This window comes from Gobio gobio (genome assembly GCF_949357685.1).
Source record: "Gobio gobio genome assembly, chromosome: 7".
Lineage (NCBI taxonomy): Eukaryota > Metazoa > Chordata > Actinopteri > Cypriniformes > Gobionidae > Gobio > Gobio gobio.
Genome location: NC_137103.1, coordinates 39,210,920 through 39,272,633, shown reverse-complemented (window position 1 = coordinate 39,272,633; position 61,714 = coordinate 39,210,920). Strand labels below are relative to the sequence as shown.

Sequence of the window (61,714 nt, the reverse complement as noted above, 5' to 3'; positions counted from 1 at the left end):
ATTAGTGGAGCTAATAATATTAATAATATAACACACACACACACACACACACACACACACACACACACACACACACACACACACACACACACACACACACACACACACACACACACACACACACACACACACACACACACACTTATGTTTGGTTTTCATCTTTTATGGGGACTTTCCATAGGCGTAATGGTTTTTATACCGTACATACCGTATATTATATCCCCCTACACTGCCCCTGCCCCTAAACCTAACCCTCACAGGAGACATTCTGCAATTTTACATTTTCAAAAAACATCACTTTGTCTGATTTATAAGATGTTTTCCTCATGGGGACCTAAAAATGTCCCCACAAGGATGAGGATTTCGGATATTGCTATCTTTGTGGGGACATTTTGTCCCCATAACGTGATGATTACCAGTCCACACACACACACACACACACACACACACACACACACACACACACACACACACACACACACACACACACACACACACACACACACACACACACACACACACACACACACACACACACACACACACACACACACACACACACACACACACACACACACACGTAGATTAATGATGAATTTAGGTTTTAATCTTTAACTCAACATCCACTCTTTGTACCATCCTCTGGAGTCTTCATTGTAGCACAGCGACATCTAGTGTCCCAAAGAAACATCACAATATTATTATTATTGTTCCAAAGGTCTAGTTGCTCAGTGGCCATGAAAGCCCTGCTTTTGATTTAAAAACGCTGGATTCAGCATTCACAGTGTATCTATCCAACGTCGCGACATGATGAGGAAACAAGTGACAAAATCTACTCCAAGTGAATCTGAGTTTTTGTCTTTACTGTCTTTAAATGATTTCCACATACCCACAACATTTGTATTTACATTAGTATGCAGATGAAAGCAAACTTATCGCTCAGTTTAACAAATAGGTTACCTGGGAAAAGGTCAAGTCAACAATGTTTATATGTAAATGCTAAACACGTTTGACTTGACAGGATGACAGCTTGTTAAAATTATAGCATTGCTGTTGACACGGATAATATGTACTTTTAAGATGTTAACTAACCTGTTTCAGTCAGCTATTTATAACAAAATGGCTCTACTTTAAATAACAGGATGAACATTATATTTAGGACAGGGACTAAAAAACAAAATAAAAAATGAATATGCTAGCCTCAATTGTTCATCGACCACACCAATGACAATCAGCATGTGACAAATGAAATGGCTGCTCAATTATTCATCAGAATCAGAATATTAATTTGCATTGCCTTTGCTCCTTTGTCTCACATTGCATTTCAGACAAATCTAGACAATCAATTTTAATACAATTCAACTGTCCAAAAAGATTTTATATTTTTAAATCCACAGTGGAAATTATGGTGATTACAGTAATAAAACATGTATGCACATGCAGAGGTGTACACAAAAATGATCGTAAACTACATACACTAATAAATAAATATATACATATGGTACAGTTTTAATACAAGAAATATTCAATATGTATATATACATACAGATATATAGGTTACGACTCTAAAGACGACAACAAATTCCAGTTTGAAAGTGAATCCACAAAAAATCATAAAATTTTCTTGCTGAACATATAATGTAAGAAATACCCAACATGTTTGTCCAACATGAAGTGTTATACAATCAGGAACTTGGCACAAAATGATTTTGAATTGATTTCAGTCTTAGGCCAGAAAACAGTGCCACTATTCATTACACCAAAGAGCAAAATACAGAAATGTCAATTTGTAAGGGGAAACCTTGTTTATTTTAAACATTTTTGCCCAAATATATTTTTTAGGCTTTGATTTACATTGACACAATGAGGCAAAGCATTTACTCTTTGTGGCTCTTCTTTAAAGATAATTTGAACATTTCAAAACTTTTGAGATGTGCAACAAATATGACTGTGAAAAGTATCAGATTTGTCAATATTTTTTACATTAAACTTTCAGTTGAAAAACCTCTTATGCTTCTACAGTTGTTTAAGAGAAATTAAGAGGTTCTGTGGAACCTCCTTTCATACAACCAGAATCTTCAGGGAAATAAATCTGCAACATTTTCTCTTAAGAAATGTAACACTGATGAGTAATATTCGATTGGGTAATGGGTTATGTCATAGATTGTTGTGCTTTATCATAACTAATTTCTGACAAATTGAATGGGATGGGTTTGTATGATCATATAGGACAGAACTGACAATACACAATGGGAAAATATATGCTGTTACAGATATAAAATGTAGAAATCATATAAAACACAATTGTCCTAATGAAATACAAAAGAAATCATAATTATTGGAAAACATTACAGTAGAAAAAAGGCATGACAGGTTTATTTTTTCTTTTGCTACATAAGCAAAGAAATTTCAAGCTTGGATAAAAACACAGTCAAGAGCAAGGTTTATAAAGGTGTTGGGCAGCATCAATGGGCTCGCATTTTATAAACACAAGTCGTTGCTTTAGCGATGATGCACACGCACAATAACAAATAAATTAAATGTAAAAATACCTTATTCACAATTTACCACACAAAAAGAGGCAAACTACAAATCACAATTTATTAATCGCACAGGAAAGGCTGTTCTTGCAATATATTACCCCTTTTTTCCAAACATATAACACACACTATATTGCCAAAAGTATTGGGACACCACTCAAAATCATTGAATTCAGGTGTTCCAATCACTTCCATGGCCACAGGTGTATAGAATCAAGCACCTAGGCATGCAGACTACTTCTACAAATATTTGTGAAAGAATGGGTCGCTATCAGGAGCTCATAGAATTCAAGCGTGGTACTGGGATAGGTTGCCACCTGTGCAATAAATCCATTTTATGAAATTTCCTCAATACTAAATATTCCACGGTCAACTGTTAGTGGTATTATAACAAAGTGGAAGCAATTGGGAACAACAGCAAATCAGCCACAAAGTGGTAGGCCACATAAAAATCACAGAACGGGGTCAGCGCATGCTGAGGTGCACAGTGCGTAGAAGTCGCCAACTTTCTGCAGAGTCAACAGCTACAGACCTCCAAACTTCGTGTCTCCTACAGATTAGCTCAAGAACAGTGCGTAGAGAGCTTCATGGAATGGGTTTCCATGGCCGAGCAGCTGCATCCAAGCCTTACATCTCCAACTGCAATACAAAGCGTCAGATGCAGTGGTGTAAAGCACGCCGCCACTGGACTCTAGAGCAGTGGAGACGTGTTCTCTGGAGTGACGGATTAATGCTTCTCTGTTTGGCAATCTGATGGACGAGTCTGGGTTTGGAGGTTGCCAGGAGAACAGTACTTATCTGACTGCATTGTGCCAAGTGTAACGTTTGGTGGAGGGGGGGATTATGGTGTGGGGTTGTTTTTCAGGGGGTTGGGCATGGCCCCTTAGTTCCAGTGAAAGGGACTCTTAATGCTTCAGCATACCAAGACAATTTCATGCTCCCAACTTTTGGGGATAGCCTCTTCCTGATCCAACATAACTGCGCACCAGTGCATAAAGAAAGGTCCATAAAGACATGGATGAGCGAGTTTGGTGTGGAGGAACTTGACTGGCCTGCACAGAGTCCTGACATCAACCCGATAGAACACCTTTGGGATAAATTAGAGAGGAGACTGTGAGCCAGGCCTTCTCGTCCAACATCAGTGCCTGACCTCACAAATGCGCTTCTAGAATGGTCAAATTCCCATAAACACAGTCCTAAACCTTGTAGAAAGACTTCCCAAAAGAGTTGAAGCGGTTATAGCTGCAAAGGGTGGGCCAACTCCATATTAAACCCAACGGATTAAGAATGGGATGTCATTAAAATTCATGTGCATGTAAAGGCAGGCGTCCCAAACCTTTTGGCAATATAGTGTATCAAGCAATCCAACAGGCTGAAAATGATCATGTATGTTTGGCTATCATGCCACGATTATGCCACTGACAATTCCTACTCCCTAACCGACTTTACCACGATTTCATGGAATTCCAATATGATGCTCCTTTATGTTGCAGTCAATTGAAAAAAACATACATGCCTCACAAACATAGATATGATAAACAATATCTACTTGCAAAAAGCAAAAATGTATCCTTGACGCCTCAGTCTGATGCTTATCACAGTATGTAATTAGCATTTGCTCTTTGCAAAAAGTAACATACATAGCAGCACAAACACACAATCACACCAGTCAGCACTAGGTAATCGGATACATACAATACAGGTATACATTTTTCCCCCTCTTCTGTTTTTGGCAGTAACAAATATTGTATCAAAATACATCCATTATGTAAAATGCCATTTATAAACTGTGAAAAAGTGAAAAAGAATTTCAAACAAAATAGTACTAGTCCAAAATTTACAAGCGTAGAAAACCATATGGACAAAAGCAACTGAATCCATCAGACGGAGGTCTCGGACTGTAGCTGTAGTACAAACTTGTGAGACTTGGGGTGGACGTACTCCTCACTGAGTTTGAGGTGAGGGATAGCTTTGCTGGTGACCACTAGGCTGAAGTCAGACGATTTGAGCTGGAACTCAGAGCCGTTATGGAGGGGACTGGTGACAGATGCCTCGCTGACCAGCGTCCACTGCCGGGTCTGCCAGCACTCTCGCCCATACTGCAGCGTGGGCCCAGCCATCAGATAGCTCTCCAGAAATGCCTAACAGGGAACAACAGCATAATATCTGTTCAGTGATATCTGCTGGTAGTATTGTATAGTAATATTTTAAAATTGTTTTGAACTTTCCTAAAACACCAGTAAACATTTTTGAGTAAATAATTAAATAGTGAGACAAAGAGATTGATTGTAATATGCAGTGCAGACAGATCCATTTAATTGCGAAAGAAAAGACCAATCACAATTCATTATGCAAATGTTAAAATTACATTATCGCTGACATTAGGGGTGGGCGATATACCGGTAGACACTACATTTTATGTAGCATTTCTTGTGCTTGAAGTATTTCAGGTAGGTCTATTTCATTTGTGTCTTTGTTCTATTGTAGTTTATTTTCTTTGCTCTTGTTTAAGTCACAGTTTACTTGTCTTCAGTATGCTTGGGAGTTTTTTTAAGCTAGTATTAGTGTTTTTTTCTTAAATGAAATTGAAAATGGTGACAATAATTATGATTAATTTTAATGGTAAAAATGTTGATGTCATAAAACCTTATTTAAAGCAAAGATAACTATACCGTAAGATTTTGGTCATATCACCCACCCCTAGCTGATATTGCAACTACGGTAAATATGGTTGTTAATTCTCTTCTGAGTGTGAGACAGTTTTAACTTGTTGCAGTTTCAAACATTTATTGGAGAAATTGTGAGTGGAAATAATTTAAATTTCTACTTAGCACATACACAAGAATGGGAAATTCATGACATAAAATAAATAGTATGCAATTATACAGTATATGTAAAAAAAATATATTATTCATGAAATGTATGTAAATTAATTTAAGAGAGGGGGGGGGTGCTGTTTCATGCATACTGAGATTTTTACACTGTTAAAGACTTGGATTCCCATGCTAAACATGGACAAAGTAAATGCTCTTCTCCCAGAAGAGCGCGCGCGCGACTAGAGCGAGAGAGCAAATGCACGCCCATTATAGTGCTGTGCTCGGCTTTAGGGAAACCGGCTGCGCTGCAGTTACAGGACGTCACGAAATCAACAATGTCACCAAAGATGTGTGTTTTTGGTTGTCCGGGACCACCCAAGACAACCCTGTACAGCTTCCCAAAGAACCCAGCGTTAATGGGACCCCTGCATCTCGGCGACGATCATTTTATAAACAAGGTCCAGTTCAACTCCGGATTTGTAGCTCGTCTAACGCTGAAAGATGGAGCGGTTCCAGCGATTAAGGTTGGAAGCAGGCGGTGAGTAAAACTGCTTCAAATGTCTTTGTGTTGTTAGCTATCGACTTGTTCATTCAAATGCGCTACAATTCCATTGTTTTTCTATTTAAACACACACCAGTCTGACTTGCAAAACCGTTCTGCTTGCTACTGCTAACATTAGATCGCATACAATAGTCCATAAATCAAATTATGTCCTCATAAACCACGAGTGACAAGCCGCTATAAGCAGGTAACGTTATATAAGTTTTACAGTACATACCATTGAGACGTCCTGCTGTAGTCGTCGTTGTTGCTTCTCCTGTTCAATTTCAGCCTCTAGATCTTATTCTGGATCATATATGTATGACTAAATCTGATTGATCTCCATGGTTTATTTAGGATAAATTTTTTTTTCCACGTTTAAGGATGTCACAGCTTTCAGCTCTCAACGCAATCGCAGTGCTCGCTCGTGATTCTTTAGCTCCGCCCACACAATAAGCCTCCAGCCGCTCGTTTTTTTTCCGGAAAGACTTGGTACAGCGTATCTTTCTTTTATAAATATAATAAAACTAAAGACTTTTCAGAGATATGAAGGATGCAATACTACTCTATAGGCACTCAAGATTGACATGAGATTGACTGAAACTGAGTGTTTCACCCCCCCTTTTAAAAATGCTTCCAAAAATGTTCTTACACGTAATCTAAATTATTTAAATTAGTATTTATATAATTTATAATTTTTTTTGTCTTGAAACGAGGAATACACAACTGGTTCATATAATAACATGGGGCAAGTAAAAATTCATAAATTGTTGAAAATATAGTAGCAGGTGAATCTTTTGTTAAAATGGGTGTCATGCTAAAGATAATGGTTGTCAGCGTACTACTGCTCTCAAACAATATAATACAATTTTATTCCAAATGTTATTCCTGATCAGAGGCTTCAGAAAATATTTAGTTTATATGTGCGGTTACAATTAGTACTATTAGTGTATGTTGCGGTTATAACTTATGAAGTCATTAACATCTGCCCATTTACACAAATGTGAATGACTGACTTAAAATCAATACAACCCTCTCGCTCATATCGATTGTGTGCAAGACAAGTGCTCATGACTCCTGTTACAGGCACTTTAATCATATATCTGAGGACAAATGAGTTCAGTCTAGACTGATGTCACACACTAGTTTCTCAATCTTTTGTGAGAAAGCATGCTCACCTTTGGGGTCATGTTGTTTGTAATGCAGAACGCCAGATGGGCCTGAATGCTGTCCATGCTGTGGCAGTGCTGCTGGCGGGTGGTGCGCAGGTATTTCTGCAGTGCTCGAGCCATGGAGGGGAAGATGGCCTGCGCTGCCTCACGTGGATCCATCTCATCTCCCGGCGGCTTCTTTTTCTCCTCCTCCTGCAGCCGTCTAACATGTGTGAACGCCTCTTCTACGGCCACCACCAGCCTGGAAAATGTTGCATATTAGGTTGCAGTAGTTTCATTAAAACCCACAACTCTTTTTTTAAATATCTTTACTGTATATCACAATTCAACTGCAAGCTCTGGTATCACTTTCAAACTTCTTGTTCCACAAACTCGGTTACTCTATTAAAGATCTCTATTAAATGTCTCTCTTACCGTGCTTTGCGCTTTCGGACTCTTCGATCATGCTCAGCTTCCTCATAGTACAGCTCATTGTGGCTGGTGTCTCTCTGTCGAGCGGCAGCTGCTATTTTAGCCCGAGACTGAGCAGTTGCAGCATCGCTTCCAGCACCTGGAAAGACAAAGATCCTTATGAGAGAGAGAACAGATGCAATTACAATTCAATATACTAAAAAACTACTAAAATCCATATCGAAATTGTTCCATATCACAAGAAAAATGGATAGTCTGTTAAGCTTTTATACAGTATTTATATACAGAAAATTCCTATCAAACTTAGACCCCAAGGGGATTGTAATGCCTGATCAAAAATACATGCCTTCATCCTGTTGCAGATTATCATATAAATGTGTAATTTGACAGCTGTAATAATTAAAAAGCACTTTCATGAGGATAATATAGTACATATTTTAAGTAGTCTAAATATTACACTAAATATATGAGCAAACAGTTTATTTATTTGACAATATTGATGACGGAAACAAAAAAACAAGATGTCAGCAATGCTTTAAGTTAACTTAATTCATCAATCTAATCTAATCACCATTTCTTTTTTTTTTTTACATCGTGTCATCGTTCAGTTTATTTCCCATCAGCCAAAGACAGGTCATATACACTACCATAAAAAAGTATGGGGTCAGTGTGAAATTAATACTTTTATTCCGCAAGGACGCGTTAAATAGATCAAAAGTGATAGTCAAGACATTTATAATGTTACAAAAGATTTCTGTTTCAAATAAACGCTGCTCTTTCTATTCATTAAAGAATAAAAAATATCATGGTTTACTCAAAACAATTAAGGAGCAAAACTGTTTACAAAATTGATAATAATAAGAAATGTTTTTTTGAGCAGCAAATCGTCATATAAGAAAGGTTTATGAAGGATCGAGTGACACTAAAGACTGGAGTAATGACTGCTGAAAAGTCAGCTTTGCCATCACAGTGATAAATTAAATTTCAAAACATTAAAATAGAAAAGTCATTTTAAATTGAAATAATATTTCACAATATTACTGTTTTTATTACGTCTTTCACAAACATTTAAAAAAACGTCCCCAAACTTGTATACCTACTGCAAAAAGCCCACTGGCAGTCAAGTACATCTTTCAGGTTACGATGATCATACGTAATGCATATTAGCTGAATGTGCATAGTAATGTGGTGAACAGAATAATTTATGCATATTTATCCATATTCAGGTCGCAGATATGATTAATAATGCATGACAAGGGCAGCATGACTCTCTTCTGTAGCAGGGCAGGTCTGTGATCTGTATTATAACTCACTGAATCACTTCCAGAAATCACATACTAAATCTTCCTCAGTTGATTTTTGTGAATAAAATGACCAAAAAATTTTTTTTACATACAAACACATAACACCAAGGAGGACCATTACGAGAAATAAGATACTAGAAAAATTTTACCCACTGACAAAAACAAGTTAAGTGTATTCAGAAGGCTTTCAAACCTGGAAAGAGAGAAGAGAGAATCCTTTTCCTAGTGATGCATTATTAATACTCTGACAATCCGTGCAAAGCACAAAAAAGCTACGCACTGCTGTTTTTATATACGTGCCCACTCACACTCACACACACACACACACACACATTCCTGGCCTGGTTCGATAGCCACAGGCATGAAGGAAGACTTGAGTGCTTAAGGGGGTATCTTGAGCCCAAGTATGCATCTCTGGATCATGGTGTGTGCATTTCTTGTGCTGACAGCACATCATAAATATCAGACAGAGAGAGAGGGAGAGTGGGTGTGTTTGATATCTGGGGTAAGTAATCATTAAAAAAAAATATTTTTCATATTTTTACAGTGCAGTAAATGAGTGTCTTCTTCATGGCAGACATGTTGAAGGATTTCTCAAAGCATTTCTCTTTTTTGGGGGGATAAGTCTGTGACCTTGTGCACGGTGTACAATGGCTGCATGCACAAGCAAATAACAAAGACATGTGGAGCACTTGACAATTCATTGTCTCTGTGAAAGGATTTTTTAATGCATTACACGGTCCAAACTTACAATCAAAAAGATAGCTTTTCAGTTTGGCTTTAAACTCTGCAGAAAGAAACAATCACAGAAGATTTATTAGATGTTGGTGGTGACTGATTATTAACACTGCGAAGTTGCTGCATTAGAAGTGTGCTGTTCAAGACAATATTATTGCTCAGAGGTTGCTCTTTCACAGCTCAGGGGACTTGAAGTTCTAAGCTGACGTAACCAATTGTAGGATGTGACCCCTTTAACTGTGCTCTATCTTGATCCCAAATATAAACTTAATATCATATGTTTCTATTAAAATTCCTCTTGAGGGATACAAATAGATACAAATATGACAATTGTTGATATAAGCGGTGAAGAGCAAAGATGGCCATATACAAAACAAAGAACTTTCTTAAAATATAAAATATTGCAATAACTGGGTAATAACTTGGTACTAATCCTAAACCTAACCTTAAATCCATGTAATTACCTTATATTACCCCCCCCCCCCCTTTCTTAGGTAAGTGCACTGTAAAATAAAGTGCAACCAAAATATTTACTGTAAAAATTAAAATTTTAGATATAATTCTCTGTAATGTGTATAAGTAATTCGGTAACACTTTACAATAAGATTTCATTTGTTTACATTAGTTAACTATATTAGATAACGTATGAACAATACCTCTACAGCATTTATTCATCTTAGTTCATGTTAATTTCTACATTTATTAAAATGTTAAAGTTAATGCACTGTGAACTAACATTAACATTTTTATTTACCTACTAAAATTAACAAAGGATAATAAATGGTGTAAAAACATATTACTCCTTGTTAGTTCATGTTAGCTAATGCATTAATTAATGTTAATAAAGAGACCTTATTGTAAAGTGTTACCAGTAATTCTTATACATATAGCATTGCTCAGATAATTTGATGCTGGAAGAACATGAGAATGTTTCATGTTGAAATAACAGACTTTGATTTTCAGTTTGTGACAGATTTTTTCTGGAACTCTAAAGGAGACGTTGCATTACAATAGTCTTTTACTCAGAACAATAGTCTACGAATCAGTAGACATAGGCTCTCATTGCTATCTAGGAGAAACGTGATATATTAAGGACATCTCAATTTTGATTCCTTTCCTATAAGCATTCCAAAATTAATCATTCAGTGTTTATTGGTCAAGAGAACAATAAGTGTCAAGTCAGAAAACAGACAGTGATTTTACACAGATTAAACTCACCATCCACATTATAGACTTTCAGCCCAGCCAGATGTTTAGCTGCCCTGGACTTTGCTGCCGTCAGTAGGGCAGGGTTGTGAACTGAGAAATCCTTATAATAGTGTTCAAGAATTACCAGGGCTGCCCGCTGAATGCTACACAGAGAGAGAGAGAGAGAGAGGCTGATCAACGTTGTAAAAAAACACACAAAAAAAACAGTGTCATATTCACTAGTAATAGGGATTTGCGTGTCTCTTAAAACACAGGAACAGACAATTCCATAATATATTTAATTAAACAGATGTCAGACACTAATAGATTTCACTCTGCTCTTGTGTGTGTGCTGCCACTTGACTTTGCAGTAGCGCTGGATCAAAAATGTCCAACCAATGAAACAATGAAAGCAAGAACAAAGGAAAGCGTTGGGCAGGAGAGAGGAAGGGAGAGGGGAAGTAACGCAGGGCAAAGTAGGGAGTGTCTGTAATGGGGTGATTAATGGACCCTTTTCCCTCGGCCCAACCTCAACTCATTATTAATGCATTAAACAGTGCACACACACACACACACACACACACACACACACACAATTTTGTGTATATAGACAAGAACATATAATATCTAAGCAATAAAGCAGCTCAGCTATAAAATCAGCGCAATTACAGAGGCAAAACTATTTTTTTTAAATGTTAATATACATAGTTGGTTTGCAGATTTGATACATAGAACTCTATTAAAAATAAGGGGTCTTCAGCAGTTCTTGGGATTCAATCTAATAAAAAAAACGTCAAATCTAATAAAAAAAACATTTTCAATGCAAAAGGTTCCTGAGATCTGCTAAATTGTTTCTAGGTTCTTGGACACTTATGTACATAGATGGTGTTCTAAACAACTAGTTAGTTTAACTTTTAGGTTCTGTAGAACTTTTTGGTTCTAATTGGAACCTTTTTTGTTGAAGAGTGACTAGTGAGTTCTTATTAACTTTGCCTTTTAACTAAAGAGCATGTAAACAGACAGTTAAACAACTTATTGTGCCTAATCCTGTTCCTGGAGATACCTGCAGAGTTCAGATCTAACCCTGATCCAACACGCGTGTCTGTAATTATCAAGTGATCAAGATCTTAGCTGGTTCAGTTGTTTTAGGTCAGGGTTGGAGCTGAACCTTGCAGGAAGGTAGGATTGGGCACCCATCTTGTAGTTTTTTTTATTTAATGCTTGGTCATTGTAATCAGCTGGCACCTGAGTTGTCCCAAGTTGTAATGGTGAGTCTCTCCATCAGTGGACCGCACGACACAGAGCGAAAAGCACGGCTGTAGATGCCGGATCTCCAGCAGAACCACTGCCAGGTAATGGATGAACAGCAGAGCATCAACCAATGATACTGCAAACTGCACTATGCCTTGGTAGTTCTCTTCCTGTCAAGCACAGAAAGTAAAGCAATAATCCAAGGGGTCAAAATGACATGTGCTGAATTTACTGTACTGGGTTTTTAAAAAAAAGAAAAGTTATCCTGTTTTGACTATACAAAATTACTTAAATGCTTCAAAATAGTTTATGTGTTCACTTCCCCATCTATATATGCAATAAAAATAGTGATTAAAGTAAAAATAAATAATATAAATGTAAACATATAAACTATAAATGTAGACCAATAAATACTTAAACACTACAGAGGCTCACATACAAGATTTATGAGGAACATGAAATTACAAACAATTATGTGATTATAACATGATTTTACATGATTTATCTAAGTATAAGTTACAACTGAAGTGTGTAATTTCAGCGCCACTAGCATTATCAAATGGGATTGCAAAATGGTCAATGGTGCATATATACATAAATATATTTGGTTTTGAATGTGGCTCATCCAATCAGATATTATAGCTGAAACTAACCATTCTTGACTCTTTATGGTCCCCCCACACACATTTGCCCATACCTGTGAGTCCAATATGCGCACTCCAAAGAACAGCCAATAGGAGAGCAGCAGGAGGAGCGTGAGCAACCCCAGCAGGGCACGGAACACTGCTATCCGGGGCAGGGAGGCTCGCGTCGGTCGCACAAACAGCGCCCAACCAGCCAGCAGGAGAATGAGGAGCTTGAAAGCCAGTGAGAGAAACAGGCCCTCGCAGGCAGTACCACAAGCCTGCAGGCGCTCCGGCCACAGCACCTGGGGCAGCACCAGGAAGGACAGTGGGGTGACCAGGACCAGCAGGCCCATGAGGAGGGAGAGGACCAAAGGAAGGAAGCGTATACAGTTCAGTTTCTCTACTGGACCTTCGGTCTCCTTCCCGAAGCCAGCCAAGTCCTCTTGAGACAAGCTGTGGTCTGACGTTCCAGTGACCGCTGTGGTGGTCTCGCCCCAATTGTCATCCTGTCAAGAGGTGGGAGAGGAACAGCATTGTATCATGCACATAAAAAATTCAACATACTCCTAAAAGCCACGTTATCTCAGAGGCCCAACACCCAGACCCAGCACTCAGGATCGATAATGCAGAAAAATACAGATTTACAGCTTTTGATTTGCTCCCGTTTCACTCCCTGTTTGTGAGATGACAAATCTGCCTCACAGCTAATTCAGACAGACAGTACGGAAGTACCTAGGTCTCCCTCATCAGCATATATTAATGACAAATACCCAAAACTCACATACATCTGCATATAAATGAGCTTAGGAACTGAGAGACACACTAACAACAAATGAGAACTTTCTAACAGCAGGACGTCTGAGCCAATGCCAATAGAGTGTGAAATGCAGTGCAGATCAGAATTCCATTAAAGATTATTCTTCACTAAGGACAGTAATTCATATGCAACTATTTATATATTTATTTATGGATTTGTTTGCTTATTTATGCATCTATTTGTGTGAATAGCGACTGTATTTTGTATGGTAATGTGGTTTAGCCAATTTAATCTGAATTTAGAAAGTTTTCATTTAATTTAAATGACAGCAATAATATTATCATAATAATACAAACATAAAATACAGCCATTACTGGGCCAACTATAGACTATATTCACTAAGCTCAACGCAAAGAGTTTAAGAAAAACACTGATGCAACTTTGCAACATGTCCGAGTCCAACCTTGCAAAACCTGGTATTGTTGGACTCCACGTGAACCAAAAACCCATAAAAATAAATATTAAGGCAACTAATTAATACAATAGGGTGTATGCACATATGCGACAAAAGAAAAAGGGAGGGATTACTGGCAAGTGAGAAGAATAGTGGCAAATTACTGATGGTTTCAGCTCATTGGACAATTAAAAAGAAAAAAAAAAGAAAGAAAAAAAAAAGAACAATCTACATAGTTTAGAGCTTGCGGCAACCCTTGTGCAAAAAATAACTTCACGGGTGATCATCAGAAGTGAGGAAATGGCAGATGGAAAAGGTTAAAGAAGCATATTGTGTTGTAAAAGGTGGTGGAAACACAAACACAGATGCACAGACTTTTTTATTTAAAAATGTAGCCCATTGAATGAGGTCTCAGGGTCAACATCCAAAAGAGGTTTGCTAGCACCAGAGGCAGCTAATGCTGTAAAAAACACATTTACACTTACATTTGTAAGCACTTAAATCTTACCATAGCATCTGCTACTCACACATACATGCACATGAAGAAAAACTTGACAAAAATTATCATCAAAATAATCTTACACTTGATTAACAAAATAATATTGTTCTACTTGACAATTTTCCACCTCCTCTCTGATCCATAAAATTAAAGTTTTTTGCTACCGTAATTTAAAATTTTACAAAAACACCATTTGAAATGACTGGCTCTCCACATATAAAATTAAAAAAAAAAGAAAAAGAAAAAAACACCTATTAATGGGTTGGGTTAGGGTTAGGGCTAGGGTTAGTCTTTTTGCAAAGGTTCACACAACAAGCTGAGCTGAACTGTGCTGTACAAATTGTGCCTATTATGCAATTTTAAAGGTTCCTAATTTTGTTTTGGAGGTCTCCTACAATAGATTTACATGCATCAAAGAAAATTCTCATAATATGCATTGCACCCAAATTCTCAAAAAGTCTAAAAACAGTTCATTTGAAGATTTAGTCTCTCTAAACCCTTCCTTTTGAAGAGCATACTCTGCTCTGATTGGTCACACAGCCCAGTCTGTTGTGATTGGTCTACCACCTACAGCACACGTCAGAAATGAAACACCCATTACCATATCTGAATTTCAGCTCCGGAGGCTTCCTCAGAACTTGTATACACAGTGATATGAACAGTAATGTTGGCGTTGGTTTTTCTGTATCAGTTCCAGCGTTTAAGTGCATGCAAAGTGGATTCGCAGCACTGAAAAAAGTGTCGACAACACAAACCAAAATCTTCCAGGCCTCAGCTACAACTACAGTGTTTGAGGGTGAGTCAAAGTAGACGTTGTTTGGGGCAGCCAATGAAGGCTATTGGCTAAAAATAGTTCCAAAGCTGATTATTTATTTTTTTAAAACTTGACCATACTTAGAAAGCATGTGTTAATACAGCAAAAATTTGAAATGAGACCCCAAAGATTAAAGGAGCACTCCACCTTTTTTGAAAATAGGCTCCCTAGACTCCCTTAGAGTTAAACAGTTGAGTTTTACCGTTTTCAAATCCATTCAGCCGATCTCCGGGTCTGGTGGTAGCACTTTTAGCATAGCTTAGCATAGATCAATGAAACTGATTAGAACGTTAGCATCTCGCTAAAAATGACCAAAGACTAGAGACATTTTGATGATGCAATGATATTACGCAGCGCCTTAAATAGTCCCCAGCACGCTCTCTGTGCAAGCAGGTTGTCACGTTGGTTATGTTGACGGAAGTTAGCCTATTTTCAGGCGCTGCGTAATATCATTGTGCCGCTGCACCTATGGTACGATAGCAAAGTTCCTTGATTATTATGCAGGAATGAGAGTATAGCTCCAAGCCATATCGGCCTAGAAAATCGCAACTTTTCATTTTCCGCCTGTCTTAGACAGAAGAGTCAAGTTTAAAATAGGAAAAATATCGAAAGTCTTTGGTCATTTTTGAGCGAGATGCTAACGGTCTAATCAGATTCAATGATCTATGCTAAGCTATGCTAAAAGTTCTACCGCCAGACCCTGAGATCGGCTGAATGGATTTGAAAATGGTAAAACTCAACTGTTTAACTCGAGGGGAGTTGTGTTCCTTTAAGGATATTTCACATTATTCATGATATTTTTGAAATTTGATAGTTTAAATATTCAATGATATGAGGGTGAATACATGAATTTTCTTTTTGTTTCAATTTACCCTTTAACACAAACACAACAATTTTATATTTTACTAGAGTATAATTCCACAAAAATCTTTTTAAAAAGTAGGTCCTTGTTAACTGAATAACTCGTGTTAATTCTTGTGACCAGAGGGAAGGCTATTGTACATGACTGTGGTCTGATCTGTTCCATTTTGCCTACAGTCCACATTGCTGAATGTGCTTCCCCCACTGAGACAAACAAAAGAAGCACACAACACAGCTAGAAGTGTGTGTGTGTGTGCGTGCATGTGTTTTAGTGTTTTGCTTGACTCGTGTACAGCTCATTTCCCTGTCACAGAGCCACAGTCTGAGCTGTACCACAGAAAGAAAAGCAGGAAGAGAGGGAGTGGTAAACAAGTGTGAGAAACTCCTGCACCTCTCTCCTCTCCACCCACCATCCTTTTCCTCTCATTTTTTTCCAAAATAAACCTGCATAGGCATTTTTCTCAGATTTACATCTCCAAATCGAAAGGAACATAAAGGATACAGGCATTATAACAGACATGAGAACACTAAGAGCATAATTATTTAAAATTATACGCAGTAGTTTTTGACAGCATGTCTCAGATACTGTCGATGTGCATTTTTCTTGATTCTGAAATAAATTGTATTGAACCCGGGACATTGTAGTTAACTTTGAAAGGTTAGAAGCGGCCTTTGACAGGTAAGATTTATGTATGTCATTATGACCCTGGGCTAGTAACTATGAGAGGCGAGATGAATCAAAATCAAGCAGTCTTTTGATTCAAGCACAAGTGAATCTGGGGTGAAGCGGGAGGGACTAAAATAGACATCTGTCATTGGTGAAGAAGCTCTGACAGAGGCCAATAGAGTGCTGCAGGGATAAATTATTTTTGTAGGCCAAAATCCAGAAACATGAAATTAACTTTTTACTTCTGGCAATTGTATTTAGGCTTCAAAATTGATTTAAAAAAAATCCTATTGGGTTTTTGTCAAGGGAATCCTGGTGATGCTAACTTCTGGGTCTGTCAACAAAAATGTGTCAACACTGCAGCACTTTATAGAGGCATTAGATTATCAGACAATATCACCATGTGCCTTAAATAAATTTTGACGCACTGAAATGGCTTAAAGACAAAACAAAGACTGAAGCAATTGATATTATAGCCTTTGATATTCATTGAATCAAATTACAGAGCTAGATGTACCATTTTATAAATAAAAATGACAGTAGCAAGAAAGACTCAAACAAGGGCACAACAAGCAAACATAAACACAGACCCTTTTCTTAGCACGCCAGTTATGACTTACATGCTTGCTATTCCAAGTCATTCTGTTCACTAACGTCTAAAGTTTCCTCACTGGAGACAACATTCCAGAGGCCCAGTCTGAATGACAGGAAGACGAAAGAAGATCAGAGCCAACATGATGAAATTACACAGGGAAGAATAGACCTGACAGCCGTTCAAGGGCATGGCATTAACCTGTTAGCAGTGCCAGGGGCTTTCCTCGGTTTACTATGATATTTTTATCAAATAAACCAGGGTGTATTTGCTCCTTAATATATATCAGAGATCTGCCGTTGTAATTTAAATTATCTTTGAAAAGATAAACACCTTTGTTTAATGATTCTGAAATGGTGCTATTGGCAGGTTCATGTTCGTTTCCATATACACTGTTGTTCAAAATTTGTGGTTGGTAAGATTTTTTTTTTAAAGCTGCATTTATTTGATTAAAAATACAATAAAAAAAGCAATATTGTGATACATTATTACAATTTAAATAACTGTTTTCTATTTTAATATGTTTAACAAATGCAATTTATTCCTGCTATGGCAAAGCTGAATTTTCAGTATCATTACTCCAGTCTTTAGTGTAATATGATCCTTCAGAAATCATTCTAATATGCTGATTTGGTGCCCAACTAATTTTTCTTAATAAATTATTTATTAAAAATAACAAAAGTTTTTACTGTCACTATTGATCAATTAAATGCATCTATATATGCATTCTAATGCATATATATTTCAAATTTTATTCAGTTTTGATCTAAAAACTGCAAAACAATTTCAGAACCAGGTCTTTTCAATCTGAATTCTTCCATATCTTAAAGTCCTCTCAAGAGAAACAGTACTATTTAAAGATAGTCACACACACACACACACACACACACACACACACACACACACACACACACACACACACACACACACACACACACACACACACACACACACACACACACACACACACACACACACACACACACACACACACACACACACACACACACACACACACACACACACACGCACACACACACACACAAATTAATGTAGACAGACATGAGGACCTATAAAAACTTTGTGTGCCTTTTGCCCCTGAGGGGGAGCCAAGTAGGTCAGAATAACTGAGACCCTGTAGGAAGTACAAAGCATCGTCCCTTCATACTGAGATGTGTGTCACTCCGATTTTCCATATCTGCCTACACACAAAACCCCCTCATTACACTCATACATACACACACACTTTACCCACGAGTCATTCCCCTTTTCATTGTCTCTCTAATAAATATTCCAGGACAATCACTTAAGAGCAGCTATGCCAGTGTGGCAGGTTATTGTCTCATCACAAGAAAACTTGTACATAAATATTAGGCCAGTTTCACACTGCATGCGCAAGGCAGCAAATGTTTATTTTGCCGGTAAAGTTTCATCGCTGAGCCTATTTTTTGCCACTCTTAAGTGTGTTGAACTCCGTAGAAAATACACTGAAAACTATACTATACTTCATTAGCTACTTGCCATTTGAAAAAACAAAAAAACATTTCCCTTTATGCAATTTACACACTGGCAAATACCCAAAGATCCTTTATCTAAAGTTTATAGTCTTTCGGGTTTGGATTCTATTGTGGATTAATTGCCGATTATATGTAAATGTGATCAAGCTCACATTGTAACTTAGGGCCCTATCATATATCGCAATTTGTGTGCCCATGGGCGTGCTGGTCTGAAAATGAGGTGTGTTCAGGCGCATTGTTGGCGAGTTGCTATTTTGAGGCAACTGAAACAGACTTTGTCATTGACCAACAAAAACCTGGTCTAAAGTCAATAGCGCACAATTTTTTTTGTTATTTAAAGGGCGCGTTAGTAATATGTGCATATAGGTGGATACACAGCATGCGTACACTCTGCTTATTTACAATTATGCATTTGGCAGACGCTTTTATCCAAAGCAACTTACAGTGCTTATTTCTTATTACAGGGACAATCCCCCTGGAGCAACATGGAGTAAAGTGCCTTGCTCTTTACTCTCTTTACTCCATGAGTAAAGTGCCTTGCTCTTTACTCCAAGGACACACTGGTGGTGACCGCTGGGATCGAACCAGCAACCTTCTGCGTATCAGTTCCATGGTTTAACCCACTGGACCACCATCTCACATATCACATATTGGACACACAGGGACACGCAGCAGCCCACAAACATTGTTAAATATTAAAAATAAAAGGATTCTTCTCTGGAGAAGCGTTCAGTTTTTTCGCTTGCAAATTCCGCCATGTAAATAGCAAATCCACAATGGTGCGCGCACAACTGACTTTTAAAGGGAATGGGGAGATGAGACTGGTTAAATGCACGCTATTCCCAAAACACACCCATTACTCATTGTCGTTAAACAACCAAAAGTGGATTCGGACACACCCATGGGCACACCCTAAGTGCACTTGCGCTGTGGATGTGCTTAGATTGTTAAAATATGGCCAAAATCACATTCATAATAATAATTCTCAACTGCCCACTCCCAATACTCATTGTGGTAACCCAGAAACCCCTTTTCTGTATAAAGCTCCAGCTCTTTCATCCAGCAGAAACGCTGTTAGTGTGAAAACACAATGCGAGCCTGCTATTGCAGTTAAGCTGCAGCCCCGCTTACATGCTGTTTATGTATGAGGTGTGAAACAGCATGAGCCGCATCTGTGGCTTGCTCTTACAATGGGCAATAGCAGGCAAGCAAAAAAAAAAAGCACAAATGTGAAACTTGTCATTTTGATAAAGAACTAGATACATGAATAATATTTGTTGGTTAAGCTGTAAATGTCTACTTTTCTTTGAGGTTTAAGGTCTGAATATTCCTTTAATTTAATCTGGCATAACACGGAGTACTTCACACATGAATTACTCTGGCAGCAAAGTACATTCAATAGAAAAAAAAGCATTTTTCTGTTTTCTGGAGCATGTCACTGTCTGAAATCCCTGTTATCCTCTTTAACTATGGTCAGTGTTTGCCGAGGTAGAGCTCAGAGTTCAATATGACAGATGCCCCCCACGTTTGACATTACATACAGTCTCATCATATATTTATATTCTGCACAAATGTATATGCAATGCAGCCTTAAATGCAACAAGAATGTTTGTTTTGTTCATCTAAACACTATATGCACATGATGGGTGCCTATTTTTAGTGTGCGTTTGCAATGAGCGAAATAAGGACTAGATAATTATTCAGTACTAATAAAATGTAAAAAAAACAAACAAAAAAAACAATAATAAAAATATATATAGTACCTGTTCAAAGGTTTTGGGGTCGGTAATGATTATTATAGGAGCATATTATGATCACCAAAGCTGCATTTATTTGATTGAAAATACAGTAAAACAGTAATATTGTGAAATATTATTACCATTTTAAATAAGGGCTTCCTTTAATATATTTAAAAATGAATACTAATAATTTAATAATGTGATGGAAAAGCTGAATTTTCAGCAGCATCCATTCTTCAGTCTGTCACATGATCCTTCAGAAATCATTCTAATATGCTGATTTGCTGCTCAAGAAACATTTTTTAAAATTATTATCAATGTTGAAACAGCTGCTTAAATTTTTTTTGGTGGAAACCATGATACATTTCTTAAAGATTCTTTGATAATAACATTTGTAGAACAGCATTTGGTTTGCTAAAATATTTTTAGTATTAAAACATTAATTCCAATATGATCCAATGTCGTCACAGTCCCCGGCCCCCTGCTGCTTTATTCTAATCCTTGTCAGTCTGAACGTGGGACTGGGTTGTTTTATTCAAGCAATTTACAGGTTCAGTTCCTCTGGAGTAACTTAAGTGATCTCAAATATATCCAGTGTCTGGCTCACCTGGGCGTCTGTGGGGGCGGAGCCTTGATCCGGCTGCTGTGGCTGGGCTGACGATGCACTGATGGTGACATTTTTGTCTGAGCGGCTGCTGCTGTCACGGCTGTGTGATTTGTGCCGATCCCTGCTGCTGCGTTCACTGCACGAGAGAGACACACACAGCGACGGAGGTGAGGGAAACGCTGTCGCCATGGCGATGGGAGCAGGAAAACACACTCACACTAATGACAGGATAACCACCATCATCATTCTCCCTCTTCATCCTCTCACTGACACGCGCTGGCTTCATCTAGCGCCGTCTCGCCCGTGCCCTAGCTGGAGCATCTGGTGCAAACTAGGTTAGATTCAGTGAGCTGTGACGACCCTAATCCAAGCACAGTTTTCTGTCTCTCTCTTGCTCTCTCTCTGGCTCATTCATGTCTTTTTAGTCATAGCTAATGTCTGGTAAGCCTTAGAATAAAACAAAACAAATACAGCCCTACTGCACACAGACACATTCTATCAAACAGCAGCAGACATAGACGTCTCGAGAAAATATTTGCATCAGCAAATAACTCTGCAAATATCTGCAAAGACGCGTTCTCACGCTGTGGGTGTTTAACAACATATAGCAATGAGGCATGAAAATGACATTGGTACAGTAACTGATGCTCATTTCACAACCTAGTGCCTTCTTCCTACAAAAGCAGCACCATAACAGTCATAGAACCTCACAAAATACTGATTTGGGACACTGTACAACACAAATCTCCACAAAAATAGTGCTGTACATGGAAGATGTGTTAAAAAAGGATTTCAATAGATTTTCATGTTGCCATATTGATAAGCTTATGCAGCTGAACTAGGTTTTAGAGATGTCAGCAGATGCACCTGGCATTTGAATATTTCAACTGGAGAAAAATAAACTATACCAGTGGTTCTCACCTTTTTAGCTAATAATTCACTGCACAAAACAAACTGTATCATGATGCATTTTTTAAAAGTTATTTGTTTTACCATAGTAAAAAGAAAAGAAAACACTGGTCACACTTTAGATTAGGGTCCAATTTTCAGTATTACTATTATTAACTATGACTTTTGCATCAATAAACATTTAATTACTGCTTAGTAATAGTTAGTAAGGTAGTTGTTAAGTTTAGGTATTGGGTAGGCTTACGGGATGTAGAATAAGGCATTAACAAGTGCTTTATAAGTACTAATAAACAGACAATATCCTAGTAATATGCATGCTCATAAGCAACTAGTTAATAGTGAGAATTGGACCCTAAACTAAAGTGTTACCAAAACACTATATCTGTGTTTTTTAAAATATAATTTATATACACTATTATAGGTTTTTTAATATTTCAATATTATATCATAAATAGCTATATTTACATTTTAATTTCAGTTCACGTTTTTGTTGTGTTTTTGCATTTCTATTTAAAAAAATATATCTATATAGTTTTTATTAAGTTTACTTTATTTAGTTTGAATTATTAACTAAATGAAAATGAGAAATGTTGCCTTGGCAGCTAGCTGAAATCAAATAAGTATATAAAATATAAAAATAATTATAAAAGAAATATAATCTTTTTTTATATTTTAATTTTTTATTTCAGCATAGGAGACTGGCACAGACAAGAAGAGATTGTTTAATAAAATCATTATTTTTGTTTGTTTTTTTGCGCACAAAAAGTATTCTCGTTGCTTCATCAAATTAAGGTTGAACCAGTGGAGTCATAGACTATTTTAATAATGTCTTTCCTACCTTTCTGGGCCTTGAAAGTTGTCATTAAATTGCTGTCTATGGAGGGGTCAGAAAGCTCTTGGATTTCATCAAAAATATCTTCATTTTTGTTCCGAAGAATACAAAAGTCTTACAGGTTTGGAATGACATGAGGGTGAGTAATTAATGACAGAATTTTCATTTTTGGGTGAACTAACCCTCTAATGAATTTGGTCTAGGCGGAATAGATCTGCTCCACTGCTGCAGAGCAAATACTGAGATTGCTACTACTAAAACATTCACAGACATGCTGCTGTAAGCATGTAAGACATGTTGCTGCTGCACATTTAACATGCATCAAATAACCCCGTAGCAGATCTATACAGGTGGAGTTGGGGAAGGTGGAGGGTTTCTGAAAGCAAGCTGCACACTGCTAGCAGCAAACTCTATCAGTATTTGTATGTTGAGCCCCAGCTAATTGGGGACTGATGCAACAGCAACCAATCAGCTGCGCTGTGTAGATAATGATGTGATCGCTACCAATTGAAAAATGTTGGGTTGTCCCCCAATGTCTATAGTGGTGCTTTGATATGGAAAAATATATACGTTCTCCGGTAATGTTTTCATAATGTACTAAATGTATCTAAATGACTTTAAGACTACACATATTTATTTAGCTTTTAACAGTGCTAAAGGTCTTGGCACTGAATTCCCAAAGATATTCTTTACAAATGCAATCAATGAATAAAACAACTAAGCCCCTTTTCCCAGCAGTGCAGATCTACAAAACTTTGTGTGTATTGCAGTATTGTAAATGCCCTGCAGGAAGCATGGGATTGTAATTAGAAGTTATATAAACTGGGTGTTAAGGCTGAATGGGAGAGGCAGCATGATAGCCCCTGGTGAAACATTGAGGTGTCCGTCCCCACCCAGACATTATAAATGTGTGTTGATGTAAAATGTGGAGCTCGGCTTCATTTGGAAATTGGACAAAAAATGTTTTTGCCTGCCCACTGAGCCAAGGGAAAGTGTATGCTACAAGTTATAGACATAGACAGAGAGAAATAGACAGTCTGAAAGTGGTGGGTGAAAAATAAAGTGAATATGTTTTTTTTAAATCATTGTTTTAACTATCATTTGCACATTTTTCACAGACCATTTTTGCTGTGCAAAAGATAAAACCAGCCTTAGTACTGAACAGGCACCATTATGGTACGATATGGAAATGATAGATGATCTAATTCATCCAGAAATAGTTACTGACTGATAAGGAGTTTTCACGGAAGAAAAGAGAGATACACAAGTAAAAAGTGGCAGGATGTTTAAAGACAACAGAAATAGGACATGCATTTGTGGCTCTCTCATTGAAGACAAATACATTCTCTGCTTTCATGTTGGAATTCCACAGGCCTGTTTGGGCCTTTCACACTGTTTTTATAGGAAACCTAACAATAGTGAAGCTCAATAAATAACTTCCTAATTACAGTGGGTGGGGTCAACACAGTCTAAAAGCATTAACGCATATCAGAAAGCACTGACAAGCAGAGCTCAGAGAATTTGTGAAATCTCTGGCTCAGCTCACAGCAACCAAAATTCCACCCAAATCTGTGACCAAAAAGTGTCATAGAAGCATTAAAAACTATTTATGATAAGAAACCACTCAAGCAATCTCACAATTGTTGTGCACCTAATCTTGAAGTTCAACCTAACAGGCCTTATTTTGTTTGTTTAAATGCATAGAATTACACAAATACAGTCTTCATCTCATATTCCACTTGAACTATATTGGTGAGAGTACTATTCATTTTAATGAAGAAAAAAGACTGATTGAACATTTAACCAATACATTTATGACACTGATTACCTTTTCAAAGTCATAATTTAGAATCATCAGAGGCAAATTCTCAATAACTGTCTTAAGTAATTAAAGACATCCTGTTCACTAATGAGCAACAGAATCATTTCACTCAACATTTAATTTTGTTAATACACTTATAGCTTGAAATAAATGCAGAATCGTTTCATCATGACAATATTAATTTTCGGCATGAATAAATCTGGAATAAAAAATACCAAGAGAGAGATACATGAGAAAGAGAGTATGGGGTGTTTGTGAATGCACAAGGCAGTTCAGCCCTTTACCTCTGTTTGTTTGACCCTCGTGACCTGTTGGAGTGGTGGGAATAACCCGAGTGGATGGAATCCGTGTCCATGGCAATACTGTCTGTGCTGTGATTGGTTTAACACAGCGGAGGAAGGAATGCGGAGACAGTGAAAGTGCAGACGGTGATCAGGACATACATGAAGTTGCGCAAGATGACAGGATTGTCTCTAGGGGCTTTCTGTTCTATATCATTAACCTAAAGAGAGAGAAAGAGAGAGAGAAAGGAAGGAAGGAAGAGGTTACCATACCTTATACCAAATACAATACAATCATGTTATAACAATGTACATAATTGAATTCTGAGCACAAAAACAGTCTCTAAAAAGGTCAAGGCTATCTCAAATCAGTTAAAAAAATAACTGCAATACTACAGCACAGTAGTCTGGTTCCAGAAACTCCCATTCACTTTCTTCAGAAACAGAAGAATCATTTATTAACAATAATGTATTAAACCTTTCTAGACAAGAAGGGAAAGCAGTGACTGCCACTGCTGTGAAGCACTGCAAATTACTCTAAAACACTCTCAAACTACTTACATATGTGGTTTAAAAATGCTCTAAACGATCTAAAAATGTGAAGTTTGTGCTGCATTGCTCAGGTAGAAAAATGTAAACTTTTATATAAAAAAAAGTCTTCACAGTTATTAACCAAAAAAAAAAAAACTTGACCTACCAGCCCACATTTTGTACTTTTTACATTGCTTTTCTCCAATACAGTGACAACAAATGCATTCAGTACAGAAACAAGCAGCAAAGCCTAAAGCACTGTAAAGCACCTCTGCTGGCATCAACAAGCTCAAGGTGCATTTAGTTCAGTACTACACAACTTTAGCCAATTCAGAAAAAAAAGAACACATTTCCCTTCCGCTTCCTCCATCCTAGCTGGAATATATCTGCTCGTGATCAATTATTAAAGAATGGAAGATGTGATCCTTAGGATATCAACTGTAGTTCATTACTATTCAGCAATTCCTTTTCATTACTATGCCCCCATTGCCCGCTCACTTGAACTCTTGTGGAAGCTATTTTTCTTAGCCGTTCTGTTCTGTTTGAGCCTTTTTGACCCTCAGTTCTTCACCTTCAGGGAATTCTGCACTGACTGTTGGGGGCTAGGTTTCATGGTGTTACTTTGAAATTGCGAGACTACACCACTGTAAAGCAGACGTGTGCTTTTCCCCACACCATTCAATCACACGCCAGCATGCTGGCCTGGTAATGTTACTCATAAGCCCTGGAAAAAATATAAACAGTTATTCCGGAGGAAAAAACTTTGAACATCACACTGTCATTAAAGAGTCACATGAGGCTAGCAAGCCGAGACTATCAAGGCTCTATACTGAGACTTCCAGGACAGACCTTGTGCATTGATTTATCCACTCATAAATTACTCATTTGGAGTGCACACAAACATGCTCTAGTGCAACCTCAAAGCAAGCAACCAACACATCAACACACTCACAAAGCACACACACATACACACCTATAAGAGGATTTACAGGTCTAAAAATTTGATCACAGCATGGCACAGCAAATTTATTCCATCACAAGTAACTTGCATTAAACCATGATGATGGAATTCTGCAATATAATTTCTTCCTCTCACATTTCCTGCCATATACACATTTTGGGGGCCTCCATTAATTAATTTCTGTCATGAGTGTTTGACATGGTAATGGATATGACAATGTTGATATGTTTGGTCTTGGCGGAATAGATCTGTTGTTTGGAGCAAGTATGGTACTTGCTATTGCCAATACATACACAACACGCTGCTGTGAGCAAGTAAGACACGCTGCTGCAGTATAAAATAGCATACATGAAGAATTAATCGTAGCATATCTATACAGGTGCAGCTGGGGAAGGTCGAGTGTTTCTGAAAGCACTGCAACTGCAATTCTGGCCTAGTATTTGAAAGTTGAGCAGCTAGCTCATTGGCTACTGATACATCAGCTGTGCCCAATAGAAAAGTATGTGCTTGCAAGCAGAATGAGTTAAGGACCTATAAGCCTGTGCCATCTAGAGTTTAAATGACAGAACTTTGTATTTTTGGTTAACTATTCATCAGATTGAGAAATTAAAACAAGTTAGATGACCTGTTTGATCAAACAATGGCAGATGGGGTGTTTGAAACTCTATTTACACTTGGTGACAAATGTGTCTCCGCAAAACGGATATAAATCCGATCTTTAATTCCACCGCTATATGCAGACTTAATGAAGTTCACGCCACCAAAATCAACAAATATGAGCTGCATTTTATTGATCATCAGCTAATTTCGAAATCAAAGACTGCAAAAGGAGAAAGTGTGGCAACAGCACAAGTAAGATCGTTTAGTTTATAATTATCAATAAAAAATTTGTTAAATTTATATAGCGCTTTTCTAGGCACTCAAAGCGCTTTACATATAGAAAGGGGGAATCTCCTCATCCACCACCAATGTGCAGCATCCACCTAGATGATGCGATGGCAGCCATATTGCGCCAGAACGCCCACCACACACCAGCTGATTGGTGGAGAGGAGACAGAGTGATCAAGCCAATCGTGTATATATATATATATATATATATATATATATATATATATATATATATATATATATATATATATATATATATATATATATATATAGATTAGGAGGCCATGATGGACAGGGGCCAATTGGCAAATTTGGCCAGGGTTACACCCCTACTCTTTATCGAAGGACATGGGATTTTTAACGACAACAGAGAGTCAGGACCTCGATTTAACATCTCATCCGAAGGACGGTGTTTGATAGTGTCCCCATCACTATACTGGGCCGTTAGGACCCACACAGACCACAGGGTGAGCACCCCCTGCTGGCCTCACTAACACCTCTACCAGCAGCTACCTAGTTTTCCCAGTTGGTCTCCCATCCAGGTACTAACCAGGCTCAGCCCTGCTTAGCTTCAGTGGGAAACCAGTCTTGGGCTACAGGGTGATATGGCTGCTGGACCAGTTTCTTTACTTTTAATGATGATGATTGTGTATTAAGTGTCTGTGCCTTACTTTCACATTCATTTGCGGCAGTTTGCTGAAGAGATACTCAGCTGCTTGTCTATGGCGATGCGTGCTGCGGTAGCGCTGTAATTTTTGACTATAACATGACATATAGCCTATAACACGCTCTCACATGTTGAATTTTTGTAGCATTGATGGCGTTTCTCATCTCTTGATGCTTTGCAGACTCTGCTCTGGCTGTGTGCTTCATGTGTTTTTCAGGAGGCGTGGCTTTGGAGATGCTCTGAAGGGAGGGTGGGATCTAATGCTTTTAAAGCTAGCTTGCTAATGCTAGCCTCTCTACCCTACCTTTAATACATTCATTTAGTCCAACTAAACATCCACAGCAAATATTTAATCTAACTGTATTCTTTAAGCCTATCAACATCTGTATATTTAGGTATTCAGAAAATCCCCTTGAAATCAGAAAAGAATGATAGTAAGCTTTGTACTGTAGACAATTATTTTGAGCTTGTGGTTTCCCTTGAATGGGATGATAGTCCCAACTGCTGGTTTATCTAAGAATTTACAGATCATTTACGGGTAAATTATGTTCCTGATCAATGTGTGGTATGCGAGTTTGCCAAGATAGCACTGACCACTTTCAAGTCTTCATTTCTCTTATCAATGGGAGAAATCTGACCTGGACAAGCACACATAGCATTCCACTGGGGTTACCTCATAGTGCCCTAAACACACACACACACACACACACACACACACACACACACACACACACACACACACACACACACACACACACACACACAAAGAATTCCTCTAAAGTTACTCCATGTACACTCATATGCACTAACCAAAAGTGTATCAAGTTAGGAAAGCTGGGGGCTTAGTATTTTTATGTTATTATATCCTATCATAAAGGAGAAGAAAGCAATTACAGCCAAATGTTTAATAACTTCAGACAGGGTTCTTATCTCAGTTCTAACAGTGTATGTGTCGATCCATTACTATTCTGGAGACAATTCATGGGTTGCTGCATATTTCACAGGGCAGCATAGGCCAAATAAATCTCTTTTGTAAAGAACAGGAATGCAAGGTTTTGAAGACTTTGATACGTGATCTGTCTAGATGAACTGTGTAGACTGTAGAGGCAGTTGAAATATGAAATCTGCTTACAATATTCATTCTATTATTGGGATACACACATTCCTAATTCAGAGTGAATCGTTTTCTAATCTTACCAGGCTTTCTCTGTTGACTTTAATCAGTTTTCAGAGTTCAGATAAACAATAAAATGGAGAACCGAATAGCAGGCATGTTCAGCTTTTTTTCCAAACAAATCTTGGGCCTAATCTTTTTTTTTTTCTCTGTGCTTTTTTATTGAGATGCAACACTAGATAAACATTTATACCTTGTTTTTCAGATATCATACATTATTGTTTACCATATATCTCAGATTAGTATTAATCAGAAATTCGCACAGAAAAAATGAAAGGAAAAAAATCTATACATAGGAAGTATCTTTATGTATATTGTAAGACTGTACACTGATTTGTGAAAATAAAATCTCTCTGTGCCTTTTTAATTATAAAGAGATAGTTCACCCAAAACAAAAATTGTCATCATTTACTCATCCTCATGTCCTTCCAATTACTTTTTTCCTCTGTGGAACAAAATATATATTAAAAATGTCTATGTTTGCCCATACAATGAAAGCCAAAGGGGTTTGATGCCAAAGTGACTTTCATTGTATGGGCAAAAAACAGTTAAAACATTCTTCAAAATATCTTCTGTCTGGGCCTGGGTCTCAAATTGGTCTAAATCTGGGCCTTAGCCTATGGTCTTACAAATGGGCACCGTATCTTCACCATTACATTCACAAGAATTTCATGGCTCTGAACATATACTTAGTCATTTTACAAACCGACTTAGTGTTTGAAGTGAATACATGTAGAATTTTCCTGACCAGTGACCTTAAATTTCAGCCTTTCTGTAACATATTGCTATTGTATGGCTTCACAACACTTGGAAGACACATTATGAGTCACATTTGTAATAATTTTGTGCCCTTTGAAATCTCCATTCCTTATTTATTGTAATTTTCTTGGAAATGAGCAACCAGTGCATTATTTAAAAAAAAAAAATAGTTTTGTGTTCTGCAGAAGAAAGTAAGTCATACGCTGTAGAAACAGTGGCACATTTTAATGTGAGCTGATGGGCAGTTGCTATTAGAGCATATAGTCAGAATGTAGTGCTAACTGGAGCAGGAGAGTCCCTGGAGGCTTTTACATTTAGCCATCAAAACTCAAGATTTTCACAGCCATTACACCTACAGAGCTGAGACACATAATTTGACAGAAGGGCCCACTCAGCCAACGTAGCCTTTAACATATGTTCAAAGCGCTGAGTAATGCATATCATATACACGCATGTAGAAACACACATGCACACGCAAGACTTTCACATTTGCCTTGCCCTAGAGGCAGTCATGGATGATCAAAGGCAGAACAATAACATTTCTTCACCTACTAAACAAGAATACAAGACAGGCAGAAAGACAGAATCAGAGAGCAGAAAGAACGAGAGCGAAGGGGGGAGGGACAGTGAGAGTGAAAGGAACAGAAGTAGAGAAAAAAAAGCACTGTAGTCTTTAGATTGAGCAAACGTGACTGACACATAAAAGCCAGCACAAATAAACTGACATATTAATGCAGACTGAAATAAAATAGTATATGTTTGTATGTACATATTAATTTATATATACAGAGATAGTACATATCTAAAAATATCTGCTAACACTATTGGCTAAGTTAATCTTAAATTTACCATGAAATAAAAATTGACAATTCTTATTTTTATGGAATAAAGCAGTGATTATAATAAATTATTTATCCATGCATATCATTATTTTTTTTAAATTCATGTTCCCTCTTAATTTTTAATCAAAATAACATCCCCTCCCTCTCGCAATGACATCTCTTCTCCTATCTGACAACATGTTTTTCGGCACAAGGGCGGGACAACCTATAACTCACATGAATTCACTGCAATAGCAAACCACAACCGACGATCAAATCAATTCCCGATGGACAAAATCAAGTTCCATTTTTTCTTGTCTGAGAAGCCGTTTCAACCAGATATACAGTGGGGAGAACAAGTATTTGATACACTGCCGTTTTTGCAGGTTTGCCCACTTACAAAGCATGTAGAAGTCTGTAATTTTTAATCATAGGTATACTTCAACAGGGAGTGACGGAATCTAAAACAAAACTCACAAAAATCACATTTATGATTTTTTAAGTAATTAATTCGCATTTTATTGCATGACATAAGTATTTGATACATCAGAGAAGCAGAACTTAATATTTGGTATAGAAACCTTTGTTTGCAATCACAGAGATCATACGTTTCCTGTAGTTCTTGACCAGGTTTTCACACACTGCAGCAGGGATTTTGGCCTACTCCTCCATACAGACCTTCTCCAGATTCTTCAGGTTTCGGGGCTGTCGCTGGGCAATACGGACTTTCAGCTCCCTTTAAAGATTTTCTATTGGGTTCAGGTCTGGAGACTGGCTAGGCCACTCCAGGACCTTGAGATGCTTCTTACGGAGCCACTCCTTAGTTGCCCTGGCTGTGTGTCTCGGGTCTTTGTCATACTGGAAGACCCTGCCACGACCCATCTTCAATGCTCTTACTGAGGGAAGGAGGTTGTTGGCCAAGATCTTGCGATACATGGCCCCAACCATCCTCCCCTCAATACGTTGCAGTCGTCCTGTCCCCTTTGCAGAAAAGCATCCCCAAAGAATGATGTTTCCACCTCCATGCTTCACGGTTGGGATGGTGTTCTTGGGGTTGTACTCATCCTTCTTCTTCCTCCAAACACGGCGAGTGGAGTTTAGACCAAAAAGCTCTATTTTTGTCTCATCAGACCACATGACCTTCTCCCATTCCTCCTCTGGATCATCCAGATGGTCAATGGCAAACTTCAGACGGGCTGGGACATGCGCTGGCTTGAGCAGGGGGACCTTGCGTGCTCTGCAGGATTTTAATCCATGACGGTGTAGTGTGTTACTAATGGTTTTCTTTGAGACTGTGGTCCCAGCTCTCTTCAGGTCATTAACCAGGTCCTGCCGTGTAGTTCTGGGCTGATCCCTCACCTTCCTCATGATCATTGATGCCCCACGAGGTGAGATCTTGCTTGGTGCCCCAGACCGAGGGAGATTGACCGTCATCTTGAACTTCTTCCATTTTCTAATAATTGCGGCAACAGTTGTTGCTTTCTCACCATGCTGCTTGCCTATTGTCCTGTAGCCCATCCCAGCCTTGTGCAGGTCTACAATTTTATCCCTGATGTCCTTACACAGCTCTCTGGTCTTGGCCATTGTGGAGAGGTTGGAGTCTTTTTGATTGAGTGTGTGGACAGGTGTCTTTTATACAGGTAACGAGTACAAACAGGAGGGCTTCTTATAGAAAAACGAACAGGTCTGTGAGAGCCGGAATTTTTAATGGTTGGTAGGTGATCAAATACTTATGTCATGCAATAATATGCAAATGAATTATTTAAAAATCATACAATGTGATTTTCTGGATTTTTGCAGGAAAACCTGCAAAATCGGCAGTGTATCAAATACTTGTTCTCCCCACTGTACATCACAATAGGGGGAAAAAAGACTATCGCATTTCATGCTGATTTTAAATTTAGTATTGTCCATTTAAAAAGAAAAAAAAATGCTTTAAGTGATGGTGCTCATATGGGTGGCACAGGCACAGGTTCGACTCTGGCCTGGAAATACCATTTCTCCCGTTTCCTAGCAATTTCCTGCCACAGATATTAATATATGTTAGTTAAAATACAAATACCCCAAAATAAACTCATAAGTATTACACAATGATTAACTTTTCCCCCCCTCATCATGTCTTCAACACACACTGGCTCTTCTCCAAGACTATACTGGAAGTTCTCCTAAGCAGTTCACGTCACAGAAAATGTAAATAACATGTTGTGTGTATATTATAGTGAAATGGACATAGAAAGAGAGGCACAGCGGGTAAGATTATGAAATAGAAAATTTGCATTATAGAGCCTTGCTCACTTTAATCTGGGTGTTGAGGCCAGATGGAAATTAAATAATTGTGTCAGAAACATTGGTAGCTCTATATTTAGCCAGCACAATCCAGTCCTACACAGAACAGCTCTCTCCCTCCAACTGGGAGTGCAGTCTGTCTCTAAAGTGTAGCTGTGGGGAAACCACACACACACACACACACACACACCCACACACACACACACACAAACACACAAACAGGAACAGCAGTCAAAAACATCACAAAAGCTGCTGTTTATGTAAGACTACTTCATAATGTAGTCCTCATTTACTAGATGGGCTTTCATTCATATGTTCCTAGAGCACTTCATTCATGCGCTTGTGAAACTAGCAACTCTCACGCTCGCAGCTTCAGCTACTACACCACACTTTTGTAGTATTTGAAGTATTTGGATGGTTAAAATGTTAATCTTGTGTATAAATCAGCATTATTCTGTATACAAATACTGCGCTTATTAATTCTAGATATAAAGCACATGCAAAAACCCATTTTGAGTTCTGTTGAGTACTGTTCATACACTCTTAATAATAAACATTAGCATTGAAGGTTTCATGTAGAACCTTAACCACCAGTGGAATTTCAGGGGTGTGAAAATGTAAAGTCGATGTCCCTGCAATAACAGACCGGCGTGCATCTATAAATTATTCAAATTATAAGAACATTGTGCAAGTTTACTGCAACAATAGAGCCGCAAACTTCACATACTTTTGAAAATCCAGCATTTAGTTGACCCTGGTACGCGGTCATTGTGACGGCTGTAATCACAACGCGGTATTCTTCAACGAGGGAGTTTGGAGTCACAGCATTTGTTTCCAGGCGGATCGTTAAAGAACGCAACACACTCGTCTCGCGGACATCCTGTAGAAATCAACCAATCAGATGACGACTTTGAAACTCTTAAAGTGTTTCCAGATAAGTGTGCCATATGTATGGCTGAGACTATGTTTGGATCAAATTGACAAACCCAACCGTTGGTTAAAAAATATAAGAATTTAAACCAACGGTTAGGTTTGTCTATATTTGACCCAACCATGGGTTGAAACAACCCAGCATTTTTTAAAGCGTAAAATTAAGAATTTATTACTGAAAGGTTCTTCTATACCATCACTGCAAGCAAAGAAAAACATTTTAGAAACCTTTATTTTTAAAGGGGTCATGAACTGGCTTTTTAAATTTTTTTAATACTTTTGTCTGAGGTCAACTTATGACGTTTGCGTGGTTTTTACATTCAAAAACATCATAATTAATAAGTAATAGGCTTTTTTCTTCCCTGGTTTTGAGGCTCTCTCAAGAAACACTGGGTTTTGATGGGCGTGCCGCACTGAAGACTTGGAAGTAAACGCCCACGGCTAGGATTGGATAACAGGTTTTCATATTTAATGAGCTAGGCTACACGAGGAATTGTTTTGAAAGCCTGTGAGAAACGGCAACCAAAATTATTCGTCCCACAGGGCTCGCAAAATATCTTTATCAAACAAACACAATGATTTATCTCTCATCCACCCGTGACTGATTGGAATGTTATTTTTTTATTACTTGGCCCACCCGATCGGTGGATATAAGCGTGAACCGTTTTTCACACACACACACACACACACACACACACACACAAACACACACACACACACACACACACACATGCGCGCGCCAAGTACGTCGCAGACTGCATGATCAAAACTTCCACAATTGTACAATGCAATATTGTCACATATAAAAAACATGTTTACTCACATAAGTGTGGTTAATCTCATCCAGTCTGCAAATCCAGTCTCTTGTTTACAAACAAATTCAGTGAAATGAAAGAACAGACGCTCAATGTGACGCTCAATCCACTGAGCTGGATATTCATTAAAAATAAAGTTCATCCATGCATTCATAATATTGGAATCCGAATGAAGCTTATGTGGTATGTTTAGAAATTCTATCCGGTTTAGCTCCATGTAGGCCTGTGTTGTGTTAGTGGCACGAGTCGGTGGGCGGGGCTACAGGATCAGGCGTTGTTCTTCTTCTGTTGAAGCGGTGCTTCACTACACTCTGACGTAATAGCCTGGCATATTCTGAGATTGATCGTTTGCTGGGCCTGGTGTCAATAAACGCTTTTCTTTGACTAACAAGGAAGTTTTCAGCTCTGAAACTTACAGGATATTCTTATATCATATTATTATGACCTTTTATATATCAAAAGCTCAAGGGAAAGTTGATTTCTCAATTCATCACCCCTTTAAGAGTGCTAACTGCTGTCCATGACTAAAAGGCCACTGACGCTGGCTGACTAGCCCATCGTCTTTCCCATCGCTCTTCATCTCACTGTAAAAAAACCACATGCTTGTGTGGTTAGCATGGTGATTGCAGCTTAGGCCAACACAAGCTCTATTGACGCATTTTACAGCAAGGCTTCCCTGTCATAAGTCTTGTTAATACTCCCTTCCCTGGGTGCTGTTTGAAGAAGCCTTTGCTAGAATTGTTGCCAGGTAAAAATATGTTGTGGTGGACAGTATAAAATACTATGAAATTAAAATTAAGTGTGTGTGTTTGAGTGAGTTTCTCAATATCTTATCAAGTCCAATGTTTTCAGGCTCCATGCCTTTCTGTGTTCTACTTTTTAAACAATGATATTTGGTACAAAACCTAAGTTTTAAACATAAGAAATTATCCCATTTGAAAGACATGCATGCGTGTGGAAAATGTGTGTGTAGCAATAGAAAGGTTTATAAATACATTACGGGTACTCAAACAACAAAGTGGGAGACCTGTTTCTTTGCGGTGTTCTTAAGATAAAGTTTAGTGTTATTTTAGTGCATGTGAGCATAAAACTTTTAGATAGGCCGATGCATAATTCATGCGCTGTCAGATATAAACTGCAAGAGTTTTACTGACAGATTAAAAGCCAGAGTTTGCAAGTGTGCGTTGTTTTCTGATGTGCAAGACATAAAAAGGTCTGCTTTACAAGAAAGGCTGCCTCGTAGCTTATTTCTAGTGCTTCAAGAGGATAAACACCACTGTTTATCAGACAAAGCAACACAGCATACAACACATAGCAGAAATGCACATGCTCTGTTAAAATGCCTGTATGCTAATTTGTTACTAACACAACACTAACTCAAGTTTCAGTACTTTTTTATTTAGGATTCAAAATTCAGTGATATGAGGGTCCAACATCATTATCTGGCCTACATTAGCTGGAAGTAGCTCCTTAAGAGACCAAGAAGCACAAGGAAGTCCAGATATGGGAATTTACTTAAAGGTCCCATGGCATGGCATTTTTCTATTATTTTATAATGTTTCCTGAGGTGTACTTATATTGTTAGTATGACTTTTACATCATAAAATGTCATAATTTAGAAATAAAAGGCATTTTTTCTATACTGCTGTTTGCCCGGTGGCTGAATGCCCTGCTTCAAGAGGCGTGTCTGCTGTGAGACTTCAGTAAAAACGGCCACTGTTGTGATTGGCTAACATCTTTGCATTTTAAATGAGCGGAGGGGGCGTGGTTTAATGAGGTCTACGAGGCACGAGCAGGCACGAGCTGCTGCCAGAGAGACGGATGGACCTGAGTTCACTTCACATCAGTTCTCAGCATGTCTGAACTGTTGTAGTTACAGCATATACTTCAGGTTATTAGTCTATTTCTAGTCGGAGGGACTGTCACTCATGTCAGAAAGTTAGTAACTTTAGTAAATTATGGATCAGCGCTGACTGGAGACGCGAACCGTTTAGAACGATTCAGTCCGATTTGGTGAACTGATTCGGTTCACTAAAAAGAACTGGTTCAAAAGAAAGATCGTTCGCGAACCGGACATCACTAACGTACTAGAGATGGAGCTCAGCGATTGCTAACAAAGTTATTTATAGTAACTACTGAGTTATGAGAGCGCTGTCAGTCAGCGCGAGTTTATTGTGTTTGTATCTGAGAGTTCTGAATAAACACGAGTCCCAGTCACACCGAGTCCGTCTTCATCATTATTACCAACTTTGTAACACATGCAAAGTACCATTACAGCTGTCGAGATGAACGAGTTAAAAGTAAGTGTTGATAATAGCATTATTTTTTAAATAAAATAAAAGCGTCAGTGACGCGCGTTGAGTACACAGCGCAAACAAAGACACAACAGCAGTAATCGAATGTAATCCAGTTTATTGTGGGGCTAGGCTGGCTAGTCCGGATATGCTCACGCTTACCCCCCTTCTGCTTAATCTCACGCCGCGTTTGGTGCCTCCGCTGTGGGCCAGATGCAGTACTGGGGGACGGGGATGTTGAAGGCCACCGGCCAGTGCAGCCCGAGCTTCGGCGTGTGTGAGGTTTATCTCTAAAGATGTTACTCTGCCGATGTTGAGCAGAAACTCATGACTGTATGCACATTTTAGAACCGATAGACGCGACGAGGACGTACAAAAACACTGACTCACAAGATAGAAAACACGAAAACACTGTTCTGTCTGGAGAGAGAGAAGCCGCATTGTGTGCACGAATAATAAATAATTAGCTACACATCAGAAATCACTGATCACAGATCAGAAGGAACTGAAAAAAGACTTCTGTTTTCATTTGTACATCCAAACACTGAGAAACTGCCAGCATTCACTCATTCACAACCCATGATCTCTGGCAGACCCCAGGCGGTGAGAGTAGGCCAGTTCACCTCCACCTCCATCACCCTGAGTGTTGGAGCTCCACAGGGCTGTGTGCTGAGTCCCCTGCTCTACTCTCTCTACACCCATGACTGTTTGTCCACACACAGCTCCACCTCGATCATCAAGTTTGCTGATGATACTGTTGTCCTGGGTCTCATCTCCAACAACAATGAGACGGCATACTTGGACGAAGTGGAGCAACTGACATCATGGTGCCAGGACAACTGTCTCTCTCTGAATGTTAACAAGACCAAAGAACTGATTGTGGACTTCAGGAAGAGACAGCATCGGTCATACTCCCCTCTCATGATCAGCGGGACACCGGTAGAGAGAGTGAGCAGCTTCAAATACCTGGGTGTGAACATCTCCGAGGATCTGACCTGGACTACACACATCCAGACACAGGTGAAAAAAGCCAGGCAAAGACTGTACCACCTGCGCCAGCTGAGGAAATTCAGGGTTTCACCAGCCATCCTGAAAACTTTCTATCGAGGGGCGATAGAAAGTGTCCTGACTCAGTGCATCACAGCGTGGTACGGGAACAGCACCAGTCACGACTGCAAAGCCCTGCAAAGAGTGGTGCGCTTATCCGAGCGCATCTCAGGCTCAGCTCTCCCGTCTCTGCAGGACATCTTCACCAAACGCTGCAGAGGTAGAGCTACTAAAATCATCAGAGACATTAATCACCCTGCAAACTCTCACTTCACCCTGCTGCCATCTGGTAAGCGCTTCCGTAGCCTGATGGCAAAGACTGAAAGACTCAGGAGGAGTTTCTTCCCCCAGGCCATCAGACTCCTGAACTCAGTCACGTGACTCACTTCACCCCCGCACACGCATAAACATACGGTCTTTCAACATTAACATCCACATACTGCAATTGCACTGCACTTTACTTTACGTCCCTATTGTTACTGCGTAACAACCTGTAATAAACCTTGCACATTATACTTCTTTATATATACATATTATATATTTTATGTTAACCACTTATTTTTAAGTCTACAGTTTATCTCACTTATCATCCACATATTTTTTATATATTTTTTTTTTTTTTTTTTTTTTATATATTTTTTTTAATCTTATTTCCTATTTTTATCTTTTACTTGATTTATTTATAATTCTACTTATGTTAATACTTTTTATTCTAACTTTATTCTATTTCTATTTAATTTCTTGTAACTGTTATTTGCACTGTCCATGGAGCGGACCTGTTTACATTTCACTGCCAGTTGTATATTGTGTATATAACTGTGTATGTGACAAATAAAACTCTTGAATCTTGAAAATGATCTCTCTCGCGTTTGCATGGGCGTGCCAGATTCTCTGGGTCGGAGGAAAGGGAGGTAACCGTTCCTGCTTGTACGTCAAACCAGGAGACTTCAGGATTGGCTCGTCTGGCCTGTCATTTTCTCAAAGGCAGAGAAAGACAGCCAGAACTCGGGTTTACACTGATCAACATTTCTATCCACTTGGGGACAATATTCAGGCTAGGGGAACTCATATTAATGTTGAAAAACCTCATAAAATGAAAATTTCATGCCATGGGACCTTTAAGATGTGAGCAGTGATTCTATACTCAATGCAATAAACACAATGTCAAAAGTCAAGATAAGGAGCATGTTATAGACCACATTTTACAATAATAACTTTAGGACACCTGTATTTTAAGAAAATTTTAGTTTTGTAGAGATACTCTATGAGACTAAACATTTAAACCTACATTTGTTATTCCACACTTGGGATTAGAGACAAAGAAGAAAGTGAATTTAAGATGTTAAACTCCCAATCATAATAAGCACATGCATAAGTGTTTGTAGCTTACATGTATAAAAAAAACACAATTAGATAATCCTGCAAACCTCCATGTACCATTTTAAAGATAGTCAACCCCACCCCTTTTTGTCATAATTATATGATTTATACCTTATACACAAAAGAAAAGAAATTAGTTAATCAGGATTCAAGTTAAACATAAGTATCAATTTACCCTCTGACGGCACCAATTCCAACGCATGTAAAGAAGGCACAATGATCTGTTTCATTCCTGCAAGCCGTTCGTTGTTTCCATGCGCACCTCGCATTCAAAACAAAAACGATCCGCTTTGAAATTGAACATACTGTATGTTCGTTTCATTTTGCAATAATGCGAGTGCAACCCCCTCAGCCAAAGAGCACTCTGTCATGAAGGAATGAAACGGTAACCGCAAGAGGTCATAAATCGCATGTAGCTCATGGGCGTAAATGATAGCGTTGGGAAGACTAGTTCATTTGAAAGAATCGGTTCGCTCGGACGGTTCAGTTCAATGGACAGGTTTAAAGGAGATTCACCAACCCAGATAGCAATGAGTCGGCGGACCACCGGCGGTGATCCGGCGGCTGTAGAAGCGTCAGAATTGCGTAATCGCAAACACGTTTGACGGCGCACCGCCGGCGGCAGCCGCTTTTTAAAAGCGGCAGCCGGCTTCCTACCGCCTTCGTACCGCCGCCGGCCCGCAGGCAAACCGCCGTTCCGCCGCCTTTATACCAGAAGGCGGCCCGGCGGAGGCAAACGCTTTTTTCGAACGATCTGCCTCCGCTTATTGTGTAATAAATAATATATATATTTATTTATTATTCATATATTTGTAACATGCAGTTTATGATGGATAATAATTGAACAAACCAGATAAATTCCCATTTGGCATTTTTATTCCACATTTCAAAGTACATTAACTATCAATGATACAAGATAATATAAATTAAATATAACAGACAATAAATAAGCTTAAATAGGCCTATAAATAACAAAAAACATTTTTACTAAAGAACCTGCATGTTTCCAATTAAATTTTGGTTTAAAAAAAAAAAAAACAGCCTTACAAGCAAATTATAACACTTACAATATTTGTTAATAACAAATAGGTCAGCTCTGGGATGAAAAGAATTACCATTAAATATTATATCAAATAATGAGGATATTTGGTACCAAAGAATGTGCAGGATACCAAATAAATCGAGGTATAACATCACATTTAACAAGCCATTTCTAACAATAGCATAAATGGTAATAATTTAGAGTAAAGCTCTGGAGAAGAATAGAACAGTAGTAGAACAGAACATTATAACAAGCCTGACTATGGGTTCTCCGGTTTTCCCCGACCTCCAGAATGAGGCAGCGCAAATTGGCTTATCTTCAGTGATTTCTTGTGCGCCTATATAAAGGACAAACAACCTCGCCATCCCATATCTATCCAAGGAGCTGCCTTCAAGGCAGGGTCACAGGGAATAAAAAAAAAGTAATTTCCACAGTGAACAGTGTGGATTGGGTGAGTGTAGCCTGAAACTTCTGGCTTCTTTAGGGGTCTTGATGTTACTGACTGCAGGATAAAGAAAGGGTTCCAGGTGTCAGTAGTCAGCCTAGGTGTAAGAGGTCGGCTGTGGGTCCCTCTCAGCTGTGCGGCGTCTTTTTCCACCTTCACGATCAGATGCTCCTTTCAGGTAACGCATAGCGCTAACCTGGACCGCCTCATCAGTGGCATCCTGGGTTGCCGGGTTCTTCCGGATGGCTCCTGTAGAAAATACAGATCTGTCATTCCATGTGAATGTCATAAGGCCACACACATCTACTTAAATATATAACAAATTTATATATTTATATATATATTACTTTGAACAATGGTCTTCAGGAACATGTCTCTAAAACATGCTTTATCCCCTACACCCGTCCAGGTTGTATTAATGGAAAGGTGATTAGAGAAGATACTCTAAAGCATTCGCCACACGGTTGTCTTTAGGTCCCTCCCACATTTGATTGCCAAAAACCGAAGCTGAAAATACAAAAAAGTGTTACAAATTACATATCTCTGAAGCTTCTCATACATAAATATAAAAATGTGACAGGCTGTGATTCAGACTGTAGAATATGCAGTGTACAATCTTAAATTTTACTTTTTAGATTACCCTACAGCATTATAAACAAAATCAGCACACTTACTGGAGCTCTTTATCCTGCCTCAAACTGTTGTCAAGCAACGCCAAATGGGTTGTCTAGGGGGAGTAACAGACCCCCTGGCAGGGATAACTCTCCAAAAGACACATTGGCACTGAAATGTTGCAGCATAGTGTCCATTTTGTTGTCCATGCTATGCACAACATCGCCAAACTCTCCAAGACGTCGCAGCATTAGGGTCTGATCTGCACCTACAGGGGTTCACAGAATAAAAGAATAAAGCAGTCAGTCCTGGTCCCTCAACTACTAAACTATGACATTTACAACTAGGTCTACTACATGTACAGGTGGCCCCAGTGGGAATTAAACCAACAACCACAGGTGTTGTTTGCAAGTTGTACCTGATTGCCCAGTACGAGCAAACGTCGTCAACATTGTCCCAACTTGCTTCACCTGCTCATGAAGTGAGCCGCTGTCATCCGAAGCTACAAAATGAAAGGCATTTGGTAATTTTGGACCTACATCACAGTCAAAAAAGTAAAATTTAAGAAAGAGTGCATGTTCTCACCTGCTCGTGCATTGCTTTCCCTCAGGGCTTGGTTCTCATTCTGGAAATCTACATAAAAAATATTTTATTTTAATTATATATATATATATATATATATATATATATATATATATATATATATATATATATATATATATATATATATATATATATATATATATAACAACAACTACAGGCACAATTTTCCATACTGTTAAAGTTTCCAACATCTGCAATTTCCTGTTTGTCCATCTCAACTCCTTTCAATATTCTTCTCCTTATAGCCCAGTAACTAGACATTGTGACTAACAATTTATTTACCTTGAAAGCCGAAACGATTGTCCAACAATAGGTCTCTTGGATGAAGATAACCGATTGTGCTCTGGTCAAGGTATCTGCAAGAAAATGTGAACAAAACCGCATTGTTAACGTTAAATACAGAATATACAGTAGCTATGCTGTGGGGGGAAAAACTGGTCAGCCAAATGTGGAGCAGTAAAATGTATTCATTCAGTGTAGTGATTCAAGTAAACTGCATTGTCCTCAAACATAATAAGTACAGCAGTTCAGAGAAATAACTCATAAATGACCTTAAATGCTAGAAGAACAGTAGCAACACAGCACATGTTAGCTAACACTTGCTAAAACTGACCTAACGTTAGCAGCATGCTTGTTCGGACTAACAAAATAATTTAAATAACCTATATACATCATTCTGTTTTGTTAGAAAACACCAAAAGTTAAACTTAAGTCTTTCTAGATGTAAAGCTTTGGCTAACTTACCTACAGTAGCTAGATACATTTTAACATGTAGAACATGCTTGAACTCAGTGTGTAAAAAAGGCGAAACAGCACGTGTTAGCTAACACTGTGTATTGTGCACTATATCAGCGTGCGTGTCTGAACAAACTAATTAAAACAACCTACCGGTATAGCTATACATCAAAAATGAACATAATATTGTGTGACACAAAAAGGAAACATGTACTTACTTAAACGCTCGTAGTCGAGGATATTTTCTGATCTCCTCTCTTCAAATACTAAAACCATGTGATGAGCGGCCGCTGTTGGTAAATCTGTATGTTTTACCGGTTTGTCTTCCGTCTTTTTTAAGTATACTGCCCCTCTCGGCCGGTGGAGGTACTTCTCTGTTTTTTTTTATTTTATTTTTATTTAAATTAGTACATGTATAGACAAGTACAATACAAAAAGTACAATGAGAGAAAAATAAAAATAATAAAGCATTGTGGTACAGTTCCGAATATGTAGAACAAAGAATAACAACAAATGTAACACTGTATATAAAATAAATAATAAAAATAAGAATTCTGAGATAGAAAATACTTTATAATATTAAGGCAGTCACATGAAATTGAAAAGCTTTCAGGTTTCTGTTTTTGTAAGCTTTTTGTTTTGCGACCTCATGTTTGAGAGGGTTTCAAATATTGTAAAAATCAGCTTTATAAGAGGTAATATTAGAGGGCTTCTTTTGAGTTATTCTTGTCTTATGAATGTAGAATTTTTCCTAAATAATTAATAATATATTTTTGTTTTTCAGAAAAATATGGGTTTTGAAAACAAAGTAAAATGTCATGAAGTTAGTTCTAATTTTTTGTCATGTCTATTTTAAAGTCAGTCCAAAAAGAAATAGAAAAAAGGCCAATACAAAAATAAGTGTTATCCTAAAATGAACTTTCAAACTTTCTTAACCCTCCTATTATGCTAAAAAAAAAAAAAGTATTAGCCTACATCCATTATGGGTCAAATTGACCAACACTGTTTAAACACACTCGACATGCAAATAATCAAGTGAAAATTTAAATGTAATTTCCTAAACCTAACCTTATCATGGAATCAAGAGTCAAGAATCTGTTATAAACCCTAATGGCTTTGGAGCAAAAAAAACTAATATTTGATATAATTCACATATAGGCTATTATGATTTTATAATCGCTTCAAATGTGAGAACTAGTTAAAATGCTGTCAGTTCCACTCTATTTCCCAACAAGCCAAACATAGCCAACGTGGCTGGTCGAATTTGAGAGTAGAAATCCTTGTATTTCACAGCGGCTTGCCGCCAGCCGGCCGCGGTCCATTAGGCGGAGGCAACCGCCAGAGAAAATGAAGCCGGCGGCCCGCCGGCTAGTCGGCCGCGGCATCTCGCAAGAAATGGGAGTGACGTATTCGGCGGCAAACGTTTCATCACCGCCAGCGGGACGCACCTATAGCCGACAGCTTAGGGCCGGCGGCAAAAAGAAGCCGTGCCGATATTTTTTGCTATCTGGGAATTCGTTTCATTGCTCGTAGTGCTCCAGAAGCAGTAGGATGCTGATGTTACATTATGCAACAAAATACAATAAGAAAAATGTAATGTTAATACAAAAAATAAAACAAAATAGCGTTTATAACACTACATTATCAATTAATGTATAGCAACAAAATTTGTCCACACTCATTATGATTTTTCTTTTTCAATTCCGTGGTCATTCTATGGTTAGATATTATCATCACTTTCCCCAGTTGTAAAACTATATTTAGGTCCCTCTTAATGAAATGTTCGGTCAATCCATTCCTTTGCTCTGCTACTTCGAGACAGAAAATGACTCGGCTCAAAAGAACGATTCTATGGCAAATCAGGCATCTCTAGTCATGGATACACCACCCAAGTCAATGGAATGCCAACCATGTGCTTTAAAAAAGGGGAATCGCTGCCTCTAATTCATCCGATAAATACACCAACAAATAGGCTACTAAAAGCACTCTACGCGGTGCGAGCGTGATCCACCCAAAGGCATTTTTGGAGGCGCCTCGTGAGACACGAGATTAATGATCATATTAAGAAGTCAGCCCATTGCACAATAAGAAAATGTGTTTTTGTTAGGTGAGGAAATGTTACAGAAAATGCATCTAAAGCGTTATTGGCATGTAGCCTAATGTAGCCTGTAGTATGAATTTCCACAGTGAATATAACGGGTTAATTCGTCTCGTCCGGAAGCATCAATAATGATTTTCGTTGTAATCCTGTCATAAGGACCACAATCAATATTCTGTATGAGCTATGACTTAAATATGTCATTTTAGAGACAGCAGCTGGGCGTGAGAACTTTAACAGCATGCATCGCTGTTTCTTCAAGCGGCAAAAGGTGATCACTTGTATTTAGATCAGTGCAGGGAGCACAAAAGAATAGACAATAGGTATAGTAGAAACTTACCTAGTGGTCACGCCAACATCCCCGATAAAATGATCCGATGATCAATACACTGTACCCAGATTTACCCACTGTCATGCATTGCGACCAATCTGACGGCTGTAATGATAGTGTCCTTTACAGGCGGAGCACACAGATGATGCACTCTTTGGCTGAGGAGGTGGAGGGACTGAGACTCATTACAGTGTGCAGCGCTAGGGGGAGTTATCGCCTCTAATTAGACGTACACTGGCAAATTATATATATATATATATATATATATATATATATATATATATATATATATATATATATATATATATATATATATATATATATATATATATATATATATATATATACACACATACTGACCAGACATAACATTATAACCACCTTCCTAATATTGTGTTGGTCCCCCTTTTGCTGCAAAAACAGCCCTGACCTATAGAGACATGGACTCCACCCCTGAAGGTGTGCTGTGGTTTCTGGGACCAAGATGTTAGCAGCAGATCCTTTAAGTCAGGGGTGGGGATCGTTGATCCTGTAGGGCCACTCTCTTGCACAGTTTAGCTCCAACCCTGAAAAAAAAACACTCTCCTGCCTGTAACTTTTCTAATCCTGAAGACCTTGATAAGCTTCAGGTGCATTTGATTAGGGTTGGCCTCCAGAGAGCGGCCTTCCAGGATCAACCTTCCCCACCCCTGCTTTAAGTCCTGTAAATTGCGAGGTGGGTCCTCCATGGATCGGACTTGTTTGTTTAGCACATCCCACAGATGCTCGATTGGATTGAGGTTTCCCACCAGAACATTGCCCAAAGCATCACACTGTCTCCGTTGACTTTCTTCCCATAGTGCATCCTGGTGCCATGTGTTTCCCAGGAAAGCGACTCACACGCACCCGGCCATCCATGTGATGTGAAAGAAAACGTGATTCATCAGACCAGGCCACCTTCTTCCATTGCTCCGTGGTCCAATTCTGATGCTCATGTGCTGCACTGTTGGTGCTTTCGGAGGTGGACAGGGGTCAGCATGGGCACCCTGACTGGTCTGCAGCCCCATACGCAACAAACTGCAATGCACTGTGTATTCTGGCACCTTTCTATCAGAACCAGCATTAACTTCTGGAGCAATTTGAGATATAGCTTGTCTTTTTGATCAGACCAGACAGGCCAGCCTTTGCTCCCCATGTGCATCAATGAGCCTTAGCCGCCCATGACCCTGTCGATGGTTCATCACTGTTCCTTCCTTGGACCACTTTTGATACTGACCACTGTAGACCGGGAACACCCCAAAAGAGCTACAGTTTTGGAGATGCTCTGACCCAGTCGTCCATCCATCACAATATTAGGCCAATCAAACTCTCTCATATCATTACGCTTGCCCATTTTCCCTACTTCTACATCAACTTGGAGGACAAAATGTTCACTTGCTGCCTAACATAGCCCACCCACTAACAGGTGCCGTGATGAAGAGATAATCAGTGTTATTCACTTCACCGGTCACAATGTTATGCCTGATTGGTAAGGTAAATCCAGTAAGGTTTGTTCTCGCATGTCAAGCAGGTTCAGTTGAGCTTCTGTTTATGTTCGTTGACCAATGTTTAGGCTATATATGAATAAAAGCCTAAATTCAATCTGTTCATCATAAGCGATCGAGTCTCTTCAGAAAGTTTGGACTAAACCGCTCAATTCATATAGATTAGTTTTACAATCTCTTTATGAACTTTTTGAAGTGTCAAAGTGTTAGTTGAGCAGTCTGGAAGGACAGAAATCTCTCAGATTTAATTTAAATAATCTTCATTTGTGTTTCGAAGATAAAGGAAAATCTTACGGGTTTGGAACAACATGAGGGTGAGTAAATGATGACAGAATTTTCATTTTTGGGTTAACTAACCCTTTAATTCGTGAACAAAATAGTGAATGTCATTAGTGAATCATTCACTGAACTGATTAGCTCAAAAACACTGAGTCATTCAGGAACGAAACACCTGTGTGTTGCTTTGAGACAACGGTTGGTTCTGATTCTACATTGACTTTTTCTCCGTCTGCACCTGCAGGAAAAAACAAATTAAATGGCAATTGTGTCTAAAATGTAAGTTACTCAATATTATCTGCTTGTTTATTGAACTGTTGTATAAAAGCAGTGGCACATTCAGCAGTCGTGCCCTCGGTTTGATTACCTGCATGTGGCCTAAGGTGTTATACGTACAGCAACATAAATACACATGATACATTAATCTTATGTCTTGTTATAAACCTCTGTCTGTCTCTGTTTTTCTGTTTCCTTTACGTCTCTCTGTCTGCAGTCTTTACTGACTTCCTGATTGCATTCAGCTATCATACCCCATAAAACCACTGAAGCGAGAGAGATGCAGAGAGAGAGCGTTCTATCATTAATATAGCTCCATCCCCCACATATCCCATCCACTTTCCCTGCCACATAAAGCTTAAAGCTTTGTTCATTCACAATGGTCACCAAAATAAGGCTGTTTGATAATTGTTGTCATAAACATAGGACCAATGTTTCAAAGAATATTCTGGAGATTATAAAATATGTATGTGCAATTAAGAATATGCCTACACACATTAGCCTACTTTGGTACTGTACTGTATATTGTCATATAGGCCTATTATGTAAAGTCATTTGTTATTAGTGTATTGAGAACAAAGTTGAGTTATTATGTAATAGTCACTTTGATAAAAAAAAAATGTCATACTCTCTTTCTGACATTATCCACAGATATTAGCAGTAGCAGTAGTAACATTAAGTGACATGGCATCTGACGCACAGAGGCCATTGGCACATGTCGCTATGCTTAGTGACACACCCTGTGGCACTTCCGGTTCTCAGTGGCATGTGCCAGTGGAGAGTGGCATGTGTCACTGACATTGTCGCGAAACACTGACTCTGACAGTGACAGTGAGTCGCGGAACATCTCGCTGTATGTTGTGACACTCAGCAGTGACTGACAGATGAGCTGAGCAGCTGTTCTGGTGTATTTGTGCCACAAAAACCTAAACAAACTATTTTCGAGATATGTTTGAAATAAATGTCAATTGAACGTTTTAAAGATCGTAATATATGACGTGTTGGTTTGTGACAATCTTCTGTATCTGCCACTGAATGTTAAATGTAATGCCATGAATGTTGTTGATCATGCAAACTGCACATCCTATAAAACACGAATAAACCATTCGTCATAAGTCAATAGAAATACCGCATTAACAGTCGCACACGTTACTGTAAACCTTTAAATTGTGCATGCAAGCATCATGATGCTGCACGCTCGCCTATAGGTGTCAGTATACACATTAGCCAGCGCAAAGATACACCATAACTTATTACAGTTGAGGAACATCAACGGTGTATTTGACATTTTGTTTAATTAGTTAGACGGCAATGCAGGGTCTGATATATAAATAGGCTAATTTGTAAATACTTTATCTGATTTAAATTATATAATGGTAGGCCTATATATAATTTATATTCTATAAATGATTTACTTATTATTTATATTAATATCAGTCTCTGATTACTTGTTTATTTTTGCATACCTACCTACTCATGGCTTTAATATTTCACAACTAATTTTATGGAATTATGTAATAAGAAAGAAACACATTTTTACAAATGTGAACGCTTTCCTTTTGGAGATGCCCGAATGTCACACCATGGTGGACAGTGGCATAAGTCAAAAGTTTTAGTGACACATGCCACTGTCCACTGACAAATGTCACTAGTTTTAGTGACACATGCCACTGTCCACTGACAAATGTCACTAGTTTTGTGACACATGCCACTGTCCACTGACAAATGTCACTAGTTTTAGTGACACATGCCACTGTCCACTGACAAATGTCACTAGTTTTGTGACACATGCCACTGTCCACTGACAAATGTCAAAAGTTTTAGTGACACATGCCATTGTCCACTGACAAATGTCACTAGTTTTAGTGACACATGCCACTGTCCACTGACAAATGTCACTAGTTTTGTGACACATGCCACTGTCCACTGACAAATGTCACTAGTTTTAGTGACACATGCCACTGTCCACTGACAAATGTCACTAGTTTTAGTGACACATGCCACTGTCCACTGACAAATGTCACTAGTTTTGTGACACATGCCACTGTCCACTGACAAATGTCACTAGTTTTAGTGACACATGCCACTGTCCACTGACAAATGTCACTAGTTTTAGTGACACATGCCACTGTCCACTGACAAATGTCACTAGTTTTAGTGACACATGCCACTGTCCCACTGGCATTTATGCGGAGTATGTTGCTGTATGACGTGGCCTACTGACACTGTCTGCCCATTATGTAGATGGCGTGGCATACGCACTTAATGTAAGAAGGACATTTAATTAATAATACGCTGATTTCAAACATTACATCAAAGTATTAATTGTTTTGTGTGTATGTATATTTACTATAAGTTTCTTTCTTTTTGTAAAAAGAAAAATTGACTATGTATTTAACTATACATTGTTTTGATAAAAAAAATGTATTTGGACATAGTACTGACACTTCTGCTTGGAACTATAAAAGAATATTTAGAACTATTTAGCCTCAACAAAAAAGTGAAACGTTCAAATTAAAGTGGTATCAACCACCATGGGTATGTGCAACCACAAATTGACACTTACCAATCGGGTATTTCATATAATTTTAAACTAGCATGAGAGAAAATGACCATTGTAAAGTGGCATTTGCCATTGTTAAAAGAATTATGAAAACTGGCACTAACCGTTTTGAAGTGTGCTGGACCTTGACACTGTCACCAACTCTGCTTATAGATAGGCTACTATCCAAAACTGGATATCTATTATAATGTGGCTTCAGCAAGTCAAACATTTTATCAAAACATCTCCAGATGCCATCTCCAGAAGGAATGCATGTTCACATTGTAAAAAATTGGTTTATTTCTTATTACATAATTCCATAAAATTAGTTGTGAAATATTAAGCCATAGATGAGAACCACTTACCACATATTAAATGATACCTATTTTAAAAATAATTTGTGGTTATTGTAGACTAATCCCCAATGTTAAGTCAATCATGGCATATAAAATGTTTACACATTTTTCAGTAAAGTAGAGACAGAAAAGAGACTCAACAAAAATGCAAGTTAAAGCAACAGCTTTTTTCTTTTAATAGATAGATGCATACTTCAAATTAGTCAAACTTGACCATGCCAGAGGCCATTAAAAGTTCAACCGCATAGCGGCAAATCTTCTCCTTTCTTTGTACAAGAAGTATGGTCACCTTAAAAAAAGGGGGAAAAAGTTTTCCATCAAGCAGCAAATAACACAAATCGACACCAAGTATTAAGATAATGAATGATTCCACATACCTCTGGAATCATAACATCAAATATGTAGTTCAGGTTTTCAAGATCTCCATCTGCATCCACTGCTCTCTTTATCTTATCAGCAAGTTTGATGAGCTATTAAATATGAGAAATTTAGGATAATAAGGAACCTCTTGTAGTAAAATAATAATACAATATACTGTAACTAAAATGTGAAAAGCGTTTAACAAGAAGCTTTTTACTCACATCACTTTCGCTGAAATAGCACTGTTTTGGCTTTAAGTGCTGCTTGAATTTCAGTGATGTCTCTGGATGTTTCCACAGATAAAACCGACAGGATTTGATGTCTTCATTGTGAAAAGCTTCATGTAAAGCCTGTTGGAACAGAATATGTTAAATCATTTTATATACAGGGAGTGCAGAATTATTAGGCACGTTGATTTTCTGAGCATATTTTTTTTCCAGGCACATTTGACCAATTCCAAACCACAGTAATCCTAATAACTACTATTGATTTAGTATTTAATAATGTATAAGTGATATATAATTGTTCATGAAGCCTGGAAATGAAAATCACCTTATATTCAGGTGTGCAGAATTATTAGGCATGTTTTCTTTTACAGATAAATTGAGCAAAAAAAGAGATTTAACTCAGACTGAAAAGTCAAAAAGTATTAAATGCCCATGAGAAGGATGCAATACTAATGCAATACTAGACATTGCAGTTAAGGCATGACCATTGGACAGTGAAATGCTCGTTGGGTCAGCAGGATCTGACAAAAACATGTGGCGGAGAAAAGACACCTGTTAACTGCAAAAGAATTAAGAATTAAGGTGAAGAATTAAGGGTGAAACCATCAGGAACCCTTTAGTCTCCAGCGCCACCATTTTCCAGAGCTGCAACCTACCTGGAGTCTCCAGAAGTGCAAGGTGTCAGGATCTCAGAGACTTCAGTTAGGTAAAGAATCCTAAAAAATGACCCCCACTAGATAAGAATCACAAGCTGAAGTGTTGTAAAATACATGAAGAAGGTTTTTTAATAGGCTTTATGGACAGATAGGTTGAGAATGACTCTTGAAGGACCAGCACCACATCCTCTAGTACCACTGTTTGAAGAATTCATCTTCCAGAATCTGGCAGTACGTTTTGGGAGTTCATTTTAGTCCATCCTGAAGTCCGTAGCTGGTAGCGACGTCAAAAACCGCATTACTTACCATTCATGTTTGACCGAGAGTAGTACAACCGTTCGTTATCTGTAGTTTAATATCAATCATATTAATTAATCAAGATCAGACTCTAGATAATGTTTTTTGCTACCTTCTAACTCGCAAACAAAATGTCAAATACACCACCCGTTGATGTTCCTCAACTGTAATAAGTTATGGTGTATCTTTGCGCTGGCTAATGTGTATACTGACACCTATAGGCGAGCGTGCAGCATCATGATGCTTGCATGCACAATTTAAAGGTTTACAGTAACGTGTGCGACTGTTAATGCGGTATTTGTATTGACTTATGACGAATGGTTTATTCGTGTTTTATAGGATGTGCAGTTTGCATGATCAACAACATTCATGGCATTACATTTAACATTCAGTGGCAGATACAGAAGATTGTCACAAACCAACACGTCATATATTACGATCTTTTAAAACGTTCAATTGACATTTATTTCAAACATATCTCGAAAATAGTTTGTTTAGGTTTTTGTGGCACAAATACACCAGAACAGCTGCTCAGCTCATCTGTCAGTCACTGCTGAGTGTCACAACATACAGCGAGATGTTCCGCGACTCACTGTCACTGTCAGAGTCAGTGTTTCGCGACAATGTCAGTGACACATGCCACTCTCCACTGGCACATGCCACTGAGAACCGGAAGTGCCACAGGGTGTGTCACTAAGCATAGCGACATGTGCCAATGGCCTCTGTGCGTCAGATGCCATGTCACTTAATGTTAATACCGCCTCTCGATATTAGCTTTTGACTCATATAGCTGAAATCAGTCCTTGCAATATATTGTTGTTCCTGTAGTTACAGCAAGTCAAGTCACTTTTATTTATAGAGCACATTTACAAAACAACAGGAGTTGTCCCAAAGTGCTGTACATGACAAACAAAAATAAGAATTGGGCTAAACAATTAAAACATAAAAAGGGGCCCAAGGATACATAGGACTAACAAAATAATATTAGGAGGCAATACAATTCAAGAAGGATATAGTCATTAAAATAGTTATTAAGGGTTGTTGAAAGCAAGAGAGAAAAGGTAAGTTTTTAAATTAGACTTAAAACTGCCAAGGGTGGTAGAGGACTTAATGTGTGGTGGAAGGGGATTCCATAAATTTGGGCCAGCAACAGAGAAAGCCCGGTCACCTTTAGTTTTTAGACGTGTGCGGGGGACCGATAGGAGCTGTTTTGAAGATGACCGGGTCGACCTAGGGGTGGAGTGTGGGGAAAGCATTTCAGCTGTGTAAGGGGGTGTTAAGCCATTAAAGGTCCCGTCTTCGTGTTTTTTTGAAGCTTTGATTGTGTTTACAGTGTGCAATATAACATGTGTTCATGTTTCGCGTGTAAAAACACAGTATTTTTCACACTATTTACTTATCTGTATACCGCTGTTTCCACTGTCCTAAAAACGGCTGGTGATTTCCTTGTTCTATAAAGTCCCTCCTTCAGAAACACGTAACGAGTTCTGATTGTGCAAGCGGTTCCTGTGCTGTGATTCGACCACAGCTTAGCGCACGTGAAAGCGGTTCCTGTGTTGTAATTTGACAGCAGCTTAGCGCACGTTGGAAAGGTCACGCCTCTTAACGGAGAGATGTATGCGTTCAATAATCTCTACAGCGTCCCTGGGAAAGCCAAACAAAGGTGATTTGACTCTTGGATGAAAATAACAGCGTCTCGATGACATGGCGATAAACACACTCAACGCAACAGTTCCTTTTCTCCACGCGACCGTCCATTTGGTACTCGCTGCAGAGCAAATGGGTGGAGCTTACGCCTAGCTCCTCCCCGTTTCTCCACGTGGGACAGCAACAAGACCGCGCCCCCCTTTTCGCGTTTCTTTGTGGGCGGAGGTTAGTCTGTTCTACTGCTCTACTGACGTAATTAAAGAAGGAAGTACCAGGATGTAGTCCAAGCCAGCCGTTCGCTGTAGGCTTTGAAAGGGAACTTCTGTTAAATAAAATATCTCGCTTGGCATTGAACTTTGAGCTTTATAATTTTACAGGTATCATTTATGCTCTAACAGCAACATTACACACTAACTAAAGTTTGAACAATGGAATCGCGAAGAAGGGGACCTTTAAGAGCTTTGAAAACAAAAAGTAAGATCTTAAAATCAATTCTGAATTTAACAGGAAGCCAGTGCAACTGTGCCAGAACTGGTGTGATGTGCTCTCTCTTTTTAGTACCAGTAAGCAATCTGGCTGCTGCATTCTGAACCATCTGTAATTTATGAATGTTGGATTGGGTCAGACCTGTGTATAAAATATTGCAATAATCGAGTCTGGAGGTAATTAAAGCATGTATAAGAATTTCAAGATCATTTCGGGATAAAAAGGACTTGAGATTAGCTATTACTCTAAGTTGAAAAAAACCCCTTCTGACCACACTATTGATTTGTTTATTAAAATCTAGAGAGCTATCCAGCATGACACCAAGATTTCTGACCACGGAATGCACATTGTTTGAGAGTGGACCAAGAGTGTTGTGTTTAGTAGCAGGTGCAAAAGTCTTGAAAATGAATGTATATAATAATTTCATAACATTTTCATTACAAATTATTATCAGCATAACAAATTTAGTTACAAGTAGAACATTCACAATGTCACAGATTTGCTTATTTAATAAATGGCCTATAAATTGTTTAAAATCTCAAATGAGTCTTTATATATCAAAATGTCGATTTTATTCAAACATAACTTCATCTCTTACACTAAAGAGACTGTACTCTTTACATTTTTTGTACTGCTTCTCACTGACCAATAGGGGGCGGCAAAGACTTTTATTACAGTACTGGACTATTGGAGGCCAGACTTGAACTTCTCTAAAGTACTTTGAAAACAAAAAAAATCTAGTTGTTGTTTGAGAGGTAAACATTTGTCTGAGAACAAAAAGCCACACACACACACACACACACACACACACACACACACACACACACACACACACACACACACACACACACACACACACACACACACACACACACACACACACACACACACACACACACACACACACACACACACACACACACACACACACACACACACACACACACACACACACAGATGTTTGTTTTTTGTGAAATGTGAGGACATTCCATAGGCGTAATGGTTTTTATACCGTACAAACCGTATTTTCTATCCCCTTACACTGCCCCTGCCCCTAAACCTAGCCCTCACAGGAGACTGTGCAGTTCCCTTTCTGTGAAAAAAACTTGTTCTGTATGATTTATAAGCATTTTGAAAAGTGAGGACATGGGGAACGTCCTCATATTTCACCCTCTTTTTGTAATACCTGTGTCATACCCATGTCATTATACACATTTGTGTCCTGATATTTCACAAAAACATGCCCACACACACACACACACACACACACACACACACACACACACACACACACACACACACACACACACACACACACTCTCACACACACACACACACACACACACACACACACACACACACACACACACACACACACACACACACACACACACACACACACACACACACACATAGTGGCACTAGTGAACACCTCCCACAAAGTTTATGCTTCGCATAAATCCACATCACTTCACAATTTTTCTATTATCTGACCCGTTCAGCTCAGTGGAGCTCTGTGCTAATGAGCTGGATCTGAATCAGGTGTGTTAAATGAAAGAGAAGAGACAAAATGTGCAGTGCCCCAAGACCAGGATTAAATGGAAGGTTTTTGTCTGTATTATTGTTTATACTGGCCAAAAAATATTTGCACATGAATATAAAGAGAAATCCAAGAGAACTTGCATATGAAAAATGTTTGATTTATTTGTAGGCTACTCCGTATAAGTGCACCCAACACCAGAGGTGTCATTATTGTTGTTTTTTATTTGTTGTTTTTATTATTGTCGTCATTATTTAATGTTTCTGTAAAAAATGCAGATACATTCAGTTATTTGTGACATCCAATGTGTTTTGATGGGTGTCAATATTTGTATCTTAAGTGTTTGGGTGGTTTTAGTGCATTTTTGAAAGAGATAAGCTGCATGCTGGTAAATATATACAATTAGATATTTTATTAATAGCGTTCGTACATTTACCAAATACATTTTGGAATTACTGTTGGCCTGTTGCGCATCAGCAACTTTATTGCGTGTGAAAATGTAATTTCCCCCTTCAAGCTCTTAGAAAATCCTAGTAGCCTTATGTGGGTGTTGTGCAAAATCTGAAGGAAGGTTATAAATCTGTACTCTCTTCAATGCATGCGCCGACTATGTCAGTGTGTCATTGTGTGATGAAAATCTGATCATTGTACGTCTGACGCGTGCACAGATGGTCCGGGAAGGCGCGCGCAGCCGGGTCGCATTGTTCTGAGTGTGACACTTTCTATGCGCGAGCTAATGAGAACAGACTGACTCTCGTTTTTACCCTCTAAGCAGGTTTTTTTCCCTAGTCTTTTCTTTATAAACACCCTTAATATCCTCTGTCTCTCATCCGTCCGTTTCCATCTGGCTCCAAAATAATTGACCCGGGATAGATAGATAGATAGATAGATAGATAGATAGATAGATAGATAGATAGATAGATAGATAGATAGATAGATAGATAGATAGATAGATAGATAGATAGATAGACAGATAGACAGATAGATAGATAGATAGATAGATAGATAGACAGGGAGGGATTTTAAACAGAGAGAGAGAGAGAATATGCCCACGTGTCTTTACTAGCTACGCGGTTTTGTTTTTAATGAATATTACGCAAAACACATGTAGAGACGACAGATTGGCTCTTTGCATGAAGGGTCGGCGTCTCATCTGGCTACCTGAGTTTAAGGCTAATGTATTCGACCCTTCTCCATGACATACTCGAAGACATATGGTAGCTACTAGAGCGGGGCTGAGGGCCATTCATAGGTAATCCTAAGGCCTGTTCACTTCCAACATGGAACAAACGGATCCACCTGTTTGTCTGTGTGAGGAATTGTATGCTGCACGTCCTGGGATGTATGTTAGGCATGCATGTAACATGTTTAAATTTTCAAATTTAGGTTATTTATCGCCTTACCAAATTTTCCATAAATAAGCCATTTATTTTCGGATTGAGTGCATGGGTGCAGGTTGAGATCGACGGTAGGCTTTAAAAGTTGCTGCATCATCAGCTGAGTAAAGTTATGATCTTTAATGGGAAATACAATCAAGACTTGGACACGTACACACGCGCGCGCACACACACATGTTCTATTGCTTTTTCCCACGGGACGCAGCAGACGGGTCGTAATTTGGTTGCCTTGGCCCGTCTGGACAAGCACCTGTCTCCTCTCTGGGGAGAAAGTCGCCTTTGGGCCGTGAGCAGAGCGGACTGTGCATGTGTGACAGCATGAAAAAGGTCTTTAAAATAGTAAAATAATGGTAACGGCAGCAAATTTTATAATGTCAAGCCATAGTTCATTATTTCATTGCAGTTGTCTGAAATAAACAAGGCTGTTAAAGAACATAAAGAACATTGGTACAATATCTTTAATTTCATATTGTTTTATACAAAAACTACAACAGACGAATCGGCGTTGAATTAATATTTTTTTTACTATTTATTCTAAAATAGTTATGAAAAACCGCGATACAAACCAGTGTACTGGCTATCCCACTACAAAATGACGGACAAAACCCCGAATTAACAGGGTAATCTTTGGATGTGAGGCAGATGTGAGATAATTTGTTCACTATAAAATTTTCCAAAAGGTTCACAAGAATCACGTAAACAAATAATCTCTATAAATAGTTTCTAAAAGAAAAAATAAACTACTTTGAGATCATTTTTGGTCGCAGCAGAGAGAGCGTATGGGTAGCTTACAGACTTGGAAGGAAATTTTAGCACATTATTTATCTGACATTGATTATTGTGTATTTAATTTAGTCTAATGGTAGCCTACTTTTAATAATCCAACACAAGTCATCTGGTACCCATAGCGCTATCTATGAGCACTTTGTAAACAAAATAAACAATACAGCAATATATCCTATCCGATGGGAAGTGCTTCTTGTTATCATAGGACAGGACATCAACAGCAACACCATTATAATAACCGTAGTGCACACACAGCGAAGGCCCTCCTAAGAAAACTGCCAATGAAAAGTGCAAATGAAAAGCAACAGTATAACCCAAACTCTGCGACATCAGTCTAATAATAATAATAATAAAACATTAAATATTTACATGTACGTAAACACTTTAGATATGCTATTTTAAGGACACTCACATAACTTACTTCATAAATAAAATAAACACAAATAAATTAAAAAGAAAATAAATTAAGAAATAAATTAACAACAAGGTACGATTTGTTCCAGCACATAGATGTAGCCTATACATTTTTTTTCTCCAGACGGATGGCCTATTAAGTCCACTTGATTTATATCAAGATTGCGAAAGATACATGTTAGCCTATATTTGTTTCGTTTAGGCATATGCGATGTGTGAATGTCCAGCCCAAGTCAAATCTCTCAACAACAAATGATTTTGGACGTTTGACAGGATAGCTACTCTTTGAATGGCTATCCTAAACTCTTGTTATAGTGTCAAAAACAACAAGCTTCACTTTTTGCAACACGTAAAACTCTTTATAATAGCTAACCTTCATCAAGGCTAATTCTCCTTGTTTTGTGGTTCCTGAAACGTTTGAAAACACTGTCCAACAGAATACATGGCTACTTTATGACTTCCTTCTTTTTTGTTCTTTTGGGGTATCTTAAGGTCAATTCAAAATATCAATACATAGGCCTATTACTGAATTATAAAGTGTTACCCATTTTTCGTAAGGATTGTGTCATGTCAATAAAAGTATTCTTTATACACCTGTAGGTTTTTGTTTCAGAATGCTAATGTGCTGAAAGTTAGTCTAAACGTCCAAAACGTGGTTCAGATAAGAAATGTAACAGATAGCAAGACGAAGTATTTCTATCTTGGACAGCTTCTTGTCGGGTGGAAGTGTTGGTAGCAGCTTCCTAAGCTCAGCGAACGCTACGTTGAACGCTTCCACTCTGATGCGCTCGCGCGTGGCATGCGCAGAACGGTACTTCGCAGTCGCGCGCCTCCTCCGTCTCTTCTCCTCTCTAGTGAGCGTGGCTGGCACGAGTGCACGAGTCTTGCCATCTTCGGCCTCTAAGGGCTCGTGAGCCCCACATTCCACCTTCATGATGTTCAGACAGTCCGTGTCCGGCTGTGCCCAGGTGAGGTCAGGATCCGTCTGATCGGGGCTTAGCATCATTTTCAGATCCGTTTGAGAAAAGCTTCAAAAGTGCACTAATTGTTAACTGCCCTGGTGAATTAGACACAAAGGAATCATGTTTTTCACATATAAATAGTAATCTGTACATATTCAAATAAATGCAATGCTGGTATTTCACCTCTATTTTAAGATATAGTACCCTCAGTGTTTGAATGCAGCTTCATAGGCGTTATATAGCCTGGGCATATTCGTTTGTGTTGGGCTACTTTAAAAACAGTTCAGTAGCTACTAAATGTTTTTAAATGGTTGTCATGTGCATTTTGCAATTTAGCTTATTCAGCACACATTACCATCAGTAGATGGAATAATCACTGGTTCCATGCTAAAGTTAATGGAAATCAATTAGTGTCACAAAACCAAAGTCATAGTTGACCATCTGTCGCAAATGCAAATGGAAAGCCTATTGCTCCAGATGACACAGCTTTTTTTTTTTTTTTTTCTATTTTAGTTTTTAGTTAAACATGGTTAAATGTTTTTGTATAACGCCATGTAGATTTGTCTGAGCACGCTGTAGCCTACATTAAAATGTTTTTTTGTTGTTGCATGTTATTACCTATACTGAGTGATGCAAATGAACTAACACTGTAACACATTATATCTATTAGCCTACAACTGAAAACGTACTTTTAATTGCTGTCTTAAATTTTAAAGGAAAAAAAGAAAATCAAAGCTGTGCCGGTGACAGCCTGCAGATTAGTTCACAGCACTTTTTCAAACGCTGACTTTAATTTCTGATGAAATTCTGCAAACTCATAAAGTAGAAATTAGGTATAAGTAGGCATTATTGTCATAGTTTAAACGGATGAAAACTAACATGTTGTCATGATATAATTATGAAAATATACAATATAATTTTTTTGCGTAGCTGGCCATTATTATAGACTGTTGCTATAAAGCTAACAATTTAATAGTGCGATTTAATGCATGCAACATGAACACTGCAATGGAAAGTGTTTGACCACGAAGATGAGTGAAAAGTATTACCAACATTTTATGAAATTGATTTGAAACTCACCTCTGTTGATGATGAATAGGACGAGAATCAGTTTATTCCCCCAAATTCCCTTTATCGAATCTGTTTTAGTGTTTCATGTTCATCTGTCCATTGTGCTTCAGATTTTTTTTTATTTTGACATCAGCAACAGCATTTCTCAGCCTAATATTTTCCTCGAACTAATTCCACTTCTAAGGTAGCCGGTATCGTATATTCGTGTTGTTGTATGATGAAATTTCCGTGAGCAGTCTTTAAAATGGATATTATAATAACAGGACCGGTAACGCACGCTCAGAGATGTGTTGCCCTCTGACCCGAGTGCGGATAACAATGGACACGCGTCCTCGGATAAGATCGATGAGATAAGAAAGTGTCGTCTCCGGCTGTCCTCCTTTCTGCTTCCCGTGGATTAGGATAATATTGCTCCAGCCATCCTTACAACCACGCGTGCTTGTCCTCGTGCCTCTGATGATTTGAGAGATAACATTCCACTGGCTCCCTATAAAGTCTCTCTCTCTCTCTCGCTCTCTCTCTCGCTCTCTCGCTCCCTCTTACAAATCATTCACTTTATGCACTTATCCACGACAGTCACACCTCCGTCCCACCCCCTCTTTTCTCTCTCCTTCCACTCAGCGAGTTCTTTCTTGACCAGATTGAAAGGAGCGCCTGAGGCTAGAGTTTGGCAGTAACGCATGGGTTATACGCCTGTGTTAAAGTGGTGCAATTGTTTGTAAAATTTCAGCAAAATTAACTAAATCACAACTATATTAAACGTTCAGTTATGATATTTTAAGAAACCCCATTTTATATGACGTTTTGGATGACAGCAGTCTCCTGTAGTGTAACACGAATCTTCTCTAACAAAAATTATAATTGATAAAATTCGTTTTTTTAACGATATTGAGAGAAATATTTGACTAAATACTAAACATCAGGGCTATTGAAAGTGAACACCAAAACAGCTAAAAGATCGTAAAAAATTGTGTAAAGTTGAAAGGAAATGGTAGCATAACTGAATTAACACTTAAAATGCAGTCGTACATACATTTTAATCTAAATCTAAAAATCTAGATTTTCAGCACCAAATGACAGTTAATTATTCCTTTTGTTTGCCTTGCATAATGTAGGCTACTTATATGATATATACATATAATGATCACAAGTTCACATTCTACACATTTTAAAAACTTTTTACTAAATCCAAGCTCTCCAAACGTCACAATAATGACTTACCACAAGCATTGATGGGACTAGTTAGAAATTATTATGTGAGTATTCATCAACCCATGATCTTGCAAAGATAAATCTTTATTCATTTATTTTTAAATCCAGTTAGTAATAATTTGTTGTAAAATGCAAGATGCTGTTTGTGTGATTATAAAGAGGCCAGTCTTGGAAATGTTTGCTCTTCTCAAGGAGAGACAGAATTTTAATAGGAAATTTCTAATAAAAGATAAAAGGGACATGGGTGGGGGAAAAAAAGTTCCCATAAAGGACCTTTAATAGACACATCGATGACAAATAGATCTTCCCAGTCTGTGCAAATGATTTAA

The 61,714-nt window shown here is 38.3% G+C and overlaps 2 protein-coding genes across 2 annotated transcripts; both read right to left on the bottom strand.

Annotated features, from left to right (window-relative positions):
* Nucleotides 1-1,336: 1,336 nt before the first annotated feature.
* Nucleotides 1,337-45,508, bottom strand: vangl1 (VANGL planar cell polarity protein 1). The gene is made up of 9 exons (XM_079821742.1): nucleotides 45,367-45,508; nucleotides 24,942-25,159; nucleotides 21,095-21,230; nucleotides 12,659-13,093; nucleotides 11,956-12,131; nucleotides 10,741-10,874; nucleotides 7,484-7,619; nucleotides 7,076-7,310; nucleotides 1,337-4,681 (listed from the first exon to the last, which is right to left on the bottom strand). Exons 2-9 carry the CDS (start codon nucleotides 25,010-25,012, stop codon nucleotides 4,421-4,423), a joined length of 1,584 nt encoding a protein of 527 aa, XP_079677868.1. The 5' UTR covers nucleotides 25,013-25,159; nucleotides 45,367-45,508; the 3' UTR covers nucleotides 1,337-4,420.
* Nucleotides 45,509-57,385: 11,877 nt separating this feature from the next.
* On the bottom strand, nucleotides 57,386-59,146 carry nhlh2 (nescient helix loop helix 2; the record flags this gene model as incomplete). Its single annotated transcript, XM_079821474.1, has 1 exon — nucleotides 57,386-59,146. The coding sequence occupies one exon, from the start codon at nucleotides 59,144-59,146 to the stop codon at nucleotides 58,778-58,780; it is 369 nt and encodes a 122-aa protein (XP_079677600.1). The 3' UTR covers nucleotides 57,386-58,777.
* Between the last annotated feature and the right edge of the window lie 2,568 nt (nucleotides 59,147-61,714).

What these genes read in the sequence shown, in the direction of transcription:
- vangl1 (XM_079821742.1), bottom strand. Translation starts at nt 25,012, where the DNA reads ATGGACACGGATTCCATCCACTCGGGTTATTCCCACCACTCCAACAGG. An exon ending in CCGCCCCCACAGACGCCCAG is followed by an intron (nt 13,094 to 21,094) that starts GTGAGCCAGACA and finishes ACCTCTTGACAG; the next exon opens with GATGACAATTGGGGCGAGAC. An exon ending in CAAACAACATGACCCCAAAG is followed by an intron (nt 4,682 to 7,075) that starts GTGAGCATGCTT and finishes GTTCCCTGTTAG; the next exon opens with GCATTTCTGGAGAGCTATCT.